Raw genomic sequence first — 72,089 nt, 5'->3', positions numbered from 1 at the left:
TGAATTTGGTAGCCATCCAGCCCGCAAAATAAAATCAAAATAGAGCAATTGAAAAAGAAAAGACTTCTAGCACTCCTCGAATAGTTGAGTAGAGGCATAGACATCTCTTATCAATAGAGAGTTACTTTCAAAGCTTCAGTTGTGATAGATATTTGGTGTGATTATGATCACCCCTTCCTTGTCATTGAAAAAGACAACAAAAAATAGCTAAGCAGACTTCGCCATCCATTGAGTGTGAACCCTTTTAAGTGAAGGTTGGATGAGGGTCTCCACCAAGAAAAGGGAACATAAATAGCTAAGGAGATTAATCTAAACATTAAACTAATGAAGCATGTAGGCCGTTATTGTTTGCCTGCAGAAACGTGGTCATTGGATTCTTGCATCCAGATTTTGACGCCGACTTCACCATACAAGCAAGTGAAGCTGCAACTAACTCCTCTGCCTGCAAAATAATTAGATCAACCATAGTCATAGGTTAAGAATAAAATTAGTATTAGAGGTAAAATCTGTAGCTTTGGAGCAAGTCTTTACCCCCTTGTAGCCTATTGCCAGCCTTTTTGCATAGTCATCAGCCACATGCTGCTTTTCTGTTCCAGTGAGTGCATCATGATGTTGAGTAATTGCCAAAGCATCAGCCAAACCATCAGTACTGGGCCCCATTTTACTCCTTCCTCTAAAATACTCCAATTGCCTTGCAGCCTATAGGTATTGGAAACATATGCATCAAAATTTGGAATTCTGTCAATGGTGAAAAAGACGAAACAAATTCATTATGACCAAAAAGTAAAAGACTTATGCACCTTACCAAATAGTAGCCACTCATTGTTCTCACATAGCCTTTTAAAGCAGGCCTACTTGTAAAATAACCTGTCCAGTAAGCATTTACACGGTCTGCATATCTGATAAAACACATATACCAATGTTCTAATCAAGTGGGTAATAATAGGGCCATGCATTTCCAATTTCAAATTGTAAAATTTACTCACGGGAGAAAGTCATTTGTCTTAAGAGGCCAAGCATCATTTTCTGCATATTTTGCATCAGTGTAGATTGAAGGGCTGGAGTACAGTGCATTGACACGCCCATCCTACAAGCATACAAAAATGAATGCCATGCTAAATTGGAAAGAATTCACATTTTATATAAGAAATTAAGAAAAAAAGGAACTAAATCATGTACAGATATGGTTTTGAGGAAAAGCATCCAAACTTACATAAGCAATATAGAAAGACGCAGGATGTTAGCCATAAAGCCCAATTTTGTTCACGTTTAGCTCTCCACTTATTACCACAATGCATGTGATCAATGTACAGAGAGCAAAAAATTTAACAATAGCATATGGCATGAGCCTGCTTTATCCATCTCTGCCTCAGTAACACTGAAATTTTTATGTTGGGCAAAGAATGGTAAAACAAACCCAAGGAAGACTAACAGCTGCCATTTGTTTGGAAAGATAACAAAATGCATGACAAAGGTCTTTGAAGAAACTAACTTGATTGACATAGTGAATTAGCTTGTCCATATTCCGGAACCATGTGTGAGCATATTGATACTTGAAATCTGTTCCCATGGTCCACATTATGTGATTGGTACGAGTAATGTTTGCCTGAAATAGAAAACATATAAAGGTTACCGCTAAGAAACAGAAAGTTAATACTTGATTCTTCAAAACAAATTTTCAAGGCAACCAAAGTACTAATAATGAAATAGGAAACTAACTTACATTTTCTACATGTTTTAGCACATCCTTAAAATTATCATTCATCAAGATCTTAATTTTTTGGGATGGTAAGGTTTTTGGCAGGTTTAGGGTAACACGTGAACTTGCCTAACTTTCATGCACAGTGATAAATGTCATTTATACACTTAGATAGGCCAATAAACTTAGCATTTATTCAATTAATAAGCATGATTTGTACTCAATTTGTGTCAATATTTGTCCGTGTAGGCACAGATCACTTGTTGAAGGCACTTGGAGCGAAAATGATGATGTTAGCGCATATTTGGAGCTAAACTCAGGATTGAAGGCATGGAACGTACAATCGAGGTTGATGTCAATGAAGCCATAAAGAGTCGAACGTAAAGTTGAAGAGTTGGAAAGTCAAAGAGAAGCGGCTCACGGTCTTATCACAACATGCATACTGTGGTAAGGCCGTGGTTGGAAAAATCCTCTGTGGCTCACGGTCTTTTATCGCTGCATGCATACCGTGGTAGGGCAGTGGTTGGAGGAGTATTCTATAGCTCACGGTCCTGTCACATAATGCATTATGTGGTAAGACTGTGGTGCGATTTACTTACTATGGCTCACAGTCTTACCGCGGGAAACATTTCATGGTAAGACCGCGGTAGGGCACAGAATTTTGCGAAAAGGCCATTTTGAGCCCGCTTCCTTTCAAAACGAATGAGAATTGACTCCTTCAAGGGGCACGGCTCTGAAAACCTAAAAAGGACTATTTATAGGCTAATTCTTGGAGGATTGGGGAAGTTTTTTGGCGAGAGATGAAGTGAAGCTTGAAGGAGGAAGAAGAAGACTTTTGGGGAACTCAAGTTTTGGTTTTATTTTTCTGTTCTTTCTTCTATCCTACATCATGACTTCTGTTTTTATGGTTCCTCCATTGATGGAAAGCATGTTGGGCTAAGTGTTTTATAGTTAGGGTGAAAGATGAAATCTCGTTCGTTGTTGGTTTAATTCAAAATTATTTGGTTTTTGTTGTATTGTTGTTTGGGTTGATTGTTTATTATACTCTTATTCCATTTTGATGCTTGGCCACCATTAAAGCGTGTTTGTGATTTATATTGCTTTCGAGAGATTTAATATGAATTAGCACATGGTAATAAACAACATAAGATCCGATAATAGGTAGAGATACCGTTATGCCTTGTAAAATCGTATGAGATGATCAATGAGGATGGATGCATGCTTATACATTCACAGGTTGATTAGAGATAATTAATCTCATATACCGACATAGAATCGAATGACCATCGAGAGAGGCTTTTGGTTGTCATAGGATCATTGATTTTCAACCTAACGCAAGAGTTAGAAAATCCGAGTAATGAAATATTAAATCATATAAAGAACGACGGTGGATTTATGAACCCTAGTGACTTCGATTTCTGAGTTCCAAAACCAAAAGAGTTGTTTTTGTGTTTTTCCAATTAGTGATTTACTTCTAGTTATTTAAATGCCAACTGTTAATAACATTATTAACTGTGTGTGTTTCGTTAAAGTTGAGAGTGGTTAAAGTAGAAATCATTAGCCAATCCTAGTGGGAACGATACTCTATTCATCACTGAATTACTTGTCACGATCCGTCCACTTGCTGGATAAAATAGGCGGACACACAGCTAGAAGAATAGCTGTCTAAATATGTTTACAATGAAATAAGATACTCTTACCAGAAGAGTTTTTCCATCAAGATACAAACGGCATCCTACGAAACTATCTTTTCTGTCTTCAGACTGCTTAAGAAACTACCTATACCAGCAGTAAGAGCGAGGCAAACAGGTTCTTTTATGTAGTGAGTTAAATAATGCACCCAGCTTACCTGTGATAAAGCAGCAGCTACGAAATCATTTACGCGGTCTTGGACATTGTAATCAAACAAGTCAATATCATCCTTTAAGGCATAAAAGAGACAAAAGTTAACATATGAACAGTGTCCAAATTCCTATTAAGATTCTTCTTCTTGGTCTTTTACCTGAACAATGGGGGAGTCACTGTCATCATTAACTTCGAAGTGGAAACCGTTTGGTGGATCATAATTCTCAGGGAATACACCGGTAAAAATCTACAGAAAATGTTATTTCATTTCCAAACAACAGCAAATTAAGAACCAAAAAATATAATTTCAAACTGAAATGAGAACAATGATTGCATCATCAATGGAAGTCTTTGCAAGATCTATTATAGTAGATCTGAAACAAGAGTAAAGAGGATGACACGATGGATGTGTAGTCATACAAGAAAAGACAAAATAAAAATGAAATTATATATAACAAGGTTGGAGTGGTGCCTATAGAAGATAAGATACAAGAACATGATTAATATGGTTTGGACATTTGAGAAGAAGACCAATAGACGTGCATGTGAGCCAATTGAACAAAATAAAGTTTGTTTGTAGCAAAAGAGGGAAAGAGATTAAAGATAACTTAATGAGAAGCCCTTAAGCATTGATATAATGGCTTTATACAGCTATGGCCATAGATAGGAATGGCTTGAGGTCTAGAATTTATGTAGCTGACTCCACCTAGTTGGATTAAGACTTGTGATTGTTGTTACTGTCTCTATTACAATAGTATGAACAAATATTTAATTCACCTTGAGCCCCTTACCTGTGCAGATGAACCAAGACTCTTAGAACCTCGCCATACAACCTCAAGGCTCTTTTCATCTTTCCTCTTAGCTCTGTCTTGGTAGTCAATTCGCGCAAAGAAAAGAGAGTCAAATCCAACCTAAATGAGAAGAAGGCTCAAGTTCAAAAAACAAAAGGTGTGTGTAGTACAAAGGGCCTGTATGGGGTCTTTCATCTTTTTGTTTCTTTTAGCTTGTTTCACTTTTCATTTTCTAGAAGATGATAATATTCTTCAACCTCATACATTGATGTGACAGAACCACAGAAGCCACAACAGATGCAAAAGTCCTAATAATACTGAATAGTTATACCTCTGCCCCCAGTAGGTAAGCCTGCACTGCAGAATGACCAAAGGGATCAATTTGCCAACCAATTCTTGGAGTCACATTGAACACCTCTTTGATAAACCGGTGGCCAAGTGTTGTCTGATCTATCATGTCAATATAATGTGCAGTTGCCTCATCATGCATGCACACACCTCCATTTCTGCAAAAAAGTATCAACTAGAAATAATCCACAACCTTTGTCAAACATTTTGAGCAATATGCTCCACAAAATCTGACAAAAACATATTTACTTCATTTTTCCATCTTCGAGAAATAAATTATAGAAGAGTTGAATTGCTAAAAGTAAAATCGGAGGCAATATGCTCCACATTATTATATTGAATGTTTTTGTGTTGATGGATAGGTACACTGCTAATATTTACATTAACTCCAGTTGACCCGAGCTAACAAGCTGCTTGACTATATTTTGGACCGCCTCACTCTGGTCCCTCCACCAACGCTGGAAAAATGCCTGCAATTGACCATAAGCTCCTTAAATCAAATCAACTTTCATTCTTTTTGGTGTATTTTATGTGTTATTGTTTGTCTATACACAGGGCACTGCTACTCTGCCATTCATTCTCACAAAAATATTCAATATAATAATGCGGCCGTGTTCTTTTCAAATGTAAGCTATATTGACAGATTATTATTTGAAAACTTTGTCACATCATTTTGTTCAAAAATTATATCCGACATATATTACATCAAAAGCTTAATCTGATTGAAAACATATTGAACAATTGTATATCAAGTTATCAAACACTTTACCCATTAACTCCATCTAAATCTTGAACATGGATTAGAGATAGAAAAACAGTAAACAATAAAATGAACCATTAAACAAAAATAACTAGCAAACAAACACAAATATCAGAACTTAAATTCGGAATTCTCGTATCCATGAGTTGACTGTCATAAAAGGTTAAGCAAAGGAGGCCAACAATATCTATCAAATTACCTAACAATATAAACAGAGAGGAAATAAACAGTCAGTCAGTCACCTGTTCGACATAAATGAACTTCCGATTTTTATCAGCCAAAAGTGCCGGAATCAGCGAATCCAATACATTTTGAACACACGCCCCCTGTTCCAATAGAAAACACATCGGCAAAAGCTGGAACACCAAGCAAAACTAAAAGCAGTACCTGAAGAGAGAGGAAATGACCTGAAGAGTGTTGTTGGAACCGACATAGTACTGATCAATCGTCTTCAACCACCCAACGTCGTCATGCGTGTGAGGAACCAGGTGAACGGTCAGCTTCCCCGGAACAATCCCTTGCGAAGTATTGTACACCATGTACTTCGACTCCACGCACAGAGAGCCGACGAAAACGATCAACAAACAAGCCGCGATCGCCATTGATAATGTCGAGATTGAGAAGCTCTAGCGCATCAAATACTTCTTTATACAAGCATTCAGATAGGAATGTGATCCCGTAGGTCTTCGATTCCTTCTTTGGCTTAGGCTGCGCGAAATTTTATCGTCGAACAGAGGCTGAGAAGTCGGAAGTCGCTGTGGAGCAAGCGGATAGGAAGAAAATGATTCTCCGTGGAAGTTAATGATTCTTCGAATTATAGCAGAGAGAAAGAGAGAGAGAGAGAGAGAGAGAGAGGAGACGACAAACGACAGCGACGTCGATTGTCCGAATGGAGACAGCTTGATCCGACTTCGCTAGCGGTTTCAAAAGTTCGTTTGACGGACGCGCCCCGCGTGCTTAGATATTTCCCATTAACTGCACAAAATCAAATAACATGGAAAAGAAAGTTTAAAATGTTATTTTCTCATTCAAATTTAAATATTATAATTAATAATTGATATAACATATGATATAAGATATTAATATAAAGTGTCACTATAAATGTTAAAATTCAAATAATATTTTCGTAACAAATTATGAATTATTTTTCATTTTTCAACTTTTTCATTTCTAATTTTTTGTTAATTTTTACAAATATTATAATATAATAATATATTTGTTTTAATATCAACCACATGTAACTAATAAAATTAATTTAAGTGTGAAAATAATGTATAATGATTGCGATTACTCCACCCACCAATAAAAGATTTTATACATTATTATCTTAATTTATGTGTATTAAAGAGACGGGCATGACATCAACAATAATTTTTATTAAAATATAATAATAACATCGATATCACATTTACATTTTAAATTTAAATAGTAATAGTTAGAAATTGGGCAAGAACAATTAACCAACAATAATATTCCTAAATTGATTCAAACACATACTCTTTATTTGAGAATTTATCGCTCAAATCCATTGACCTAATACTTCGAGATTAAAAGAGAGTAAAAGTTCAGTTTATCAAAACTATCTGAACTGAATTGACCAAATTTGTTGGTTCAGATTAATTTTTTTCTTACATTGATTCAATTTAGTTAATTTTTCTCAAAAATTTGGTTTTTGATTTTTTACTTAGAAGAACCAAACTAATTGAACAAATTAAACTTTAAAATGATATTTTGATGTTTATAAAATAATATCATTTTTTTATTTTATGTGTTTTCTATCAATTTTTTCAAATTTTTTGTGTTTATTTAGTTTAATCGATTTATTTCGATTTATATAATTTGAGTTTAATTTTTTTATTATTGATTAATTTAATTTTTCGAGTTAATCAGTCGATTTAATTTGACTCATTAGTTTAATTTAATTAATTAATGAATTTAAGTCACTTCAGTGGCACATCTTATTGAACCAACCGTTTATATACTCTCATCAGGGTTTTAAAATTTTATCTCTATATTTTTATTATTTATATTATTTATATCATAAATTTAAAGATAAAATAGAACTTTTCTGTTGCTCCATCCAACCTTAGGCACTCGCTTCTATATATATATTTTTTAAAGTTAGGAATTAATATTATTCTTAAAATATATATTTTCTTAATAAAAATAAAAAATGCACTATCAATTGGTGGGTGGGGGCCGGGGGGGAACAGAAAAATGAATGAGACATGTGGCCTATCGTTGTCTCGTATTGAATATCCATCTACCAACTGGAGAGAGAAAATTGGCGTACATCTCGCCATTATCCTCCCTTTATAATATTTAGTGTAAATTTCATAAATTATTATTGAAGTTTGTTTGAAAGTAATATTTATTTTTTATTTTTAAAGTAATATTATTTTTTGTTGAGCTTAAAGGATCAAATTAAATAATTATTTTATCTTTATATTTAAGATATTTTTTACTATTTCTTTGTCATTTCTTATATTTTCTTTTATCGTCTTTTTTTTTTATGATCGTTTTTACACGGCTTCCAATGTTCGTGCCATCAATTATATCAAGGGAGATAAATCGCATGTATAAGATTTCACCTCATTGCATAAGATAAGGATTGAATTCACGATCTATCGGACTGACATCGGCATATTATTACCCCGAACGATTGACTTATGCCCTAGGGACATATTTTTCTTTCTTACTTTGTTGTTAAATTATCAACACTCAAATAAAAGTTGCTTGTTACTTCTTGTCGACGATCAATCTTTCCCATTACTAGTCGTCGATTAAGGAAGAAACTCATTACTTATCACATATATCTATCTTTTTATACACACACACCATCGTCAATTGGCCTTTTATCTTTTTTTGTGTCGTGGACAATATCTCTTTGAGATAATGTTTGTTAACTAATATATAAATTGAAAAAGATAATATATAGAAAATATTTTAAATTTTTGTCATTTTCAATGTGTTTATTAAACTTATTTGGTGACATTTGAAAAATAAGTTATCTAACATTTTTAATGTGACTTTTTATCTAACATTTTCTAAATATATTTATCTCTCCTCCTTCCATATAAGCATATCTTAGATCTTACAGAAAAAAAAATAACGCGTATATTCTTTAATGCATTTTAAAAAATTTAACAAATAATTTGATAAAAATCTAAAAATATTTTTCAACTTTATCTTAACTATTTTATATTTTAATCTAAGAAAATATTTTACTATTATCTCAATATAATTTTATCTTAATCATTTCATAAACGCTATCTAAACTTAAGATAAGGGCGCGTTTGATAAGCCAAATTTTCAACTTTTGCCTTGTTTGATAGCATTTTTTTTCTGGGGAACTCATTTTCCCATTAAAGGTCACGTGAGGCTATTTTTCTTAAAACCATGGAAATCAAATTCTTAGGGGAGGAGGAGATGGGATTTTCCTAGCAATTGGCAATTGAGAAAGGCAGTGGATAGGGCAGCAATGGGGATGAGGGAGAAGGGCAGGTGGGTGAATAGGGTTTGTAAATTATTTTATATTTTAATAATTAATGAATATAAATATATAAAAAGGAAATATGTCAAAAATTACATATAAATTATTTTTTTGAAAAACAAAAAAAAATAATTTTGTAGTTTTATTTGTTTGAGAAAATAATTTAATTAATTTAAAATACGTTATTATTTTAATTTTTCTATACAATATTTAATATTTTTAATACATTTTTACCATTGAATTCCATGAAAAATGTGTTATTTTTCATGAAAAATAATGCCTATCAAACACGAAATATGTAATATCCCAAAATTTAAAAATAAATAATAATTATTCAAATCGGTGTTTGAGGACATTATTGAATATTTGGGAATTTAAGAAGAAGTATTTATTTATGTGGTTTTGAGGAAATTAAGGAATTAAAGGTAATTAATTAAATTATTTAGAACTAGTTAATAATTATTAATTATTGTATTTGTGGTGATTATTGAATATTTGTGGGTTAAAAAGAAATATTAATTTATTTGGATATTAGAAGATTTAAAGAGAAATAATAATTTATGATATTTTGAAGAAATAAATAATTAAATATCTTTTTTTTTAAATATTTGAGATTTTAAAAAATATTAAATATATTATATCTTCGTTGAGAATGTGTAAAGGAAATGAAAGATGCTCATGGGGTATAGTACGTAATTAATGAAATGTGTTACTTATTATATTATATATATATATATGTTAGATAAGTTGCTGAAATTTTCCAGCAACTAAGAGGTACCAAGCAGTGTCGTTTTAGGTGGAGTGGGCAACACTCTTGGCTGCCACATGGCAACCTCCCAGCCATCCACTCTTTGCTCATTTAAGCCACAACTCCATCCCTTAATTGAGAAGCAAATCGGGCGTTCCTGAAGCAACATAAATTGAAGAAGAAGCGACGCCCAAAAAAGAAGAAAGCGTGCGAAGAGGGTAATTTTTAGAGAAATTTAAAGATTAATTAAGGTTTAAATGCGATTTAATTAGTCAGGTAAGTAGAGAAGCTAGTATTAAACATTCTGTATGGTTGAAATTTTATTTTGGGTCAAATTTTATTAATTTTGAGAGTTTATGCAAATTTGCAGCGTGTATTATTTTGGTAGTGTTTAAGCGTGGAAATGCTGTAATCAACTTAAACGAGGCAACCTCCTTCTACCATTCGCAATCTCTTTCAATTTTACGAACCCTTCGTATTCCCTTAACTCGTTTCGGTGTCGCGTAGTAATTATATATATAAATTGAGGATGATATTGTTATGATTTAATTTAAAATAAATATGAGATTTATTGGGGTTTTATGTGCGGTGTGCCTACGTAGGATTTTAGGCGGTTAAATTATTTATATTACATGGTTATATTTAATTAGTGTGAGTCACGGTTTTATTAATCGCTATTAAACGTTTTACTTCGCAGCGGGAGTGCAAGATAGGCAAGGAATAGCCGTGTAAAGGCAAGCTCCTAACATTCTCTTCCTGTTCTTCAATTCCTGTGAGAGACCTCGTGATTTCTCGTATTTTATCATCTTCCTTACTCTAATTCGGGGCATAGCCTTATTTGTTGAATTATTATCCATTTGTTTTAATTTAAATTAAATCTGAGACTTCTAGAATTTTATTCATTGTGAGCCTATGGGGGTTTGTACCGCCCTCACTCCTTTTGGGAATGATACTAAACTAGCTTGAGGACTAGGTTCCTAAATGTATGTGTTTATTTACTGTTTTCTTGGATTTATTTATGGTTCGGTTAGAGCTATTGAGTAGTGGGGCAGGGGTTGACTATTTGGTGACGTTGAGGTAGACTATTGTACGGCCCTTATGTGGACCGTCGGGTGGATACTCCTAGTCATTGGCCGTTGATCGGTGCCGGGCACTGCTGACTAGCTCTGCTAGTATGTGATTTACTGCATGACTAGTTACATTGTATTACTATTTATGATTTGAAATGCACATGGGTACGAGTTGTATGTTAGGATATTCATTTATTGAGTATGCTTTGACACGGACATTCTAGCTTGGTTAGGTTGCATCCAACACAGGCATATGCATCGTGTGTGGTTTACTATGTGGGCGGAGCATGGCCTGATGCCTGGATGTATGGGCGCTAGTGTATCACGTTGATGTTCACTACGCCATTGCATTTTTATGTGCATTGCATGGTTACTAGTAGTTACTTGTTCTCGAACGGGAGTACCGTTCCGAGGGAGCCTATAGCTCGAGTGTCGGGAGTACTGACATGGATGGGTGACTGGAGTACTGACCCGGAACAGGGCGCGCAGGTTTGTTTGAGATACATGTTGCCTTTCAGGGCAGCGGCATGTTGGTATGGGACTTGGGTGCCGTGTGTCTTGTGTGGGCCCTAAGGACCGGTATGTGTTTTTATTATGTTATGCTATTGTGTTGCAGCGTCTCATAGCTTGTGTATACCTTGGGGTTTATTCTGGGGAGAGTTTATTGGATCTATACAACCTTCAGCCTTTATTTCCTTATGCTTGCTGAGTCTCTCGACTTACTTTACTTTCCATTATTTCAGATAGTGGCAGCGTGAGCCACGAGCAAGGGAGCCAGCGTTTAGTGGCAAAGTCAGTATGGTGTACAGGCAGTCCCGTCAATCCCTGTCAACTCTGATATCTGAGTATGATTTACTCTATTATTTTATACTGTGCCAGGTCTTTCCTCGAGTCTCGTGTATGTCGGCATAGGAGTCTGTATTTATTTTTTTATCATGTGATTGCTGTGATAGCGGAGTACCCGTAGTGTATCCATGTGTTTAGCTTCGTTTCCGTTGTTTTTATTTTTGTGTATGCATGTTAGGGTGGTTTTTTTTCTCTTCCGTAAACGCTCCCGTTTAAGTAGTCCCGGTGGTTAGGGATATCTGGACTAGGGTGCTTACAAAATGCTAGAAAAATGATCAAATTCTATAGAAAATATTATCAATTAAATACCAAAAGATGGAAAATAACATCATTTTCTAGGTAAAATATTATATCAATCAAACAGTTTAAATTTTCAATTTTCAGGAATTTATTTTCCCTGCAATTCAATTCTCTGGAATTCATTTTCTTTCTACTCAAGTTCTTTTATAAAATCTAGAATGAGGTAGATTCCATGGAACCTAGACAGATCCATGGGTTCCAAATTTTTTGAGTTTTTTTATTATTATTTAATTTTTGAATAAATAAAATATAACAAAAATAATAAAGGGTATTTTGAGAATTTTAAAAACATTACTGTTATTTGATAGCCAAGAGCTATACTTTATGCAATAATTAGAGGTCTTATTATCATTTTAAAAACATAAGGATAGTGCAATTTAAACAAATTAAAGGGATGATTTATGAAATTTATCCTTATATTTAATAATAAAATTATAATGTTATTTTGCGCTTTTCTAGGCATAATTATGAAGGTCTCTATCACTATAAAATATTTTATTTAAGTCATATTTATTGTTAAATAAGCAAAACCACACTCTAGAGTCAACAATCTCACACCTTATATTATTATCTATATCTACTTCTTATAAGTCAATTTCATATCTAAGATTCAATTTTTTAATTTTAAAAAGTAGGAATATTCAAAAAAATTGATGCATTGTGAAAATTAACCAGATCAAATCGATCAATTTTTTTTTTTTTGCGATCGAAAACGGTTTGGATCCTGTCCAAACCGCACGATTTGGGGTTTGGACAGTTGGTGGTTCGGTTTTAAACTGAATCGCCTAAGAAAATAATAAAAAAAATTATTATTATAAAAATCTAATAATCGGCAGCCCCCTCATATTTATTTTTTACATTATTTTATCTTTATTTTTTGTTTCTATTTATTTACCTTTGATTTTTTTTATTTACCAATATTTGTGTCTTTATTTATCATTTTTAAATATTATTTTTAATGATTTTAAGTGACATTTCAAACCGCGATAAATTACACCAAACCAGACCGCAAATGCGGTGTGGTTTGGTGCAGTTTTGCTGCGCCCAAACCAGACCGATCTGGTTTGGTTGAAAAATCGCACTAACGATTTGACGTGCTGAAAATGATTTAGACCGAACCAGATTGCGGTCTGGTTTAGTTAGAAAACCGCACTAACAGTTTGACGTGTTGAAAATAATTCAAACCGGTCAAATTACACCGCGCACACCCCTATAAAAAAGCAAATAAAAGCTCCCTACCAACTAGATTATATGAGAATTAATCTAGTTAAACTAAATGTATATTTTTAAATTTTTGAAAAGCTACCCAAACTATACTATAATGACGTTATATAGTAGCAACGTTTAACTATATGATTATTTTAAATTTATTTACTTTGGTTCAGTTTTAATATTTGGAGCCAAATAAGCCTAAGTATATGATTATTTTACAAAATAACATGAAGTTTTAGGTTATTTCTTAAATTGTCATTATATACTGTAAACCTACATTTATGTCTATCACAATGATATTGCACAATGTGCAAGTTTAAAAATATGAATTACTTTTAAATATAAAATTATATCATTTTCGTAATTTTAAAATATAATTTAACTATGTTATTATCAAAATATTATTTTTTTAAATTATAGTTAAAATTTTAAAATAATACCAAGTATTGAGTGTAATATTTGATGGTAGTTCACCCTTAGGGTAGCTCAAGTAGTTTATCACATGGGATTTGGGTACTAAATTTGTGTTCGAATATTGAGCAATGCGATAGGTATCACTTTACTATACGAGGATTCACGGGCACGAGTCTTTCACCCGGTCTTATCTAACCTGACCTAATTACCTGATTTGGGTCAATGCTCACAAGTTACAAGAAAAAAAGTGACGGTCTCTGTCGAAAAACTTACGTATTGGATTTTTCTCTAATTTTTACGTTAGAAATATATATATATATATTATTGCTAGTCACTTAAAAGGAAAAAACACTTATGAATACTCATAAAATAAATAGCTGTAATTATTTATTTAAATAAATAATTTATTGATGATAAAGAAAAAAAATGATGATAAATTATTCATTTTTCCTGAAGCAAAATGAGCAAATAGAAAAAAAAAATATTTTAATGATTTTAATAATATTTGTTATAGCTAATAATATGAATTAATGTAATTTGGAACTCATTTGAACAAAATTAAAATCAATAAAGGCAATGTATTAACATTTGAAAGATTTACATATTTTTCATCATTTAGAACTCTCGGGCATTGGCATGACACGAAATTTCTTTTCATATTTGTATATATTCTCTTTATGCTATGAGAAATAAATATATATATTAATTGATTAGAGTTATTTTTTAAATTTTTTTTATAAGGCTCATGATATACCTTAATATAAATTTATAGATATTTTAAGTTTTTATTCTATGAATACGATTTGAATTAAAATACTTAATGATATAAATGTGTTAGGTTGAACCATAAATGGAGATATGGAGAGTAATAAATATCTATGTATGTATGCCTTTTGGTGAAGCATCCGTTTGGATAGAAAGATTTTGAAAGTGACATGCAATCATTAAAATACGAAAAGAAATTAAGTATTTATAGGTTTTAATATAGATAAAAAGTAAAAAAAAAATATAGAATTAAAATTATTATAACAAAAGTCATTTTCATATAAATATTTTTTAAGATGAAAAATCTAGTGCTAAATAATCTAAGTTTCAAAGAAAAATTTGAGGGTTCATTTAATACTTAAATTATTAATAATTGTATATTTCATGCATGTTACTAGTGAATTTAACTATTAATAATCTTTTGGGATTTAGACGGTCTGTTACACGTGTTCAGGAGTTTTAAATACTGCGAATTTATGAGTTTGATTATATCTTCGTGCGTTATTATGCAATCGCTTATATCTATCAAAAAAATCAAAAAAACAACATACATTGTTGTTAATAAAGATAAACAATATAGTTATTTTTTTTTTAATTTTCATTAAAGAATGCTAACGAAATTGAAACGTAAAGGATAATAGGGATATTTTCAAAACACAAAAGTGTGATCACGAATTTCACCTAATTTTAGGGAAAAATTGTAATTTACCCTTAATATTTTATAGCTCACAATATAACTAACATTCACTTTTAGAAAATTTAAAATTTTTTTTTTTTGGATATTTTTCATTTTTTAGTATAAAGTTAAAAAAATCAATTTTTTTAATGAGAAATTCAACTATTTAATAAAAAATTATATATATATATATTTTTGTAATTGGACATCCCTTATAAGGTTTAAAGTTGGTGCAGTGATAAAACTTCTAGAATTTTACATATAATATTAAGGTTCAAATTAGTATAGAGACTTGTTGAAAGGTTTAAATCATATATGGATTGCTCAATTTTGAGTGTGTATAGATTGTATATACATCTAAATTTATTCAGAGAGTGCATTAGAGGGGAATGTTACTCGACGTTGGGGATTGATCGGATAAAGTTCTGACAATAAAAAAAAATTGGGATATATATGTGTTTTTGAGCTTAGTATGGGCGAAACGTAATTTTTGTTTATTTTGGCCAGCAAGAGCCGAGCATTAAACTTGACGGGCTCATACTTGGGAACTGATGGGGGGGGGGGGGGGGGGGGGGACTACCACATGGAATAGATAGCTACTGTTGATTTGTTTAAACCCCAAAATTTCACTTAAAAGGTCGCTCCTCCTCCGTTTGGGCCTCGTGTGCCCGGTTTTCTCCAGAAGTTCCTCAATCGCTTTCTGACGGTTTCTGGTAACACTTCCCTCATATTACAACATAATTAGGGTTTTCTATATCCTTAAATTTATCTTTACATGCTTGTGATTTTCTGTTCTATTTGGATGCGCCAATGTGTTTTTGTTAGTGATGAATTTGCGGTTTCTTTTGAGACCTCGAATTTGATGTTTACTCTCTGTATTCGTTTGCTTAACATGTGAAGCAGGTGCGAATAAAAGTTATTGGGTGGTACTAAGGGTTTATCTTGTTTGTGATCAATTGCTTATTTTTTCGATCGATTCACTATGGAATGAAGCTTTAGAAATTCAAAACTGATGTATGTCTGCGATTTTGTTGCAAAACGCTCAAGGTGACGATATTCATAAGATTTGTTTTTAATACCGTGTCTCGTGTTATCGAAGAGTCTCTTTTTACTTTATGATGTAGATTTGGTTTAGGGTACGGACTATAGGTCTATAAATACAGGCGTTATACTAATAAAACCTATCAAAGGAGCATTTCCCTGATAAAGCTTGACTAGCATAAAATTAAACTCGAGTTTCAAACATAACCCCATTATATGGCAGGACCCTTTGAGCAAAAGGAGTTATTTGTTTTCTATCTTTTCAATTCTGATCCTTAGTACCCTTTTAAGTCTTGGTCTCTTGCAAAACCCAAGTGAGCATGGCTAATGTCATGTTTGCTTTCTCCAATGAATGGTATTAACTATTAATGGCATGCCTTCTTTATTCCCCGTACCTTAATGCACAACAAAAGTGAGTGCCATCTGCAAGAATTACCATTGATACCTTCTCTCATACTTTTATAGGCATAGGGGGGATCGCGCTTGGTAGGGTGTTATAAGAAACCTGCTGAACTATTAGAAGGTTGATGAACATTCTTTTGAAGTATATGAAATTGCCTATTGGGATTTGAATGCTATTATGACCGGCAAAGACATGTGGTACCCCTCCTATAGAACTTCCCACCTTTGGGAGGACACTCTTCACCACCCTCAAGAACTAGGATATCTTAATTAATAGAGTGAAAGTGAGAGGTTCGGGTTTCTTTCTTTATTCATTATTGGCTATAGGGTGGTGGGGATTCTGAAGTGCAACAGTAGAGGTCATGGTTCTAGCTGGTGAGGCATAGGTGTGCAAGCAGCCATGTGTCACAACTTAGATTGTATTATTTTGCAGAAGAGTTAGTTATTGTCTTTATTCTCAGATTATTGTTAGTTATGGAGTAATTTGGGAGTAGTTACCTATAGTGGAGGAGTGGTAACTACTGTGGATAGGTTATATACAAAGCCATAGCCACATGGCCGAGGGTCATTATGATTTTCATGAATTAAAGCTCTCCCTTTTCTCTGCAATTCTCCCTTACTATTCTCTTGGATTCTCCTTGTTCTCCCTACTTTATGTCTATTTCCCCTTTATCTCTCTCGGATTCTCCTGATTTCTCCTTCATTTCTCTCTCCATTTCTTCCTCATTTTGTCTATTTCTCCCTCATTTCTATCTCTCTTTCTCCTACTCTTTTGATTATATCTTAGAAGCGAACCTAGTTAGGACCAAGGTCCTGATAAATTGGTATCAGAGCAGACCAGTTCTTGGTTGTGATCTAGGTGTTTCTGACCAGATTTTGAAGGCAAGATGATCAGTGACAGTTGCTGATTTCTGGAAGTAGTTTAGATGCAGTTACCAAGTTTCTGGAAGCAGTTACAATTGTTGTTACAGAGGTGACTTTTCAAAGTATTGGATTGTTGAATTTTCAAAGTATTGGATTGTTGAAATGGCAGAAGGGACCTGCATGAAGCAGATGGAGGCTAGGGTGGATGCCCTAGAGATGGGTTTGTAGTAGACTCGGGAAGAATTGAGTTGTTGCCATGAGTAGAACACTGCCATCGACTTTGCCACCAGAGAAGCTGTGCAGTTACTGGAGAAAGAAGTTACTAACATCAACCAAAGTTGGATGTTAAATTTAGGAGCTCTTAGATAACTCAATCAATGGTTCTTGTTGCCAATTCACTCACACTCCTCACTCGAAATCAATCTCAAACAACAAAAAATATGCAATTGTAATGAAAGATAGAATTAAAGGAATGAAAACAGAAATGAAACAATCAAACCACAATCACAAGAGGCGCAAGAATTATCCTGGTTTAGCCCATGGAAATGGCCCTACATCCAGCCACTAAGAACGAGAGCAATTCCACTAGAAATTGACTGTAGAACAGTTACAAGATGTCCTCTCTTCTTCCTCTCTGACTCACGAATTCACTGCACTCAAGAGATTACAAACACTCTTCTTTACACAAAGTATTTCCTCTCTTCTCTACAACAGTCTCATTCGTATTCAAAGACTTTTGGAATGATCAATATCTCACTCTTCCATCTCTATTCCACCAGAGTATAATCTTCTTGGAGATTACAAAGACTTTCTTGGACACAAGCCTTTCCTCTTACACTGATGCAGCAAGAAGAAAAGATTTCAAGCGAAATCTCTAAGAAATCAAAGGGAACTAGATTCCACCAGAAAGTTTAAAGAAATTTTCAGAATTCTATTAGAACAACTGCCACTAAAAGAAAAGAAAAAGACTTTAAATACTACTCTAGCAACAAGCAATCATAATAGCAAACCCTAACATGAAAAAAGACTAAAATAGACATAATCTAAAATAGAATTATGCTGTAATTACTGTTCCGTCCCTATGCACTGTTCATAGTTACTGTTCACCGGCGCACTGTTCATCACTACCGTTCACCGTACTATTCACAGCTACTGTTCCTGACACTGTTCTACATTAGTCCCTTCCACCTCCGAGGAACTTGACCCCGAGTTATATTTTGGATAAAGGGGTTCGGAATCTTCATGGTACTCATACAAGTCTGCCACATTGAAGGTACTAGAAATTCCCATGGAGGCTGGCAAATCAAGAATATAGGCATTGTCGTTAATTCGCTTAAGCATCTTGAAAGGACTATATTTTCGAGGCTTCAGCTTGTTGTAGGTACCAGCGGGAAACCTCTCTTTCCTCAAGAACACCATCACTGAATCGCCCTCCTGAAATTGCTTATTTCGACGGTGAGAATTGGCCGCTATCTTAATACTTTGCATTAGTCTTTTCCAGCTTTGGCCTTACCTCATCACGAATAGCAACCACTTCTTCAGCCAACTGTTCAGCAGCTTTATTCGTACTCTTACCCTTAGGTAGCTTTGCCAAATCAACAGCATGATGGGGAACTTCGGTATACACGATAGCAAATGGAGATCTACCTGTAGCTGTGTGAATTGTATTGTTATACGCGAACTCAATTTGAGCTAATGCATAATCCCACTGTTTTGGTTTGTCTCCACACACACTTCGAATCATATTCCCAAGTGTACGATTTGTGACCTCTGTCTGTCCATTTGTTTGAGGATGGACAGTGCTGCTTCTATTTAATTTCGTCCCACACAATTTCCATAATGTAATCCAAAAGTGCCCCAAAAACTTCGTATGTCTGTCAGAAGTAATGGATTTGGGAATCCCATGCAAGCAAACAACCTCCCTGAAAAACAGTTTGGCTACATTCGAGGCATCAGAAGTTTTCCGACAAGCGATGAAGTGAGCCATCTTGGAAAATTTATCGACTACCACAAATACTGAGTCAACTCCTCTTTGAGTCCGTGGTAATCCCAACACGAAATCCATTGCGAGATCTTGCCATATGCCTTCGGGAACGGGAAGTGGCATGTACAATCCTGTGTTTTGGGCCTGACCCTTTGCCGTTTGGCACGTATAACATTTTTGGACTATGTTGCCAACATCCCTCTTCAACTGAGGCCAGTAATATCGTTCCTCCAAAGTAGCTATGGTTTTGTCACGCCCCAAATGTCCTCTCAAACCTCCACCATGTAGGTCCCGAATCAACTTCTCACGCAAGGAAGATGTAGGAATACAAAGCTGATTGCCCTTAAACAAATACCCATCGTTGATATGGAAATCTGCCATAGGCTCGTGATTCACACACTTGCTCCAAATCTGCCCAAAATCATCATCACCTCTATACAACTCCTTCAAGCATTCAAATCCCACAATTTCTTGGGAAAGTGTGATTAATAGAGAGGCTCTTCGGCTGAGGGCATCAGCAACTTGATTCGAACTCCCAGATTTGTGTTTGAGCATAAAAGGAAATTTCTGTAGAAAAGCTACCCACCTAGCATGCATCTTATTGACATGCTTCTGGCTGTTAATAAATTTTAAGACTTGGTGATCAGTGAATTAACACAAATTCCTTCTGCACAAGGTAGTGTTCCCATTGCTTCAAGGCTCTCACAACTGCATAGAATTCTTGATCATAAGTGCTCCATTTCTGTTTGGCCTCACTCAATTTTTCAGAAAAGAAAGCCATAGGTCTCTTTTCTTGAGAGAGTACTGCTCCAACACCTACGCCACTGGCATCACATTCAACCTCGAATACCTTGTCAAAACTTGACAAGGCTAGTATTGGGGCAGTGCACAACTTTTCCTTGATGAGGGCGAAGCTCTTATCTTGGTCCTCTCCCCAACTGAATCTTCCTTTCTTCAGACATTCAGTGAGTGGTGCCATTATGGTGCTGAAATGTCGTACAAATCGCCTATAGAAAGTGGCTAAGCCATGGAAGCTTCTCACATTGGACATTGATTTTGGAGTCGGCCAATCTCGGATTGCTTTTGTCTTCTCCTCATCCATGTGTATACCATCATCACCAACCACATAGCCCAAGAATAGGAGTTTATTGGTGCAAAACGTGCACTTCTTCAGGTTGATGTAAAGCTGATTTTCTTTTAACACGTCCAGGACTTGTCTCAAATGGGTGAGATGCTCTCCTTTGTTCTTGCTGTAAATGAGAATATCGTTGAAATACACAACAACAAAAGAGCCAATGAAAGGTCTAAGTACCTGGTTCATTAATCTCATGAAGGTGCTAGGAGCGTTGGTCAACCCAAAGGGCATTACCAACCATTCGTAGAGCCCCTCCTTACTTTTGAATGCAATCTTCGACTCGTCCCCGGGCTTGATTTGAATTTGGTGGTAACCGCTACGAAGGTCTATTTTTGTAAACATACTAGACCCCGAAAGTACATCCAGCATGTCTTCAAGTCGTGGAATAGGAAACCTGTACTTCACAGTTATTTTATTGATGGCGCGACTATCAACACACATGCGCCAAGTCCCTCATTTCTTAGGCACCAACAGAACGGGGACTGCACACGGACTCATGTTCTCTTTGATAAACCCCTTCTTCAATAAGTTTTCAATCTGCTTTCTCAAAATTTCATTCTCTTTCGGACTCATTCTGTAGTGAGGCAAATTTGGAATGCTTGCTCTTGGCATGAGTTCAATTTGGTGTTGGATATCTCGTATAGGAGGCAATTCATTTGGGAGCTCATCTGAAATCAAAACCTGAAAATCATTTAATATTTGATGTACTTCAACTGGAACCATGTCTCCTTCATTCCTAACCACCATAAGCCCTTTTACCACTACTAGGCAGATGCAGTCAGAGTGCCTTGTAAAATTCACAATTTTTTGCTCGCTACTTGTGACAGTAAGAAAACTTTATGACCTTTGTTTGTTCGCACTTCCCGTCTGTTTGATAGGAGCCATAGCGATCTTATAGCTGTCCCACATAAATAACACTACATTGTCACGTTCCCGGAAAGTAGAGTCAATATCAAACTGCCAAAGGCGACCCAAAAGAATATGGCATGCATCCATGTCAATGACATCACATATCACCTCATCCTTATAACGTTTTCTAATGGAGAGCGGTACTTTACACGTCTCAGTAACCTGAACAGAAGGTCCCCTTTTCACCCAACCAAGGGAATATGGATTGGGATGGTTCTCAGTTGGTAGCTGTAACATACTTACTAATTTCTTTGATACAAAGTTTTCACAGCTTCCATTATCCACAATCACTTCGCACAGTTTGTTCTTAATGGAACAAAGCGAACGGAATATGTTATGTCTCTATCCCTCTTCTTTTGGTGACAAGAGGACTCGCTACAGCACCAAGTTTAGTCTCTCCAATCCTTCCTCAACAACAAACTCTACTCCATCATAATCACCTTCATCCGCCACCCCTTCTTCTACCTTTGAAAACGCCTCATGCTCCACCAAGTTAGCTTGTCTTCGTTCTGGACAGTTATTGGAGCGATGTCCAGATTTTTGACACCTGTACCAAATATCAACTAAAGGCCTGGCATACGGATTCTCCCTTTGAGGTGGAACTCGCCTTGCTCCTCTATTAGCAAATTTGGTGCTGCCTCCTTCTATATTAGCCTTGTTCTGAGAGCTAGATGAGCTAGCAGTCGCTTTTCCTTTGTCAATAGCACTGTTTAGTGGTTGTTCAATAGGTGTGGCAGCCCTACGATAGTTGGTCGCCGCTCTCTCAACTCCAATCATCTTAGCCTTTAATGCCATGTTAATGGCTTCCTGTAAAGTCCAAAGATTCTGCAACCCAATTTTATCTTGTAAAGCAATTTTCAGTCCATTAATATACCAGGCTACTTTCTGATTTTCAGATTCGGTCAAATTGTTACGCTCGGCTAGTTTCATGAACTCGTGGGTGTAGTTCGACACTGATCGGTTGTCCTGTGTGCATCCCAAATACATGCGATATAAAATCTGCTCATAGTCAGCGGGTAAAAACTGATCCATCATAAGCTATTTCATCTTCCTCCAGGTTCGAACCCTATTCTTTTCTTGTCTCTGGCGAGTTTTCTACAACTGATCCCACCAAACAGCAGCTGTAGATTTCAAACGAAAAGCTACCATCTTAACTATTTTCTCCTCAGGGACCTCCATAATCTCCACAAATCGCTCAACTTCCACCATCCAGTCAAGGAACTCTTCAATCCTCAAGTTTCCCGAGAAAGGAGGGATATCCGCCTTAATCCTATAGTCGTCACAGGTGCCTCGGTGTTGGTGTTGACGATTGTGGTATTGAGGCGGATCCTCAAAATCCTCTTCGGAATCTGATTCACTGTCTTCAATTGCAGGCTGCCTATTGTTTCCTTGTTGTCTCTCACCATGGGCATTTATATCGCGGTGATTCCTTTGGTTAGGACACTGCGGATTGCCAATGTTGGCTGGTGGAGGGTTTCCAACGTCGTTTCCTCCGCTATTTCCAACAACCTGCAACAGCAATTGGCAAATCTCTCCAAGTTGTGTGGACAAATTGTCAATCTGTTGGTTTTGGGCATTAATTTTAGCCTTCATGGTAGCAATCTCATCACCCATGGTTGATTTGATGGAGAAAGATAGCAATCAACGATATGGAGACGGAGAAACCGTGCTCTGATACCACTTGATGCAGCAAGAAGAAAAGATTTCAAGCGAAATCTCTAAGAAATCAAAGGGAATTGGATTCCACCAGAAAGTTTAAAGAAATTTCCAAAATTCTATTAGAAAAACTGCCACTAAAAGAAAAGAAAAATACTTTAAATACTATCCTAGCAACAAGTAATCATAATAGCAAACCCTAGCATGAAAAAAGACTAAAATAGACATAATCTAAAATAGAATTATGCTGTAATTACTGTTCCGTTCTTGTGCACTGTTCATCGCTATTGTTCACTGTATTGTTCACCGTTACTGTTCCCGACATTATTCTACATCACACACACACTGCACTCGATCATAGAGAATGAATGATCATTTGTGACTGCCTTGCCCCATGTCTCCTATTTATAGACATTATGGGCGGTAATTACAAGGTTTTTATTTAATCTACACAAAGACCAAAACCCCCCTTATAATAAAACACCTAAGCTAGACTCTTCTAACTTAGAATAAAACCAACCGCTTCAAACACTTGAGACATCTCCTGTTCTTCTTAACCTCCTGGACTGTTTTCTCAATGCATAACATCAACACTAGATGAGATTTTGATTCACTTTTCAAAGAAGTTTTAGGTTAGTATTCTAGCCAAATTATTTTCTAAGGAATATTTTGATTCCTTAAAAAGAGAAGTTCTAGAAAGAGATGCTCAAGATAACTATCTCAGAAGTTTTAATCATGAGATGATTGATTCAAACAGTCAATCATCATGATTGAAAGATGTCAACAGAGAAGTTCTTGAGATTGAGAAAGAGACTAATGATGTTGGAAAGAATTCTGTTGCAGTTAAAGCAATCCGAAGAACAACTAATAAATCTGATGAGATTCAACACAATAGGTAGGACTTTCCAGAGAATTAGGTGAGTTTTCTGCTATATTGCAATTCTCAATTACAAGGAAAACAATGGAAATAAGCAACAAAACTGGGCATTCGAGAGGCCCAGGACTCTCCTACCAGAAACTCCAAATTCTTCACACCTCCTCTTCCTTCTAACCTCCTTTTTATAGGTTGTTATCCCTCCAGCCCATGCACATGCTGGTTTGTTACACAAACTAGCCAAGTGCCTATTCTACCCCTGATGCACATGCTGGCCGTTACTCCTCCTCGCGGTGTCACCCATATTCCCTTGATCCTTGTTACGCCTTTGGTATGTTTGCCGTATTGGTGGCCTAACATTACTCCCTTCCCCAACTTTCACCTTGTCCTCAAGGTGGAAAGAGGGAAATTGTTGTTGAATGAGGCTATAAGGCTCCCAAGTGGCTTCCAAAGGAGGTAACCCCTTCTATTGGAGTAGGACATCCATTTCCCGTACATTACTTTCTGTTCCAGGCTTGACCCCCAGCACTGCCTCTGGTTCAACCAACATTTCCAATTCTGCACTTAACTGATTAGGAATTTCCCTAGTGGCTTGCAACGCACCTTTGGCTTCTCGTAGCTGGGACACATGGAAGACAGGGTGGATGCTGCAGTGTGAAGGCAGCTTTAACTGATAAGCTACAGGCCCAATTTCCTTTTCCACTTCAAAGGGACCATAGAATCGAGGAGCCAACTTCTCATTGGAACGACCAGCCAATGTTTTTCGCCGATAGGGTCTTAATTTCAAGTAAACTAAGTCCCCAACCTTAAACTTCACTGCTCTTCTTTTCATATCAACCCCCTTCTTCATTACTGCTTGAGCCCTTAATAGTTGTGCCTTAAGTTCCTCCAAAATGTGATCTCTTTCAACCAGTTGTTGCTCCACTACTGAAACAGGAGTGGAACCCACTTCAACCCTCAATATTGCTGGCGGTTCGCGCCCATAAACGGCCTAGAATGGTGTAATTCTCGAGGCTGTGTGGTATGAAGTGTTGTACCAAAGTTCAGCCCAAGACAGCCACACAAACCAAGCTTTAGGTTTAGAGGAAGCAAAACAGCGTAGGTATGTCTCCAATGTCCTATTTAGCACCTTCGTTTGTCCATCCGTTTGTGGATGATAAGCTGTGCTGCGGTGGCGCCTGGTACCTTGGAGGCGGAACAACTCTTCCCAAAATTTGCTCATGAAGATCTTGTCTCGATCGGATACAATGGACCGTGGTAAACCATGAAGCCGCACCACTTCCTTGATGAAGATTCCTGCCACCTCTCCAGCTGTAAAAGGGTGTTTAAGCTCGATGAAATGCCCATACTTACTGAGTCTATCTACTACCACCAAAATCGAGTCCATTTTGCTCGACCTTGGTAAGCCTTCGATAAAGTCCATAGCAATGTCGTCCCAAATTTGGTTTGGGATAGGAAGGGGCTGCAGGAGCCCTCCCGGCTTCAGGGCTAGTACCTTGTTCTGTTGGCATACAGCACAAAGACTCACATACTTGTGGATGTCCCTCTTCATACCTGGCCAGTATACACTGGTTGCAATCTGCTTGTAGGATTTCAATAATCCCGAGTGCCCTCCTATTTTCCCATCATGTCCCTCATGTAAAAGCAATGGAATGAGAGAAGAGCCCTTTGGTAGGTTCAACCTACCCTTGTAGAGGAGGTGGCTGTCCACCAATTGGAAATGGGGCTTGGAAGTAGGATCAAGTTGGAGATCCTTGACCACCCCTTGCAGCCACTCATTTGCTTCTACTTCTCGAGCCAGCTGATCAAGTTGGAGAACTTGAGGAATGGTTAATGTTAAGAGGGCAGCAGAGTGGCTAATGCGGGACAATCCATCTGCTGCCTTGTTTTCCATTCCCGGCCTATATTGAATTTCGAATTGAAATCCCATTAACTTGAGCATCCACTTCTGATATTCTGGGCTAACCAACCTTTGCTCCATCAGGAATTTGAGGCTCTTTTGGTCGGTCCTGACCACAAACTTCTGCCCCAACAAATAATGCCGCCACTTTTGCACCGCAAATACAATGACCATCAATTCTCTCTCATAAATTGATTTCCTCTTCCCCAACTGATTAAAGGCATGACTGAAATAGGCAATAGGTCTATGATCTTGCATTAAAATTGCCCCCATACCATGTCTAGACGCATCCGTCTCAACCACAAATGGTTTGTCAAAGTTCGGCAAAGCCAAAACGGGTAGTGATACCATGGCAGCCTTGAGCCGTTGGAAAGCTTGCTCAGCTGCCTTATCCTAGAAAAAATTGTTCTTTCGAAGTCGCTCCTTGAGAGGCCATGCTAACCTGCCATAGTCCTTAACAAAACGTCGATAGTATCCCGTGAGACCAAGGAACCCACGCAACTCCTTCAATGTGGTGGGAGTGGGCCAATCTAACATAGCTTTTACCTTGCTACAATCAGCTGAAACCCCTTGTTGTGATATAATGTGGCCTAAGTACTCAATTTCCAGTTGTCCAAACAAACACTTCTTCCTATTTGCAAATAGTTGGTTAGCTGCCAGCACTTCTAGAACACAACATAAGTGTTGTGCATGCTGTTCAAAATCCTTGCTGAAAACCAATATGTCATAAAAAAAAACTAACACAAAACGCCTCATTTGCTCCCTGAAGATGTCATTCATCAGCGACTGGAACGTGGTTGGCGCGTTAGTCAGTCCGAAAGGCAGTCTTTGGGATGTCCTCAGCTTTAACACGAATTTGATGATATCCAGATTTAAGGTCGAGTTTGGAAAAAACCTTGGCCTCATGAAGCTCATCCAACAACTCCTCAATCACTGGAATTGGAAACTTGTTGGGCACGGTCGCCTTATTCAAAGCCTTATAATCCACACAAAAGCGCTACCCGCCATCCTTCTTCTTGACAAGTAGGACCGGACTAGAGAAAGGGCTGGAACTTGGTTGTATAATCCCCGCCGCTAGCATCTCTCCTACCATCTTCTCAATCTCGTTTTTCTGTAGATAAGGATAACGATAGGGCCGCACACTAACCGGTATCGTGCCTGGTAGTAGGTTGATTGCATGATCTTTTTTTCTGGAAGGAGGCAGCCCTTCAGGTGTTGTGAACACCTCCTCAAACTCGGCTAACACCTCCTTTAGGAACAATGGAACCTCTTTCTGACTGTCATGGTATTCGGCTGCCAGCGTCCCAAGTTCAAGCAACATTCCTTCTCCATTCTCCTTGAAGGCCTTCATCATAGCCTTCAAGGATACCAAGCTTTTGCTCAAGCTAGGATCCCCTTGCAAGGTCACAGCCAATCCCCCAATCTGAAACTTCATAGTCAAAGCCTTCCAATCCACTCTCATCTTCCCCACTGCTGCCAGCCACTTCATCCCAAGGATTACATCAGAACTACCCAATTCCAAGGGCAGAAAATCCTCCACGATTTGTAAGTTTTGCAGGTGCAATTTCACCCCCTTGCAAATGCCGGCCCCTTGCATCGCCATTCCTGTCCCCATGATCACCCCATATCCGGTAGTTTCTGTTCTTGGCAACCCCAACCGCTGCACCAGTTCTGCAGCTATAAAGTTGTGCGTTGCCCCTCCATCAATAAGTACTACCACTGGTTGCCCTCCTATATCCCCTTGTAGCTTCATGGTTTGCGGTGTTGTCAACCCCACCACTGAATTCATGGAGAGTTCAACGACCTCACTGCCATGCCTAACTTCCTCTTCTTCTTCTCTCCCATCTCCTGTTTCCACCTCGGCTCTTTCCTCTTACCTTTCTTCATCGTAAATCATCATAACGTGCAGCTCCTTGTTCTTACACCCATGGCCAACTGAATATTTCTCATCACAACGAAAGTATAATCCCTTTTCCCTTTTGGCTTTCCACTCGGCCTCACTGAGACGTTTAAAAGAGCCATTGCTGCCACTACTAGCCGTTGGCAGCTTGTTGCTCACCTGACCAAAGACTCTCGAATGAGGAGTCGGGCTTCTTGATTGTATGGGAAGGGTTCGAACAACATTGGTTGTAGAGTGGGTAGGAAAAATGCTCCTCGCTGGTCCGAACGCCCTACTGCAGCTGAGTATGGCTGCATTTTTATCCTCGATACACTGCGCCATCATCATGATCCGATCCAACCCCCGAGGTTGCAGCACCCTGATCTCTGCCTTGATTTCTGGCTTAAGGCCGTTGATGAAATGGCCTTCCAAGAACGCCTCAGAGATGTCTGACACTAGAGCGGCCAAAGTCTCGAACATCAGCCGGTAATCCTTGACATCACCATCTTGTCGTAGAGCCAAGAACCTCTCCTCTAGCGACCCCTCTTGAGTTGAACGGAATCAATTGAGAATTCCTTGCTTGAGCCCTTCCCAATTGTGGATCCCCCTGCGCCTAGACTCCCACTGGAACCAAGCGAGGGCCCCTGCCTTGAAGCACAACGCTGCGGACTCGATCTTCTCATCATCGGATAGCTGGTTGATCGAGAAGTACCTCTCCGCCCTGAAAATCCAGTCGTTCGGGTTGTCTCCCACGAAGGTTGGCATTTCCAGTCGCCGACCTCTCCCTTCCTGACGCCATGTAGCACTCATGCCCCCCTCCATTCCTTGGTTCATACCGCCCCCCGGGGTCACTTCGGAATTTAGGGTAAATTTTGTTGGCCATCCACCCCCATGGGCCTTAGCCTTCCTCTCTCGTTCCTGTTCGTCCCACCTTGTTCGCAGGATGGCGAACTATTCGAGCATTTCTGCTACGTTGCGGTTTATTGTTTGAATCTCGCCCCTTATCGTGTCTACCTTCTCCTCCAGGTCCCCACCCTCTCGGTTAAGTTCACCATGGTGATCGACGAATGCTCTGATACCAAATTGATGAGATTCAACACAATAGGTAGGACTTTCCAGAGAATTAGGTGAGTTTTCTGCTATATTGCAACTCTCAATTACAAGGAAAACAATGGAAATAAGCAACAAAACTGGGCATTCAAGAGGCCCAGGACTCTCCTACCAGAAACTCCAAATTCTTCACACCTCCTCTTCCTTCTAACCTCCTTTTTATAGGTTGTTATCCCTCCAGCCCATGCACATGCTGGTTTGTTACACAAACCAGCCAAGTGCCTATTCTACCCCTGACGCACATGCTGGCCGTTACTCCCCCTCGCGGTGTCACCCATATTCCCTTGATCCTTGTTACGCCTTTGGTATGTTTGCCGTATTGGTGGCCTAACAAAATCATGATATGACTATTGAGAGGTTGCAAGAGAACAATGAGAAAGTATTCAATAGATTGATAGGGGAAGCAATGTAGGATTGACTAATGTCCAGGAATGGAATCTTGGGAGAAAAGGTGTAGACTAATGTGAGATTCTTGTTGTCATTTCATATGGTGTAGACCAATTTCTGGTGTTGGTTTTAGTAGAGAAGGTTGCTACCGGAATACTTACTACTAAAACTAACTGGCGTGATTACAACATGAAGGTAAAGGATTCTACACCCTACAGTCTAAGAAGGATGAATTAGATAATAAAAGCAGAGATTGGATGAAGAAGTGTGTCTAGATGCTGAGATTTCTTGGGGACAAGAAATCTTTTAAGGGGGAGGGAGAGTCACGACTTAGATTGTATTATTTTGCAGAAGTGTTAGTTATTGCTTTTATTCTCAGATTATTGTCAGTTATGGAGTAATTTAGGAGTAGTTACCTATAGTGGAGTGGTAACTTCTATGGATAGCTTATATATTATCATATTATTTGTGGAAATATAGGAGCTGCCGATTTGCTGAAGATAAGTAAGGCAAAATTCTAGGAAGGATAAAGAGATAAAAGGAGAAGAAGATAAGTCAATTTGAATGTGATTAAGTTTAAAATTGTATTCCTAAAAATTAGAGATAGTTATTTTGTATTTTAAATAGTTTAAATATCTTGTAAATAGAGTAGACTTCTATAGAGAGTAGGTATCTTGTATTCATGTATTTATACACCCTTTTGTCGAGTGAATGAAGTTAAGTTCTTTTTTTCTCTCAAATATTTTCTACATTATCATAATGGGGTCATTATGATTGTTATGAATTAAATATCTCATTTTTCTCTGCAATTCTCCCTTACTATTCTCTCGGATTCTCCCAACTTTTTGTCTATTTTCCCTTTATCTCTCTCAGATTCTTCATGTTTCTCCTTCATTTCTCTCTGTTTCTTCCTCATTTTGTCTGCATCGCCCTCATTTATATCTCTATTTTTCCTACTCTTTCGATTATATCTTAGAAGTAAACCTAGTTAGGATCAGGGTCTTAACACCATGGTTGGCTATGGCTGGCTGTTTGGGGGTATGAAGTAATAGGTGGTTGTTTGGAGTTGGCGACGACAATTTTGGCTTGGTGTGAATTTGACTATGCTGGCTACAGTGGCAGTAATGGTGGGGATGGGTTTACAGATGGATGGGGGATAGAAGTGAGTTTGCTCTATGGATTGGTGGAGGTTGCAAGATGGGGGTTAAGGAGGGGTCTGAAGTTGGCTGGAGTCATTGGAGCAATGGTGGATGAGTGGTGGTGATGGTGAAATAGAAAATATGGCGTTAGGCTTGTTAATTCTAAGGTCACTGGATCAGTTTTCTTAGACAAGAATTCAGCCACTCTTCAACCGCACACACTCACGGATTTAAACTTAAGAACATAATTAATACAATTACAATCAACAAAAATAATAAACAGAATAGAAAACGGAATTAAAAGAATAAGAATGTGCAAACCAAACATTCACAAGAACACCAAGATTATCCTGGTTCAGATTGCAATAAACAATCCTACATCCAGACTTAAGAACCCTCCAATAGCAGTCTTCTTTAATTCAGAAAGAATGAACACAGTACACAAGTTGCACCCCCGATTACAAGCCTTCTCTCAAGATTACAAAAGCTATTCTATGAACATAGCCTTTCCTCTCTCAAAGCTTTCTCAAAAAAACAACTGTATTATGCGTTCTTAATGCCTAGCCCCCCCTTTCCTATTTATAGAATATTAGGGTGATAATTCCTAGGCTATTACAAGACTAGTATGAATATTACCGATTTACTCCCAACTTAACAGCTATTTACAAGTGAGGCCACCGCCTATCTCTACCCTCTAAATTCGCATAATAACCTATACAAAACCATTGCTATCGCTACCATCAATACTCTAGACGAAACTCTAACAAGGTTGTTCATAAGTGTAGCCAACATTTTTTGCAGTTGTAAAATTCTTTTAAGTTTAATAGAGAAGTTTTATTGGGAAACATAAAATCATCTTTGTTACATAACTGTGAATGTTAGGCAGTTAAGTACCAATATGCGTAAACTGTGACCATAACTAAGATGATAAAGTTATGATAGATGCACAACTATACAAGGAAAGATACTACAATATGATTATTCATAAATGGGTTTAAGATGGTTTAGACATGTGAGAAGAAGACCAATAGACACACCTATGACGTCAGTGAATGAAATGGAAGGAATTTGTAGCAAAAGTGATAGAAGAAGGCTAAATAAAATTTAGTGCAAAACCATTGGACGTGATGTAGGATATAATAGTCTTGCAAATTATATGACTATGGATACTTATAATTAGAGATCTAGAATTCATGTAGTTGACATGCTTATTTGCACTCATGATGTTGCTTTAGTAGTGGATAGAAAGTGAGTGGGTGGTGAAGAAGATTGTTGCATGACCCACAATATTTCTTGATTAGATGATGGTAATTAAGGTGACAATGTAGAGTTGGATTTGTGAAAAGATCATAGTTGTTCGAAAGCATAGTATGATTACAAAATAATTCTATTAAGGTATAAGTTTTCATTACGGCTTAAGTTGTTGCATAATGGGCTTGACAAATTATACCTAGCTTTATGACACTATCAGTCATATACAACAGGGTGTTGCAATACATGAACTTAACTATGGTGTAAGACAAGAATGCATGACAAGTATGAATAATGGGGGGGGGGGGGGGGGGGGGGGGAGAAATACTCGTACCAGCATTTCCATCTAACACCTTTTGAAGCCCACTTTACACAAACTGAAAGAACACTAAGGGCTTCCTTGATTTTACTGACATTTTCAGTTTTTGTTTGTGTTTTTTTATCTTTCTTGCTCTCTTTTCTTTTTTCCCTTTTTTGTGAAAAGAGGGTGTTTGGTGCATTATTTCATTTTTAAATAATGAACAGAATTTCTATTTTTTTGGTAAAAAAGCAAAAACGTAATGGTTTTTATGAGTTTATATTTTTGTCTTCATTCGACTGACCAATCATCTTTCTCATCGACCCAACCTCTGAAGACTGACCAGCTGCACCTCTCTCATCAACCCAATCTCTGATGATCGACCAGTCACTCCCCCTTCAACAATCCAGTCTCTGACAACCAACTGACTTTCTACCACGCTCCCTTCATCAACCTAACCTCTGGCAAATGACCAGCCACACTGCTTTCATTGACTGAAAATTCAAAATAAAAATATTTATTAAACAATTTTAATCACCTGATAAAATACGCAATGTTTTTGTTAAACACCATTTTCAATTTTTATTTTCAAAATTTTGAAAAGCAACAACATTATCAAATGCATTGTTGAAGACATTCCGGAAGAATTTGGTGTTCAACATTCACAAATGGAGATAATGTGTATGCTAAGATAGCAGTCAACATATTAGTCCCAATCCCAACATTATCCTCAATCTCCTGTTCCATGAGAGGATCAAATACATTAAGTTTGATTGGCACTTCAGGAAAAAAGTGTTATGAAATGTGTCCATGATAACTTTTTGAACTTTGGCATTCAACTTGCAGATTGTTTACCAAAAATTTTGGGGAAGCTAGGGTGATATTTACTTGTAATGAGTTTGGAACATATATGCTTTAGGTTGAGGGATGGTCTTAAGAGGTTATTTATCTATTGAAATAATCTATTTCAGCAATAACTTAAAATGTTTTAGTTTTTAGTATAAAATTAAATTGTACTTAGTTGTTAATAGAATAAAATAAAATAAAATAAAATAAAATTGCTATTATCTAATGCATAACAATCCTAGAAGTTTATGAAGAAAATGAAAGAGTGAATATTCTCAAAGTCCAACTTTTGAGTAGGCCCAACCTAAATTAACTCATCACATTGGTGACATGCAGTGTGTTCAATATGTATTTTAATGCGTACCGTCATTGTATTCACCATTGGCAACACAAATTTTGATGTGCTTGATTCAAAGTTGCCAAGAAGCTGTATAGAACAGGGGAACACAATAAACTGTAACTGTATCCTTACAAATTGAAGTTTTTGGGAAATGTACCAGATACCTTGAGATTTTTTCCCCCAGATACTATTTAAATACTGAAAGGAAATTTTAGGGGAACCAAGGGAAACTTTTTAGCAAGTTGTATAAATTATTTAAAAGTCAATAGTATTCATTTTACATATTATTTTGCCTTCAATACTGTTTACGCAGCTTTTATTATTTATCGAAGTAGTTATTGAAGTACTCAATGTAGGTTTCCTGTAAGGTTACAGAAGGACCTCTTTGCCCCCCTTTTTTAGAAGTTCTTCAATGAGATTCCTAATATTAGGTTTCCCATATTTGTTATCAAATTTTAGATGTGTCTCTTGCCTTCATTTGCCATTTTGTCTGCTTTCCTATTCTGGCAGTAATGATTAGATGAGTACAGTGATATTGTACCATACCTAATAAGCTTTGTGGGAATCATGTCATGCTTGGAAGCATAGTTCTGAAAGGCGCGAGACGCAAAGGGTCCTGAAGCCTGAGGCGCGAGACGCACGAGGCGAGGCCCGCCTTTGCGAAGCGAGGCACACCTTTTAGAAAAAAAACTCAAAATCTTGTAAAATCATAAAAAACTATCAAATTATCAATAATAATACATGCATATCATTAATGATTCATTATCTTCAAATTCTAAACTAACATCATCAAAGTTGATTCATTCATCATGCAAATTCTAAACTAGAAACATCATTAAAGTTCAACTTAAAGTCTCAAACTCAAACAAGTACCAATCATCATGCAAAGTTCTAAACAAATATATAAACACTACAAGTCCACAATCAATGAAGAAGTTTTAATCAATCATCATCAAGGAGATCATCAACATTAAGGTCAATATCTTCATCATCCCTTTCAATCAAGAAAATGTTTTCATTTTGAAAAATGTTATTTTTCCAAGTCTAGAAGATTAACGCATTATAATGAGACATATAAGAAAATGTTTTCATTTTGAAAAACTATTTCCCGGTATTTTGATACCTAATATTCATTGTTGTTAAAATGATTTTTAATGAATTTTTCAAGAAATAGTAGGTACGTATTTTGGGGGTGGTAAAATCGCTAAATCTTGAGTTTGTACTAAAATCAAAATTCTATTTTCTTATTCTTATGGATTTTAATTTTTTAGATATTTTTATTGAATCGAAATGGGGGGTACTTTCTTATTTACATTTATATATTAAATTAAATGAAAGGTAAAATATAAATAAAAGAAAATGTGGACATTTATTTAAACTAAAGAAATATAAATATGTTGTAATGTATACATGTTGAAACTGAGAAGAGGGGAGGAATTGGGCTACCTAGATTTTAATTAAAACCTAGGTTTCATGAGGCGCGCCTCTCGCCTTGGCGCCTCACCGTGCAAGGCGCGCGCCTCACTGAAATCGCCTCACTTCGGCCTAGGCGAGGCGCTGAACTAGCGCCTTGCGCCTAGGCGCGCCTTTAACAATTATGCTTGGAAGAATTTTAGAATCGCAGCACTAGATGGTAAAACCTTGAGGACCAATGTGATGGGTCAATTGCTTCTGAGCAAGATTTGCCTTCTAGGGGTTTTAATTGTGTGGCGTGGTGGCGGTGATAGTAGGGGAGCAGGGAACATATGGGTTTGTTAGAATCCATTGTAGAAGATAGAGACATAGACATGTGACTGAAGATATTTCTCTTCGGGGCTGATATGTGGATCAGGTTTTGTGTTCCAGTCTGGTAATAACTTGAAACTGGGATAATGACAGATCAAAGCTGTTATTATGAAGGATAGGTACCCTAAAAAGAAGATAATGGATTTTTTATTTTCCAGTTCAAGCACCCATCAGATTTTTCCAAGGCAACATCTTTGGCTTATGCTCCTTATGGTGCAAATAAATATTTATGCATATGTTTTCCATTTTGTGCATCAAGAGAGCCAGGCTGCCTTGTAAGATATTCTCTTTGTTTTTGCGACTGACATCTAATATGCTCTCCAGTCTTTTCCTCCTTTTTTGGATGACATTCTGCGTTCACTTCAATTAAGTGGTGCACTGGTTTTTGTACACTTAGTTACTTATGGCAAAAGGTGGGGACAAGAAGTTGAAAGACAAGGGATGGACTATAAACCGTCCAAATGGAAACAAAACGACGAAGAGAAAGAAGAAAGCTTCAAAGGTTAAGGCAGCGAATGCTGTCCCTCCTGATCCTGTCCCTTCCTCTGACCCTTCTCAGATCCTTTCTTCTGCTCCTGCTACTGGCAGTAGAACTGCGTTGCAGGAAAAGGAGAACACCAGAGACAAATTGGAACAACTTTCTGGTTTTATATTCATGTGTAATCTGAAGACAAAACCAGAGTGTTTCCAATACCGAGTCTTTGGGCTTCCTGCAGCAAAGAACAATGTTGTAGAGAAGATAAAAGCAGGCACGAAACTATTTCTGTTTGATTTTGACCTGAAGCTTCTCTATGGTGTATACAAGGCAACCTGCCATGGACAACTGAACTTGGAACCTTCTGCTTTTGGAGGAAAGTTTCCTGCACAGGTAACGCCACTTATTTTTTTTCTAACAGTTTTAGCGGTCCTCTTTAAGATCCAAGACAGTGGAATAAACATTATAAGCCAGATGGAGGATCTCCCTTATTAATGCCGAGGCTCCTTGCTTAGTTACAGTGTTGAATATTGCTGGTGCATTTTTGTTACTTGTACCATTTAATTTCCCTTGAGCTTGGTACAATATGTTATACCTAAAAGGACAAACTTCCGTGCCAAATCCTTTCTGATCCTTTTACATTGGTCCTTGCCTAGTTGCCTTTATGCTTATTATTACTTCTCTAAAAACTCTTGTTATGGTTATTCGTGTCCATTTTGAATAGGTCCCAAGGTCCAGAAGCTTCCATTGTTTAGTTGGCTAAATGATTGCATTGAACTTTTGTTAGGCCATCATAAGGATAAATCCTTAAAATTTGAAAGATTATCCTTCTCATAAGAGAGAACTATATTTCTAATTTTGCTTGAGTTTTGAAATGTGATAAATCTTTATGTATTATGTTGTGCTATCATGTCACGTCAACCTTGCCTCGCTGCTGGCCCTCATCCTCTATGGTAGGAAACTTGTTAATCTTTATCTGTACATAGTGCATATGGTTTCTTTAAAGTCATGTCAACAGTATAAAGTTATGTCGGCTACCATGCCCAATACCCATTGTGGAAAGATGAGGAAGATATGACTTCTTTATCTTCCTAGGAGAAGGTATCACCTTTATGTTGGGCATACTTGTCAAGTGGGACATGCACCTGTTAGGCATGCCAGTTATCGTATAAATGATTGGACATAGCTTCCATACTTGCACCTCCACTTTGTTTGGCCTCTTTTTCTTTGTTATACCCAACTTTTGTTCTAACTTATGTGTTGTAATGATAGGTTTGAAATGCTACGGTACACACCCAAGAGGGGGGGGGGGGGGGGTGAATTGAGTAATTTAAAAAATATGATAGACCTTAAAATCTTTTTGATGAAAAATGAGATTTTAGTGTAAGTGAGGATTATTGAAATGCTTGGAATAATAAATGAAATAAAGTGCACGAGCAAAGAAGGGACACAACGATATAGAGTGGTTCAGTTTAAACTAAGCCTAATCCACTACCTTAGCTCCTCACTAAGGATTTTTCAACCAATCTACTAAGAACCTCCTACTTGATCTCAAGTAGGCCCTCCAGTCCAAGACTAGTAAATTACAAATCTCGTACTTATATACAAGTAAGCCCTCTAGCTTACAAGATAGGAAATACAAGAAATGTACAATAAGAGAGAATTTAAGAGATGAATCTCTTAGTTACAAGATCTCAAAATGATACAAGGCTTGAAACAAATAAATACAAATGAAGATCAAAGCCTTTGAGAGAAAATTATGAAAGTACAAATACAATTGTGAAGTATGAAAATAATTTGTAAGCTCACTTCACTTTCCCATCTATTAGCCTCTTCTAGATCATCCTTGATATGTATTTATAGGTTTCCCACAAGCTTTAAGAGAAATCTAGCTGTATATAGCTGTTGGATTTTGAAAACTAGCCATTGGAGGCTTTCAACGACAAATTTTGTCGACAGATGAAGAAAATCGGTTGATAGATTCAATGCAAACATTCTGTTAGTCGATAGATTGTATGGCTTAGTCGATAGATCAAAATGAGTTAGTTGACAAATTCAAAGCATTAGTCAACAGCTTGAAAGAAATATAAGTTTGTGCACATAAATGAACAAAGGGGCTTCCAGCTAGAGTGATTCCTTGCTTGCATTTAAGGCTTAAGCTTGGTTGGTGGGTGTGGGTTCGAATCCTAGGGGCAACAATGCTGATTTTATTTTTAAACTCTTTGAAAAATAATTTTTTGGAGCATTTTTAATCAAATACACATTATAATATTTCAAATACAAATTTATCACATGATGAAATTAATTTTCATTTAATAATAATTTTTTTAATCAAATAAAAACATAATATTCTAAATGCCACTAAGAAATTTATCACAAGATATTTTGACATTGGATTTAATTTTTATTTTTTTTTTATTTTGGTGCTTAATAAATCATATAAAAGAAATTTAGAGCACCAAGTAAATAAAAATTAATAAAATAATTCTATCATTAAAATCATGTTAAAGACAAAAACATCAATCTATAAAGAACATGCATGGTCTTTTGCCTTTGAAAATGTTTTGCTTCATTTATCCAATGGTTCAAAAATCAATTTGTAAAAATCATTTAGGAGATTATTTCAAATCTTAATACTTGTTTTTGCAAATCTCTATACATGAATTCATTTGGTTTTCATTTTCACAAAGGTACTTGAAATTGATTTTTGTTTGAAGACCTAAAAACCATATATTTGACTTAAGATATAAATAATTTGTTTTTCATTATCAAAACTAACACAAGAGTAAAATATCATTGTACATGGGCTTGCAGTTTTTCTTGTCCAAGTCATGCTTTTCTAAGATCTCTTGCCCGCTTGCCTTTTCATTGTGGCTAAGTTAGCCTTTTCCCTTCCGTTGGTCGTAGAGATGGATGGAAGCTATAGGACACTCAAAGAGCTTAAGGGCCTGTTTACTTGTGGAGAATGTTTTCTATTTTTCATCTCCAGTTTTCATCTTTGTTTTCATGTTTCCATTTCTTCAGAAAATGAGAGAAAAATGGAAAACGCGTTTATTTCTATTAAATACGAAACCAGTTTTAGACTTCAAAAAATGAGAGAATGTGTTTAAAGTCATGCAGAAGAACAGATGTAGAGATTGACGGCAAGGGGAGAGGTGAATGGTCAGGGCGGCCTAATGAAGAGAGGAGCTGTTGCTCTCATAGTGGCAGAGGGAGGTGCTGTGGTGCTGGTCAAGGGATGAGGATGTCAAGAGGAGAGGAAGCGAACATAGGGGAAGAGGCGCCGGTGGTGCTTGCCGTTGTAGTGGTAGGGATGAGGACGACAAGAGAAGAGGCCGGTTGAACTTGCCATTGTTGTGGTAGAGGGCGTTGAGGAAGAGGAGAGGAAGGTGTGGTGAGTGGGTAGGTGGGTGCGAATGGAACACTAGGAAAAAGAGAGAGAAAAGAGAAGCATAAGGGAAAAACTTAAGATGTTTTCTAAAGTCGTGTACAATTTTAGAAAACAAAAAATTTGTTTTCTATTCTCCAATTTAGAAAAAAAATCATTTTGAACATAGCTTCCAATTTTCTATCTTTTGATCTGGCAATGTTGTACTTCATTTCACTAACTATTTTCAATCTAGCTTTTTAATTTTTTAATTAACATTATTTAAAAAACGCTTGTTCCTGCAGATGGTTGGCTTGAATTATCTTTCTCCAGTTAATAAAATTTAGTACTTATCAAAATAAATAAATTAGAAAGTTCAATATGATATATTTCACATTCATGTGTATTGAGAGGGATGAGTGCATGGATAATGTGGCGCTAGAGGTCTCTAAATTTTTGCTCTTTCCCTTGAAATGTGTACATCACACTCTAAATGTTTTACTTCATTTTGCTAATATTTTATAATAGAATAGTTTATGTGAATAGAGTTCCAATTTAATGCCTAAAGAGCTATATGTGAACTTGTGGACATTATCTTTGTTTTGATTAAGTGCATCCTGTATTTAGGAAATAACAAATTGGACCATTTCTTAATATCCTTGGGAATGAGCAGAATTTTGACACTTAATACACTCACCCTTTCCTAATGGCTGTGTAGCATAGGAAGTGGCAATGGTATTAAGGGAGGTGGTGGTGGTGTGGAATTAAATGCTGGTCCTTGCCAGATACTAGTTTCCCATGAAGGAGCTAACAGCAGGGCAGGTTTATGCCTATTTGAAAGAATAGTGGGGTTGATATTTTACAAAAACCTTGAGGGGTCCATTTTTCTTCTTGTATTGGAAACTTTGTTCTAGATAAAGATAAAAGAATGCTAATTTTGAAGGGGCTTTGGAAGCTTACTTTGCAAGGGAAAAAGGACACAAATGGCATGTTGTTTTAAATGTGCTCGCTATGCACCGTATTGAATTGCATTGATAGCTAACAAAATGCAACTTCTTGTGTTTCCTTTCACTGATTCATTGGAATATGAATAATTGGATATCTAATCCGTTAATGAAAATTTTCTAAATACGTGCTTGCAATGTAGTGTCATGGTAGCCATGATTTTTGCTGCCTCCTATTTCTTGCGATTGCTATACAGAACAAATGGCTATTTCATGGTTGTTTTACTTACTTGCATATATGACGGTTATTCAGTTCACCATTATTGTTTTCACGGAACTGTTCAGGTTAGTATAGCCAATATATACAATGTTTGAGGTTGCTGCTATGTTTATTCAGGTGAAGTTTGAAATTTACAAGGAATGTCTTCCCTTGCCTGAAAGTGCTTTCAGACCTGCTATAAAGGATAGCTACAAGGGCAGCAAATTCAATCCAGAACTCAGTCGCCGACAAGTAAGCTGAGTTCGATTTATTTAATGGCTGCTTCCCTAACTTAACCATTTGTTTTTTCATTTTTCTTACTTAAAATACCACTGAAATGCAGGTGAGGGATCTGATATCACTGTTTCGTCCATGCAAAGCTTTAATAGCACCACCTCTGGCTCAAATGCCAGAGGTCTTACCACTATGGGCAAGACTGCCTTCTGCTTTAGAGGATCACATGCAGCCCTCAGTGAGAGTACCTATGCTGGAGGATACATATTTAGCTGGACCACAATATGGTCGTGCAGCAATGGTGGTTGATCCCCATCCTGTACGCTTCAGGGTACTGCCTGCACATCAAGAATTGTATGGGAACGAGGCAACAATGGACAGGGTCTATCCAATTAGGGAGCACCAAAATATACAGGCTCAAGATGACCCGTATTACTTTGCAGATAATCGACAGGTGTACATTGCTGGAGGTTCTGCCCAGATTGTGCAGGATCGATATCCCAGGTAATTTTGATTGTGAATCCTAACCTGATAAATTGGCTTGGGAATTTAGGTGGAGGCATGTGAACTTCAAACACATTTTTTTTCAAATGATTTACGTTGAGCTGTGAAGACACTTAGTGTTTTTTGGTTAACCTATTACCTAAAACTCAGTTCTGGTATTTGGATGGCAATTTCTTCTGGCCGGGGGGTAATGAATAAAATAATATGAAAGACAAAGTTACCTTTTAGTGAGTAATTTAACATAGATAGGTCACCAGTAAAAAAAAAAAAAAAAAAAAAAAAAAACATAGATAGGAATTACGTGTTCTATAGTCGTATTACATATATGTTCAAATGAAATAAAGGAAGTATTGAAGAGAATGAATAGTAAGTAGTTGGCCCATATAATATATCGATAGAAGCATGGGAATGCTAGGGAGAAGAGGACATTTTTTGGTCAATAAAATTATTAAATGTGATCCATACCCAGTGTTTAAAAAAGTGCACTTTTCAAAGCGCGGCATGCTTGGGGCTTCTTTTATGTGGAGCTCAGCGACTTTAGCTGAGCACGATTAAAGCATGCTTAAATGTCACATTTCAAGGGTAGTATTTGTAATTTTGGTTTTTTGTGTGTGTTTTTTGAATTTCTAATTTTGTTAGGGTTATTTGTCTTATAACTAGAGGCTGTTTGGATTTTTTTCCATTTTGTCTTTTTCCCTTAGCTAAGGAGGTTGCACTTGTGAGCTTATATATTGAAGCCACAGCCTCCGTTGGATGGTATGAATGGAATTAATGAATAGTCTGTAATTCCCTCTTATCTTCTTCTTCTTCTCTCCGTGATCTCCTTTCTCTCAAATACTCTCATCTTCTTGCTGCTGTTCTCTCTTTATATTTCTGTCTCTCTTTCTTGGTTATCTTCTCTTCCTTATCTCATCTGCTGTTTCTCTTCCTCTCATCTGATCTCTTCCCCAAATTCTTCTCTTAATCTTCCAAATCCCCTTTCACATCCTAGCTCAACCTTTGGGGTGTGACATTAAATTGTGGTTTTACCTTAGATCCAAAGTGCAATAAAATGCGCTTTAAAAATACACTTGTATTTTTTTTATCAAACAATATGAATGGTTGGATTAGTTTAAATTTTCGCAATGGTGTGGCTGCTAGTATGGAATCCTTACTCGAAAAGGCTATTATCAGATCTTAGAAAGATCTAAATAAAATCATATATACGTTTGTTTAAAAAAAAAGGAAGACTCAGCTGAATTTACATTTGTTTAAAATCATATATACATTGATAATTGATTTCTGATTGTTGTAAATTAGAATTGTTGATTGATTGCAAATTAAGGATTGATTGATTGGGGATTGCTATAAATTAGGGGTTGACTAATTGGGGATTTTTGTAAATTAGGAATGATTTTTTTTTCTTATTCTTCTATTCGATCCTCTATATAAATCATGTTAATAAATGGAATGGTTTGCCAAATTTTTACAAAAAAAACAAAAGGAGACTTAACAAAATAAAAAAAATAAAAAAGAAGCCTTAACATACTTAGATTCTTTCAATCGAGAGTTCAAACCAGTTTGTCTTTCAAGTTCGATTGGGACCAACAGTTGATCAGATTGTATCCTTTTATATGTTGTACCTTGTGTTTTTGCCATGGTTGCATGAACTTGTAAACTGGTATATAAATGAAAAATGGTATCTCTTCTTTTGTTAGATTTGCAACCCTCATTCTTATTTAGGCTTCTCTAATGATAGCTTTTTTAATAGTTTATAATTTTTATGCTCATAAAGTTTATACTCTTTATTTTATTTATATGCGCTTCACTTTGTTTAAGCGAGCGCTTTGCTAAGTGCTTAAGCTCCTTAGGCCTTTTGTGCTTGAGTGCACATGCTGCTTTTCAAAACACTGTCCATAAATAAAAAGGATGTTGGATGAATGGATGTATTAGAGAAAACAAAAGGTTTCTGTATTCAAATCTCACCATCACCACAAAATTTAAATATTTTCCTTGGTTGGATTAGATGTGAAGAAAAGTTTGGCCGCATTTGTAAGGGAGTATTTCAAGAAGTATAAATAGGAATATGAATGTAAAGTTGTTTCTAATGGTTCATGTTTTTGGATAAAATTCTGCTCATCAATAACTTTACAGGCTACTAGGCCAGAATCTGGTATATATTTATTTGATGTTATGGTTTGACATGAGGTATTTTTCTTGCTTTTTGATCTTGGAAGGTTTAGTAAAATCAATTAGATTACAACAGAAAAGTTGACCGGCTTTCTGTTGGGCTAACGTTTTAGAGTAATTGTCGTTAAGGTTTGATATATATTGACGTGTGATTCATCTCCAACCGATATAGGACTTGGTCAATCATGTCGTGCTTCCCTAGAAAACCAAATTACTGAGAAGAAAAACGAGGGGGAGGAAAAAGATAAAAATAATAAAACCCATATGTAGCTAAGTTTGCGAGACATTTCTTCCAAGTTTTGCTGATGCTTTATCCTCCATGAAATTTATATTTTCTTCTTGTACCGTCATAAAATGAAACTAAAACATTTCATGATCCCCTTGAATTGCTGCTATCACAGGTACAATACTGTGCAAGAGAGGGTCTCCCGTGAGCTGGTGTCTGGGAGGCCTGTGCCGGCTCCAAGGAATTCTGTCCGTTCTTCCCGTTATTCCTTTTGAGAGGTATCATGGTTGCACCATTGACCCCTGGGCCCTGGCAGGTAATAGGACTCTTAAAACAAACTTAATGAAAACGGTCACCATTGTATATATGGTGAATGTATTTTAACTGGACATATTTGGACCCTCGTATGCTTTCATCATGCTATGCTACTAAACTTGGTCGGTCGGTAGTTTGCTCTAGTGAAAACCTTTTTGCTTTGGCAGGATATTGAAGGTGGAATAGACTGGCCTTTTGTTTTTATGCATTATTTTTCCTCATCATCTTTCTGACTTGTCTACCTACTACCTTAGGACTAGGTAAGGTGTTTAAAATTTGGACTGGACCAGACTGAAATATCCGGTCTAGACCGTTCTTGAGGTCCAGACCTTTGAACGATGTTGGTCTCGATTTTGAACAGAAGACTGAAAGTTTGATTAATATTCGAAATCCATTAGCCCAACCCAACCCAACCCATTATGTAACTAGAAAATATTATGCTATGCTTGTGAATTAAAAGGGAAATTGGTTGGGTCCTCTTTTAATTGTGGTTCAATCCAGTCCAGTCTGGTTTAAGTTTTGTTGTTGTTGTTGAGTAGACTGCTTTGTGAAATCTTGAAGCAACGGTCCATTTATTTACTGTTTGGAGAATGTTAAAAACATTTATGGTGAGAAATGAATATGGGGCTAAATAATAATATGAAGCCTTTCTACTTTCTAGTGAGATCTCGCTCGTTATAATATGTTGATTTTATAATTTTATAACGTATGGGTTTTCTGTTAATCCATTTGATTTTTAGCATCTGAGGTCTTTTATTGGTTACTAAAATATTTTAAAGCATGATACATTTATTGTCAACTAATACAAATGTTTAGATGTTGAGATGAAGTGCTGCGTTAAATGCCATTTTTAAGGTATTGTTTAGCAAAACCCATAACATATTTGGTAATTAAATTAATTAATACTCATAATTATTGTTAATTAAATGGTTGTTATTGTGAGTATCTTCCTTGTGTTCTTGGGTCTAACCCCTCTTGCACGTCTCCATTGCCGATTGGTCCACCAACCAAAAACTAGTGGGGGACCCTCCTAGGCGTCACTTCACTTCACTTGTACTTTGACTCTCAGTGTCAGTCGCTTTGCTTCACTTCTGTTTAATGCGATTTAAGAAAGGATAATTCTAAAGAGTCAGACGAGACGACTCTACCGACAGCTTTATAGAAGGTATTTAAATTTTTTTTTATTTTAATTTTATTTGCACGGCTCAATGTCTTCTAGTTTACTGCCTAATGTTTTTTTTCTCTTTCTCTTTCAATCACTCACAGACTCTCTCTCTCTTCTCCACTCCACTCCACTGCGTCTACTCTACCTCCTTTCTCCCTCCCTCTCTCTATCTCTGTCTCTTTACTTCGTCTGTTACGCTCCTTCTAGTCCATTCGCTGTCGTTAGCCTCCGATGCAGTCACCTCCGTTGCGGTTCATTGCCGCCATCAACGCTTCTGGTCGTCATTCGATAAGGCTACAGCCTCCATCGTTGTTTCTCTCCCCCTACTCTCTTTCTCCTTCCCCCTTCTCTCTCTTCTCATTCTTGTCGTCGTTCACCGCCATTGCCATGAACACTTCTTCTCGAGATTTGCCTCTAGTGTTGCTTTCATCCCTGTTATAGCCATTTTTTTTGCTGCCATCAATGCTTCTGATTGCAGACACCCCCCTTTCTGTCTCTCTGTAAATCTTCTCTCTCTTATCGCCGTCTCACTGTTCTCCAATCTGGAAGTTGTATTTATTTTTCAATATATTTCACTTAATATTTTTAAAATTTTGATTAAAAAATACACATTCTTAATCTATCATAAATAATAAAAACATCTATCATAAATAATAAAAACATCAGTTAATAAAGTGTATGGATTGATCATTTTATTTTTAAGTTTTAAAAATTTAAAATTAACACATAATATATTTATTAAAAATATATTTGTTTAAACAAAAATATAATTTAAACAGTGACAAATAAATATATTTTAGGTTAAGGTATATTTTTATGATATTATCTATTTGTATTATTTATATAAACGTAAAATATGATATTATAATTTTGTATAATTTTACATATAATTGTTGATTTTTGTGAAATGTGATAATTTTATACAATTTTACATACAATTTTTAACTTTTTAATTCAAGCAATATAAATAAATAATAAAATAAGAATATATATAATTATTTATACATAACATAATTGCAATCATAAAATTTTATATTTTGTATGAATGATAAAGAAAAAAAATATAATTATATTGTGATGAATATAAATATATTTTTATTAAAAATAAATATTATAATATTATAATTTATAGTTTAATTTTTATTTTATAATTTAAAAAATAAAACAAAATTTGCAGCTGGCCCCTAATTGGGCTTTTTTGCCTTTTTGCTAATTTTATTTTATTTAATTTAATTTCCTTGGGTTTTCGGTTACTTTATTGGGTGTTTTAGGCCCACATTTGCTTTTTTGTTTCATATAAAATTTTTTAAAATTTGCGGGCATCTCATATGTAAATCTTTTATGTAATATATATAATTAATTTGTATATATTTATATATTTAGATTAGAATATACATTTTCAGCAAACGGTGGGCAATGGCGGCGAACGACGATAGGAGAGGAGAAGCCGTTGGCCAGAACGAGAAGACCCAGAGAGAGAGAGACGTCGGCAACCAAAAGCGATGATGGCAGTGAATGGCGGAGGAGGCGACTGTAACGGGGATGAAATCAGCACTAGAGGAGAACGCCGACAAGAAGCGTTGATGGCAATGGCTTCAACGGCGGTGAACGACGACGAGAATGAGAAAGAGATGGGGGGAAGGAGAAAGAGAGAGTAGGGGAAGAGAAATAACGATGGAGGCTACAGCTGTAGCCTTACCGAATAGCGACCAGAAGCGTTGATGGCGGCGACGAACCGCAACGAAGGTAGCTGCATTGGAGGCTAACGACGGAGAATGAACCAGAAGGAGCGTAGCATACGAAACACAGAGAGAGAGAGAGAGAGAGAGAGAGAGAGAGAGAGAGAGAGAAAGGATGAGATAGAGTAAACGCAGTGGAGTGGAGAAAAGAGAGAAAGATGGTCTGTGAGTGATAGAAAGAGAGAGAGAGAACATTGGGCGATAAACCAGAAGACATTGGGCCGCGCGAATAAAATTAAAATAAAAAAATTTTAAATGCCTTCTGTAAAGCTATCGTTAGAGCCGTCTAACTCTCTAGAATTATCCTTTAAGAAAATAAACTATTTGATGATGATATGACAAATTTTTTTTTTTTTTGGGTTACGCACCATCACGAGCGTCCCTGACTATTCAGCTTTATGATGTCAGTAAGAGATATAAGTTAAGGAACCTAACAACCAATTTTGATCCCCAACATATTCGCTGACGTGAGGGTGAAATACTTTTTTAAATCCCAGAGTCGCCCTTGATCTTTGGGCTATGTCCCGGGGGGGAGATGATATGGCAAATTTTGATGTTTGTGGACATTGTTCATCTGGCCTTATAGTGCCTTTTCATTGGAGGAGGAGACTAGAGACATAATGTATCTAGTATTTCTTTCAATAAAAATACGGCACATATAATCACTCTATCATTTCCCTTTTTTTTTTTTTTTTTCCACCAGTCATGGAATAACAGAGTACTCTCTCTATTGTTGGTGCTTCTGCTTTTTGTGCTTTCGCTTTCAAGTCATTGCCCACAAACTTCAAACTTCAAACTTCAAACTTCTTTGAATGGCTTGCAATTCAACCCTCCATCATCATCACTTCTGTTCTCACCAATATCCTCCTCTATTATTGGAGTCAGTGGCCCCAGACCGGAGTTGGGTTTGATTAGAATAATGTATTTGATAAATTAATGAAGTTAAAATGAATTTTAAAAGTTAATATTTGAGTTTATATGAGTTAATATAATAAAATAATTAAAAAGAACATTAATTTATAAATTTAAATATAAAATCAAAATTTGATTAAAATTATTATTTTTTATTTCCTTTCAATTAACTGTAAATGAAGGTTAATTAATTTTTTTTTTTTACTTCGGACTATCAATTGTACATAATTCAATATTTGTGATTAAAGAATATATAATTAAGAAATCTATTTTATAAAAGTACTTAAAAGTAATATGAAAAATATATTTTCTATATATAATTATATAATTATAAAGTAAGGAAGAGTATATATAAATATTTTTTTTAGTTATTATCGAAGGATAGAATTGAAATATACAAAAAAAATAAAGTCTATAGTTTCTCTTAGGCTCAGTTTTCTCAAACTCAACTTTACTGAAATTGTGAGGCTGAGTCTTGGGTCTTGAAATTCAACTCTGTCATGGGGGTTGAGTTGTAAGAGCGAGAGTTTATGATATATAATTTTGATGTTGAATCCCCATTCAACTCAATTTGAATGAAATTTAAGACAAAATACCCAAAATTAACACAATATCTATGTGAAAATCTATTCATTATTTGATATTAAGTGAGTCTTATCAGATTCTTTTCAATCAATTTGACTACTCATTTTCCCATTCGGTTCATAAATTTGGCTAGTCAAATGGGCTTTAATATCATTGTTAATATAAGATCACGCACAAAAAAGAATAATTTGTAAAAAAAATGTTAAATTTTTAGTTTAGTTATAATTTTAGAACGAATTTTTAACTTTTTTAATAACATATTCAACCAAAGTTCTAGTTTTAATTATAGAATACCATCATCTTCAATCAATTTATGTCTTTAAGAGGTTCACATGGTATTTTTTACTCAGGCCAATGAAAAGTAAGATAACTATGACTCACCAAGTTTTAGTTGTTGTCAAAAGATGATCTTGACGTTCCTGTGCAATAATGATCAGGAGACAAATGATACATTCACTCTGATACTCATTTTGTGCTCAAGCACTCAAAGACTAATTTAAGCATTGAAGGATTTGTGCGGGAATAACCTCATGCACCCTTAATTAGTTGTTTGTCTTAGTAAGCCTTTCAGTCATTCGGGATCTCTTAGTCATCAGAGGCCTCCCGTTCATCAGCAAGCAATTGCTTACCAGCAAACTATCCTTTCTTCAGGCCTCTTGATCATTTACCTCACAGCCTCTTAATCATCCGTGCATTGGAATGTCAAGATCAATTTTCTCAAGTTATAAATTTATTGTTGTATTTTGACAACAACATTAGTTAACTTAAATCACCTTGAAGGGTGGGGAAAGGCGATCCTAAGAGATTGACATCGACACATAAAAGAAATGCAAGTTTGCCAAAACCAAGAAACATGAGAAATTACAAAAAACCAAAAAAAGAACTAGCAAAGAAACTAAAGCAAAACCAACTAAGAAACATGAAGGAGAAACCAAAGATTGGGTGGCCAAGTATTTGCAGGGAGAAGCGATTGTAAAGCAAAGTTAGCGTAAAGGGGGGAGGGGGTGAATAAGATTTCACCCTTAAAAAAATTCAAATAAATTGAAGTAAAAGATAAAAAGAAATTGAAAGAATACAGCACACTAGGATTTTAGAGTGGTTCGGTTATCTGCCTAATCTACTAACTTAGCTCCTTATTAAGGATTTACTCAATCAAACTTACTTGAGTAACTTTTACAACAGGCTCAGCTACAAACCTTTTCACAAGGATCAGGTTTAATCTTTACAATCTCACAAGAAAATGTGAATAAAGTATACAAAAGAAGAGTTGAGATTATAGTGTAATAAAAACACTTTTCTTGAATTTACAAAGGGATAATGGATAAGAATGATAACCACACTCTCTCCTCTTTTAGTGGATGTGAAGCAATGAAACACACTTGAAAGCTTTTTTTTCTTGAGTTCTCTTTAGTGCATCAGTTCTCTATCAATTCAATTCTTCTTACTTCTTCAGACTCTAGCTTCTTATATAGTGTTCCTCTATTTAATGCATCTGCCAAGTATACTTGAATAAAGAATGTCTTTTGGGTAATTGTCATATTTTGTCTCTAAACAATCTCACAAAGCAATTAGAACAAAATTTTTAATGTACAAATTGTTTGAAAAACATTAATTAGCATTTAATGATCTAATCATACTTTGAAAAGTTGAAATTGTGTGTATTAAATACTTTGTAGCGACTATAAATTTAAAAATTGTCAGACATTACTTGATTACAAATAACAGTTTAATCAACTAAGTTTTACAAATACTCAAGTGCATACAGTTTGTACTCGAATAAAATTTTGTGACAAAAATTTGTAAAAGTTAATCGATTGAAATGTTGAATTTAGTAAATTATATTCTATCTTTTACTTGATTACAAAGTCGAATACTCAATTACATCAAAGTTGCAAAGACTTCATAGATTATTGGAGAACAAGTACTGGATTACACCTTAAATTTACTCGAGTATATTTAGATGCTTACTTGATTACAAAATTTTGGTGCTCAACTAAAATTGCTACATCAGAGACTTGCATTAAACACTCGATTACAAAAACATATTTAGTCGATTATGAACTCATACTCACTCCAATACATTTTAACCTATAATTGATTATATATTAAGCATAACTGACTTACTCGATTAATTTTTCTCTACTAGAAACTTGAAATAATTACTCGATTAAAAAAACATATTTAGTCGAGTATGGATTTCATTTCTCATTTGAATACATTTTAACCTTTAATCGATTATCTCTTAGGTAAAATGGACTTACTCGATTACAAAAGGATTTTTCTTGATTGCAAGATAGAGTACAGATGTGTACTCGATTACTATTGATATTATACTCGATTAAGAAAATGAGTTCATATACTTAATATCCTAGATTGACATATTACTCGAGTAATAGAGATTTTGTACTCAATTGATTACATGCCTTGCTCAATTATACTTGTAATATCCCAAAATTTTGGACATGGAAATAAATATCAATTTCTGTATTTTAAGGTATTAAGGTAATAATAATAATGATAATAGGGATAATAATATAACCATAATAATAATAAAAGAGTAAATGAAATTAATTTAATTTAAATGAAATTAATTAATGTGTAATATTTTTGTGTGGTTGTGCATGAGTGCTTAGTGGTTAAGCAAAGTGGCCATTTCTTTAAAATGGAAAACAGAGAAGAAATAGAGAGAGAGAGGGGAATCAGTGTGAGAGGGAGAGCTTGCGAGGGAGCTGGGGACCGAGGGATCAGGTGAGAGAGAGAGAGAGCTTAGTCGAGGGGGAGAGGGAGAGAGATAGAAGGAGGGAGAGGCTCGGCGGCCATGGAAGCTGGCCGAGCACCCAGCAGCGGCGGCGTGCGCGGCCATGGGAGGCGGAGCTGGAGGCGGGGCTGGCCGGTGGTGTCGCTGGCCAGAGGCGGCGGTGGTTGGTGGAAGGAGGCCATGGCGGTGTTGGTTCGGCCGCGGGAAGAAGAAGAAGAAAAAGAAGAAGAAGAAATGGAGAAGAAGAAGGAAAGAAGGGAGAAGAAGCAAAGCGCAGGAGCAGGAGCAGGGGCGGGAAGAAAGAAGAAGAAGGAAGGAAAAGAAAGAAAAGAAAAGAAAAGAAAGGAAAGAAAATAAAAATAAGGAAAAATAACAAAATTTTGGGATTTTTCGGCATGAGAAATGATCAGGTACGTGTGTAAAAATTAGTAGAAGAGTGATATGTTTAAATTATAAATTTTATGCGATTAGAATTAATTAATTTAAGTCCCTGTTGTGTTATTTGCTAGGAAATGATTTAATTCGCATCGGGAGTACAAGAGAGGTTGAAAGCAGCTAATTTCAGGCAAGCTCCTAACTCTCTCCTCATGATTTTTAATTCTCGTGAAAAACCCCATGATTTCTCGTATTTTATCATCTTCCTTACTCTAATTCGGCGCCTAACATTATTTATTGAGTTGTTATTCATTTGTTTTGATTTAAATTAAATCCGAGACTTCTAGAACTTTATTTGTTGAGCCTACGGGGGTTTTATCGCCCCCAATGCCTTCGGAATGATGCTGAACCCAGCTTAGGGACTAGGTTCGTAGATGTACGGGTTTATTTATGATTTTTCTCGGGTTATTTATGGTTCGGTTAGAGCTATCGAGCAGTGGGGCAGGGGTCGGCTGTTTGGTGACGTTGGGGTAGACTATTGTACGGCCCTGAAGTGGACTGTCGGGTGGACACTGCTAATCACTGACTATTGACCGGTGCCAGACACTGCTTGTTAGCTCTGCCAGTATGTGATTTATTGCATGATTTGATATGTTGTATTATCGTTCATGGTTTGATATGCACATGGGTGCGGGTCGCATGTGGGGATATTCATTTACTGAGTATGCTTGGACACAGACATTCTAGCATGGTTAGGTTACATCTGGTACAGGCATATGCATAGCGTGTGGTTTACTACGTGGGTGGAGCATGGCCTGATGCCTGGATGTATGGGCGCCAGTGTATCACGTTGATGCTCACTACGCCATTGCATTTTTATGTGCATTGCATGGTTATTGGTAGTTATTAGTTCTCGGACGGGAGGATCGTTCCGAGGGAGCCTATGGCTCGGGTGTCGAGAGTACCGACACGGACACACGGGTGACGGGAGTACTGACCCGGGATGGCGCGCGCAGGTTTGTGGAGATATTTGTTGCCTTTCAGGGCAGCGGCAGGTTGGTATGGGACTTGGGTGCCGTGTGTCTTGTGTGGGCCCCAAGGATCGGTATGTGTTTTATTATGCTATACTGTTGTGTTGTAGCGTCTCATGCCTTGTGTGTACCTGGGGGTTTATTTTGGGAAGAGTTTTCTGGTTATGTCCAGCCTTTAGCCTTTCTTTTCTTTATGCTTGCTGAGTCTCTCGACTCACTTTACTTTCCATCATTCCAGGTAGTAGCAACGTGGGCCATGGCAAGGGAGTCAGCTTTTAGCGACAGAGTCGGTATGGTGTACAGGCAGTCCCATCAGTCCCTGTCAACTCTGATTGTCGAATAGGATTTACTCCATTATTTTTACTATGCCAGGTCATTCCTCGAGTCTCGTGTATGTCGGCACAGGAGTCTGTAATCATTTATTGATCTTGTGACCGTTGTGTTAACGGTGTTCCCGTAGTGCATGCATGTGTATAGCTTCGCTTCCGTTGTTTTAATTCTTGTGTATGCATGCCAGGGTAGTTGTTGTCTCGTGTTTCATTCTTTTCTCCTTCCGTAAGCCCTCCTGTTCGGGTAGTCTTGGTGGTTGGGATATCCGGGTAGGGTGCTTACATTGTTGGTATCAGAGCATAGTTTGAGTCAGTTTTAGGGGATGAGTTCTTGTACACCAAAGTTATCGAGTAGAGTTAGGGAGGTTTAGGTGAATCGAATAAGGTTAGGCTGCGTTAAGCTAGTTTTGCTGATTTGTGTGAGAGATTGTGTCCCAATTTATATTCGTGCAAGTGTGATAAGTGCACGTTAGGATGGGACCGTAAGGTGACATGAATGAGATTTATTTAGGACTCGTGCCTGCCCTTAGGTTAGTTCAGCCGTAATATGTTTGCCTGATATTTGGTGCTGTATGTAGATTTTGAGTATTCCTAATGGAATCCGGAGGACTAGATCTCAGTGTATCCCTACCTAATCCGAATGACCTCCCAACATTGGATTGTTTATGGTGTCAGTGGGAATAAGAGTTTGCTACTGGATGAGGAGGTGGGCAAGACGAAGAGGAATACCTAGTGAGTTATATGTATTGATTTGATGAGTTGTTTTAAGAGATGATTCACGAGATCTTTTGGGGATTGCCGGAGAGATAAGTCATGTTTGCCGGTGAGCACATGAATGATGGGAGTCTTCGTTCTCATTACGATGCTTTTGCTGGAGCTGTGAGTAACAAGCTACCATTTGGGAGCCTTGCCAAGGGCCGGTGCAGGATGCGCCCAGGATTGGAGCACTATCTAGCGCCCAGTCAGTCCAAGAGACCGTGAGGGGACCGTTACAGCCACTAGAGGGACTTGTTGGACCCAGCTCCAGCGTAGCTAGCAATGAGGACTTAGCTTACCTGACAGATGAAGTTACCTCAATTGCCAGGGGTAACGAGGGGAGTTCTAGCTAGTATGTTTAATAGGGGGCTGTAATGTATAATGTCTGAAGGTATTATGTAATGAGATGTATTAGGTAAAATTGTGAGCCTTGGGATCCTTAGGAATCAAGTAGTCGTTGTTATTAGCAAAAAATATCATAGTGACCTGATGTGATGAATCGTATGCACCTAGAAAGTCACAGGTTTGACCTGCGATGGACATTTGGTTGCGGATCGTTTTTGCTAAAACCGAGTGGATCAGACACCTGGCTTGTGGTGGATTTGTCAGGTCCCTAACCATTGTTTATTAGTGATATGGATTAAGGATAACACGTGCCTCGTTTGAGGAAAGCGATTAAAGAAACTTTTAAAGCTGCATTTAGAGCGCACATTGTTCATGATAAGGGCGTGTATGGCTAGATTCTTTCCTCGATTGTGAATGAGCGAGGGATATTCTTAACCTTTTTAAAGATTCACTAAGGAAGTTGTCTTAGTGAGGGATTGACCCTGCAATTGAACCGGGCAACCTTGAGGCATAGATGTCCTTTCCCAAGCAGATGATTTATTGGGCTAACTCCGAGATGTTTTCTAACGATTGCTTGTTGTACTCATACGGCCGCTATGAGTTTGTGGCCATGCCATTTGGGCTGACCGACGCCTTCGCAATATTTATGGTTTGGTCGAGACCAGCGATAGAGATAGAGGTCTGGAGTTTCTTTGATCTTGCCAGACGTAGTCGACGCCCTACAAAAGGCATGCATCAATTCATGAGAGAAGAGATCGTGGTATAATATGAGCTGGAGGTCCATGATTGGATTTTACCAGGAGTGGTACAGAAAGGTCCCACCATGTGGGAATGTACTATAAGAGTCCGATGGTAAATAGTAGACACGTAGGTACAGAGATGTGTGCTTGGTGTAAATGTATTCATGATAAGTTTGGGGTCAAGCTTATCCCAAGAGAGATCTGTGATGGGAATTTACTGAAGGACTATTACGAAATTGTGGACTTGGTGTTTACAGCGGTTATGCTGTTTGTAGATTTGGTATTCCTACCTAGATAGGGTACAGGTAGTTAGTTCTCACAAGTGGAGCGGAGTTCAGGTGACGTCGCGATTGGCGTGTTGAAGGACTAAGGCTGTGAGATTCTATAATAAATAGAGTAAAGCAAATGTAGTAGTAGACATTTTGGGCCGTCGTGGACCATCTGTGATAAAGGGAATTAGAAATAAGAAAACCCCTCTAAGATTGTTGTAGATACCCAGGTGTAGGGCTAGGACTGAAATTAGTTGTATGTCTAAGTAATTGTTAGGTTCTGTTGTAAGGATAGTGGTTGTTATGAGTACACGCGGTATTGATCACGGACCACATGTTCTAAGGTCGATTATTGGCCGAGTGAGGAGATGAGACTCCTCTGGGTGCTGGTCAAGTGGTACATCGACGGAAGCATGAGATGGTTTGTTATGCCAACCAGAAGAACGCTTAACCCACATCTTTGAGTTCTTTTTCGCTTTTGGGGTGACCTATGAGATGCCTTGGGGATTATAACAGTTACTGATACGGTGAGGTGCTTTCAGCTGAGCAGGCTGCAGAGCAGATAACATTGGTTCTAAAGATCGTGTTCCAACTAACTTATAGAGCCTTTGAGGAGGTCATGGTTAGTATTTAGCGATCAAGAGGAGGTATGGCCAATTAGCTATTTGGAGTTAAGATCAGTAGTAAGACCAGGCTAAGGATTGGTGGTCATCGAATAAGTCACAATTGGATGTGCCGATTCCTTTAGGAGGGGAGACCTGGTGACATTTTAGATCCTGAGATGTATTGGGTGGAGAGTGTTTATTCCTTAATAGTCTTGATTAAATGATTACCCATATTTACTGACGGGATCCTGAGCATTTGCGGCAAATTGTGGGAGAAAGTACTGCCGAGAAAATGCTGTGTACCTGGTTAAGAATCAGTTGGAAAAAGTCAGACTAAAGGATATTGCTGTTGAATCCTTGATTGAGTATGTGGTATCGTCTCCATGTTCCTATGTTTCGCAGGTGCGTGGCAGGTATCAGTTACATTGTCGAGTATTAGCCTCTCGTCATGCAAGATAATGGTTCCACTCTTGTCACTATCGGTTGTATATTGAAGTTAGTTGCATTTGCTTTAGGCTTTGTGCTGTGAATCGATTTATTATTGAGATTGATACGTGGTCGAGATAGTATCAAACAAAAGTGTAATGAGAACCCGAGATAGCCTTGGGGTGACGATGGGATTACGATATTATAATAGGAGAACCTTATGGTTGGATGTAATATATGATTGATGATATTCCTTAAGCTAGTTAAGGTATTGGTGGTCATAACGTGGTTCACTTGAGGTGATGGATTGGGAAGATGTGTTAGTGTATTAAATCAAGTAGGATATGTAGTAGACTTAGATTTGTAGGAATACTGAAAAATGATGATATGGAATGTTCCAGAAGTGATGTTGAGTAATATCATGACAGTTGTGGGCGTATCTTAAGGAGATGGATTGAACACGAATTTCAGGGACGAAATTCTATTAAGGAGGGGAGAATTGTAATATCTCAAAATTTTGGACATGAAAATAAATATCAATTTCTGTATTTGAGGATTTAAGGTATTAAAGATAATAATAATAATGATAATAGGGATAATAATATAACCATAATAATAATAAAAGAGTAAATGAAATTAATTTAATTTAAATGAAATTAATTAATGTGTTATATTTTTGTGTGGTTGTGTGTGAGTGCTTAGTGGTTAAGCAAAGTGGCCATTTCTTTAAAATGGAAAATAGAGAAGAAATAGAGAGAGGGGAAGCAGTGTGAGAGGGAGAGCTCGCGAGGGAGCTGGGGATCGAGGGATCAGGTGAGAGAGAGAGAGCTTAGCCGAGGGGGAGAGGGAGAGAGATAGAAGGAGGGAGAGGCTTGGCGGCCATGGAAGTTGGTCAAGCTTTGCTCGGCCATGGCAACCGAGCACCCAGCAGTGGCGACACGCGCGACCATGGGAGGCGGAGCTGGAGGCGGGGCTGGCTGGTGGTGCCGCTGGCCAGAGGCAGCGGCGGTTGGTGGAAGGAGGCCATGGCGGTGTTGGTTTGGCCGCAGGAAGAAGAAGAAGAAGAAGAAGAAGAAGAAGAAGAAGAAAAAGAAGAAGAAAAGAAAGAAGAAAGGGAGAAGAAGAAGGAAAGAAGGGAGAAGAAGCAAAGCGCAGGAGCAGGGGTGGGAAGAAAGAAGAAGAAGAAAGAAGGAAAAGAAAGAAAAGAAAAGAAAAGAAAGGAAAGAAAATAAAAAGAAGGAAAAATAAGAGAAAAATAACAGAATTTTGAGATTTTTCGGCATGAGAAATGATCAGGTACGTGGGTAAAAATTAGTAGAAGAGTGATATGTTTAAATTATAAATTTTACGCGATTAGAATGAATTAATTTAAGTCCCAGTTGTGTTATTTGCTAGGAAATGATTTAATTCGCATCGGGAGTACAAGAGAGGCTGAAAGAAGTTAATTTCAGGCAAGCTCCTAACTCTCTCCTTATGATTTTTAATTCCCGTGAAAAATCTCGTGATTTCTCGTATTTTATCATCTCCCTTACTCTAATTCGGTGCCTAGCATTATTTATTGAGTTGTTATTCATTTGTTTTGATTTAAATTAAATCCGAGACTTCTAGAACTTTATTTGTTGTGAGCCTATGGGGGTCTGTACCGCCCCTAATGCCTTCGGAATGATGCTGAACCCAGCTTGAGGACTAGGTTCCTAGATGTGCGGGTTTATTTATGGTTTTTCTCGGGTTATTTATGGTTAGGTTAGAGCTATCGAGCAGTGGGGCAGGGGTCGGCTGTTTGGTGACGTTGGGGTAGACTATTGTATGGCACTAAAGTGGACCGTCGGGTGGACACTCTTAATCACTGACTGTTGACCGGTGCCAGACATTGCTGGTTAGCTCTGCCAGTATGTGATTTATTGCATGATTTGATATGTTGTATTATCGTTCATGGTTTGATATGCACATGGGTGCAGGTCGCATGTGGGGATATTCATTTACTGAGTATGCTTGGACACAGACATTCTAGCATGGTTAGGTTGCATCTGGCACGGGCATATGCATAGCGTGTGGTTTACTACGTGGGCGGAGCATGGCCTGATGCCTGGATGTATGGGCGCCAGTGTATCACGTTGATGCTCACTACGCCATTGCATTTTTATGTGCATTGCATGGTTAGTGGTAGTTATTAGTTCTCGGACGGGAGGACCGTTCTGAGGGAACCTATGGCTCAAGTGTCGGGAGTCCCGACACAGACACACGGGTGACGAGAGTACCGACCCGGGATGGCGCGCGCAAGTTTGTGGAGATATTTGTTGCCTTTCAGGGCAGCGGCAGGTTGGTATGGGACTTGGGTGCCGTGTGTCTTGTGTGGGCCCCAAGGACCGGTATGTGTTTTATTATGTTATACTGTTGTGTTGTAGCGTCTCATGCCTTGTGTGTACCTGGGGGTTTATTTTGGAAAGAGTTTTCTGGTTATGTCCAGCCTTTAGCCTTTCTTTTCTTTATGCTTGTTGAGTCTCTCGACTCACTTTGCTTTCCATCATTCCAGGTAGTAGCGGCGTGGGCTATGGCAAGGGAGTCAGCTTTTAGCAGTAAAGTCGGTATGGTGTACAGGCAGTCCCGTCAGTCCCTGTTAACTCTGATTGTCGAATAGGATTTACTCCATTATTTTTACTATGCCAGGTCATTCCTCGAGTCTCGTGTATGTCGGCACATGAATCTGTAATCATTTATTGATCTTGTGACCGTTGTGTTAACAGTGTTCCCGTAGTGCATGCATGTGTATAGCTTCGCTTCCGTTGTTTTAATTCTTGTGTATGCATGCCAGGGTAGTTGTTGTCTCGTGTTTCATTCTTTTCTCCTTCCGTAAGCGCTCCGGTTTGGATATCCGGGCGGGGTGCTTACAATACTTCTATCATCTTTTATCTCTAATACACTGTTTTATTCATCATCATAAAGATTAACTTCTCATTTTCTCATCACATCAAAACTTAACATATGACTAAACAATCTCCCCATTTTTGATTGATGAACTCTTTTTAATGATGACAAAACATAAGGAAAAATATCAAGGAAAATATTTTCATCTCATTTTTACTGAAATAACTTTCTTCTCTTCTCCCCCTTACTGTTTTTCCCTTATAGGAATAAAAATTTTAGATACTCTAAACTTTTTTTTCTTAATACTATTTTCTTATAGAATTTCTTCTCCTCCTTTATGTCATTACCAAAATGGGCTCCCCTTAAAAAAAATAAGGGATTACACTTTACCTTAGATAAAAAATTTTGTTATTACCAGTGACCTTAAGAGATTCTTTTAGGTTTGCTAGGTTGGCCTCCATTGTCTTTTGCCTTTCTTCTAATCTATCTAGTCTAGAGATCACCTCTTCTTGCCTATCTAGCAATCTTGAGATGGATTTGGTGAGGAATTTAGTGATGGGCCTCCAAATTGTGGTTTCCTATGAAGAAACTGTTGGAGCTTGAGTTTGAGTTGAAGTTTGGGTTTGAGGAGCTTTGGGAGCTTGATGAGATTGAAAAATGGCTGAGAAGGCCTAGCTTCATCAGTGAGAAGGAGGGTTAACCTCTTCTTGGTGTCTTGGTTGCTCTTCTTTCAAAGCCATTTTCCAGACACCATTCTCATACCTTATTCTCATTATTTTGAGGGTTTGGTTTGAGTAAGTGTCAACAGAAGAATGGAGAATAAGTCTTTTGTGAATAATTCTCCCATAGGTTTTGTTAAGGATGAGAGTGACAATCATCCCATAGGGAAGTTTGCTTGAAGTTTTGGAGATGACAGATTCATACATACGAGTAAAAAGAAAACAAGGAAGATTGAATTGAATATTGTGGATGACATACTATATGATCATGAGGTTAGTGTAAGTTACAATGTGAAATGAACCCCTTCAGACATTGATTGAGGTGGTAATGAAATGATGAAACACCCTATGTTCAAGATCTAGGAATTCATGGGATCCAGGGTGATTGGCTGCTAAAAAAGTTTATTTCTTTCCAGTAGGAGCAAGCCAAATTTAATCATAATCTAAGCCAAGATCATCTAAGATTTTTTCAAAGGAAGATAACTGAAGGTCTTCTACTAATTTTTTAGCTGTATATATGTACTCAGTGCCATGAAACCTAAATTTTAGGTCATCTATATTAAATTTTTTATTTTTATTTTCTACTAGCAATTTTGGTTGGCTAGAGTAAAATTCTACCATAGCATTTAGGTAATAAGGTAAGTCTGGGGTTGATAGATTGAACTATCCTATGTTTGTAATCCATTTCCTAAGATTTTCTCCAAATTTAATAGACTCAAAGTCTAACCAGTTGAGATTTCTACTAGGCAGAAAACCCCTAGATAGGACCTTAGAGTAAAGGTTCTTATGTCGGTCATTCCTAAAGGTCTCTGGTCTAGGTTGTTAGTGTTGTGTGCCCTTATACTAGATTTGGATGACATTTAACGGGCTTGTTTTTAATGCATAATTGTATCTTTGTATACATCAATAAAAGGTAATGTTTTCTTTATTCATATTTTTTTTTTCAATTATTTATATGAATGAATCCTTAGATCTTTTTTGTGAGAATTTTATTCTTAAAGGATTGAGACTATGTGACAGGATTCTCTAGTAGCAAAACTTTTTAAACTATTCATAGTCCTTAGATTCTTTGGATGGAGACTCCAATTAATCGAGTATGGACTAGCACACGGGTTACTACCTTGTTCAATATGGAGATACTGATGAGAGTGCGGTGTGTCATGCGCCATATGATATAAGATATCGCTAGTAAACCTGTGGGTGATTGTTGGGGAACGATTAGCCGAATGTGACGTCGATGATTAACCATATGGCATGGTGGATAATGATAAAGTCACCAGGTTGCAATGGTGTGTTGATGCTTATATTTGAATTGGCACGGTTGTTTTGTGTATTGGTGTGCGAGATTTGCTAATGAGTCAAATCATTCAATTGGGAGATAGAGAGGTTTATCTATGTGATTTTGTATTGTTGGTATTTGGAGACAGATGTTAGGAATAAGATCTGTCGCCCTTGTCGATATTTAATGGGGTGAACGTTTTATGTGATCTGCTATTAATGTGATGGGATAGTCCATAGTTAGGACATATTGAAAGTTAGGAAAGATATTTTCTGAGGTCTCATCTAGTCACATTAATGAGGTCTGGCACATAATTACTGAATTTTTGAGTTGCACATAATTACTGAGTTTGTGAGTTTGTCACTCCATGGCTCTCGTTTAGTCGAGACGCTAGGTGATGGAATGATTATAGTACACGATAATCATCAACTGTAATAGATTTATTTGAAGTGAGACTTTACTGTCACTTATATTGTTCTGAATCGCTGTTAGGCACTATTCAAAAAATCTTGGAACATCGTTAGAATTTGGAGAAGTTCTGATGATGGGTAAAGTGTTGATCGATATTGAAAAGGGTTTTGGTGTTATCTGATTGCTAGTGAATAGTGAATCTAGAAAGTCACACATCATATAGTGTTGCATTTAATATTGTCATCATGTACCCAAAATGTCTCAGGAATTGATTGGTCAAAAGTTGACCATTGGCCCCCCAGCTGCCAATAATTAAAATTTAATTATTAAGAATAATTAAATGCATAGAGCATAGTTAAAATGTATAGTGCATAGTTGAAATGCATAGTGTATAGTTGATTGCAAAGTAAAATCAATTATTGGTTGCATAGTAAAATTAATTATTGGTTGTATAGTGAAAGGGGGGGTGCGTTAACGTGAGAGAAAATTGAAATTGGTGAAGAAAAAGAAATAATTATGGGAGAGAGATTTAAATTGAAATTGCAACTCTCTCTTTTACTTTCTCATTACTTATTCTTCTTTCTCTCTATTTTCTCTGTCAATATTATGTTGCCATAGAAATTATACATGCGAAGGTTACACATATAATTTTGAGACATCGCATTGGTGATACGTGAAACCTCTGTTTCTAGTACAAGAAAATGTGACTAGAACGGTATCATTCGGCATACTAGGTGTGGACCGACTAAGACTACCATATATTGAGGTGAACTCTGTCTCAATACAGAAACCGGTTCTATATTTCATCCTTTCATCAGACAACATGTATGAATTTATTTATATTTAATTGTTGAATATATTTGTTGCTTAAATAACCAAGTTATGCATGTCGTGTATATTATATTTCACTACATGTATCTAATACATGATAAGAAATTTATTTTTGTCTGTACTGCCATACTAGTGATTCCTTTCATAGGTGTTGGTGTAGGTGAAACTGGATGAGGGTTTGAAGGTCTTTTGGTTCTAGCTTTCTTAGATGATGAAGGAATAGATGAATAGTATTGAGAGTAAATTGTTAGTTTGATAAAGTTTTGATTTGAAGAGAAAATAGGAAAATTTTTGTTAAGTGATGATGACTAAAATAGTGTGTTAGACTTAATGAATAATTATAAAATAATTGAGTAATGCTTAAAGTACAATTGAATAAAGTAAGTTTCTTAATAGAGTACAAATCTATGTTACTCGAGTAATGTAGTAATATCTTGTATTAGGTCAGACAGTTAGTTCTTTTAATTGAGTAAAAAAAAATCATGTAATTAAGTAATTATGTGATCTAACTCTTGTGATTGAGTAAAAATCTTTTATACTCAGGTAATATTCTTGTTAAGAAAAGTCTTAAGTCTAATTCAAAGTAAGTATGTTATTTTAGTCAAGTAAATCTTGTTTGTAATCGAGTAAACATAAACTATGTAATAGATAATCGATTACAAGTCTCAGTATAATTAAGTAAAAATATAGTTGTTACAGAATTTGAGTAAATAATATAATTTTTTGGCCATGAAAAATTAATCGAGTATTTAGTTTTTATAATCGAGTAATGATTCAAGTATATTCGAGTAAATGTTATTTGTAATCGAGTATATATTTTCTAGAAATTTGTTAAGTCTCTAGACCTTTTTTGTAATCGAGTACTTGACATGTTAATTGAGTAATGATTCATGTGCACTCGAGTGAATTATCGTTTTAATCGAGTATATATATTCCAGCAACATACCAAGTCTCTAGACCATTTATTTATTCGAGTACTTAAAATGTTAATTAAGTAAAGATTTTAGTATACTCGAGTAAATATAGCTTTCTAATAGAGTATGTTTTAAAATTTTGTCTAAAAAATTTAATCGAGTAAAAGGGAATTTGTAATCGAATAAATTAGAAAAATAGTCGCTTACACAACATTTATACTCGAGTAATGATAGACCTTAGTTGATTAAATACCTCTTTGTATTTGAGTAATGTTTGACGGAATTTGAAAAATATAGTCGTTATAGAGCATTAAATGCGATGTGTCTTTAATTTTTAGAACATTAAATGTTTCTCAAACAAATTGTACATAGATTTTGATGTTTCTAACTAGATTTTGAGATGTTGTAGAGACAAAAAGTGGCACTTAAGACACAAAACATTCTCTCACTTTGATAGACAAGTCAACAAATGCATTAAATGATAGAACGCTATACAAGGAGTTGAAGTCTGAAGAGAAGTAGGATGTTGAGCACTTGAAAACTATTAGGGGTGTGCACGGTTCGATTTGACTAGTTTTTGACATTTTTAGTATGCCAAACCGCTTGTGTGGTTTTTCTGTCAAACTAGATTGTGCAGTCTAGTTTGGTGTGTGGAAAACGCACTATAAAATACGGTGTGGTTTCCGCAGTTTGCCCAAAACATCCAAAATATTATTTCACCCATTTTTGTAGTGCGGTTTTCATGGTTTCATAAATTGTTTCATCAACCATTTAACCCATGAATCAAAATAAATAAAAGATTGTATATAAATAATCTTTTATTTATACAATTTGTTTATATATATAAACAGATTGTATATTGGTTTTGATTTGAGATCTATTTTGGTTCAGGTATATAAACATCATGAATCAAAATAAATTGTTTCATAATTTTTTTATTACTACATTATACTCGGGCAGTTCAGTTTTGAATCGAACCGAGAAATTCTCAAATTGCGCGGTTTGAGGATTTTTCAAATCGTGCTGGACCACCTCTCTCAAAAAATTGCGTGGTGCGGTTTGGTCTATTTTCACGGTTTGCCAGTTTTTTTGAACACCCCTAAAAACCATACTCTCTCAAGTTCAAAAAGCTTTCAAAAAGAGTCTTACTGCTTACATCCATCACAAAGAGAAGAGAGAACTACTTACATCCATCACAAAGAGAAGAGAGATTAAGCTTACATATTCCAATCATTCTATCTTTTTGTAAATTCATGAGAAGTGTTTGTAAACCCTAAACCTTATATCTTCTCTTGTATTTCTTATTTACATCTTTATTGTAATTTTATTTATATCTTATTTTATATTACTTAATGCTTATATCGATGCAATTAATGAGTAAGAATATTTTATAGTTAAAAATAAAGTGAAATAAAAATAAATTATTTTAAAATAAAGTACATTTATTATATCTTAGGACAATGATTAGCCTTAATCATAATAATATATCCCACTTTTAAATAAAGTAAATATTGACCATTTTGTTTTTAGCACTGAACATTTTTATTAGTTAATGATAAATGTATTTTATTTTAAAATATTTTATCAATTAGTAAGAATATTTAAATTTTGAAAAATAAAGTACATTAAATACACCTTAAGAAGTGTACTAGAACACAAGTTGGCAAGACCCTATATTTAATATCTAATCACACTTTTATCAAATGATGTATCTAAAACCAAAGTTTATTCATCACCAACCTTCTTCAAGCTTTTCCTCTTGATTTGTCTTGAACTTGGATCCATTTTCTTGGAAACATCAATATTCTTTTGAGTAGTTTTGGTAACGCCCAGAACAAGTGCCCCTACCCTGGTGGCCCCATATCATGGGAGGGGGTAAATCAGGACCCGAGCTCCTTCGATTTCAAATCTGGGAGCATCCGCACTTGCGGTACCTCCACGAGAGTGCCAGAGCCACTCGGGCTGAGCCTTGGGGGCAATATTCTTTTGAGTAGTAGAAGCTAGAGACAGATGAGATAGGTCGGGTTGTGAGAATGTTGTGGGTCATCCATTTTTCAATTCAATTTTTATCATTTTTTGGCTTTTACAACGTTACCTATTATGTGGTTAAATATTGTAAGAAATTTATTATTTTTTAATTACTTTTATTTAGAGACAAAACTAAAAGGATAATTTAATGATGTATAACATGTCAAGGCCTATAAGAGTAAAGTCCCGAAAAAGATAAAAATTAAAACTCATGAAAAGGAAAACACTTTAAAACTTGAGAAATTGCTCAAACAATCCGTAATTTCTCAGAAGTTGTCTATAGTTCCTGAAGATTTTGGAGAACTTGTCTCGGAAACTATTTGCAGTCTCCTAAGACTATTAATAGTTTTGGCATATTAGATTCTCCTAGAAAATTTATGACAATTTCAAGAATAAGGCTAACCAAGGTTCTATGAGCCTAGAAGGTCTCCCAAAGACCTATCCCCTCAAGGGGAAGTCTCAGTTAATACATGAACATAATGTAAAAAGTCTATTAAAAAAATTTGTAATGGATAAGTTTTCTCCATAAAGAAGTTCAGATTCTAGTCGATTTAAGAATACCATGGATATTTATCTTGAAATTTCAAATTTTTCTATATATAAAAAATATTTTATTAAAAAAAATATATTACTAATACTGATTAAAGAATTCTATAACTTCTTTAAACATTTTCAAGAATTTAACTTAAATATTAGAGTGATTGTACATGAATTGACTTTTTTTTGTACGATTTGATGATATTCTTTTGTAAAAAAAAAATCTATTGACTTAAAAATATTTTTTTGATATATATAAATTTTATTATTATATCTAAATAACAACTAGGGTTGGCAATGGTTCGGTTCAGTTTCGATTTTTGTCAAAATCATAACCAAACCAAACTTAAATTCCTAAAACCAAAACCAAACCAAAACCCATTTGGTTTTAAAAATTTAAAACCATAACCAAACCATTCGGTTTCGGTTTAACCATGGTTTTTTTAGTTTAATCCATACCAACAAATAAAGACAAATAACATTCATAAAATTTTTTGATAATTTCACAACAAATAAAGATAAATACTAATAAAGTTACCTTATTCTTGTATAAAGTTACAAAACTTCTTGGATATAAAATCACATCTCCAAACCTACAATTGTTAAGATCAATAAATTAATATTTGCATAATTAAATTGTAATTTAAGCTAAAAAAATTTAGCTACGAAAGTTAATACCTTCATCAACAACATCAATATCTTCTTCATAAATTGATGCATATCCATCTGAAATGAATGAGCCAACTCCATCTAACAAAATTATAAATATAGAAAATAAATTAATATGAAAATGTTAAAGTCTTAACAATAAAAAATAACTAGTAAATGAAATAAATTCACCTTTTTTCATTTCATTTGACAACCAACTTTGGGCACACATCAATGCTTCTATTGTCTTTGGATGAAGTCGATTACGATGAGGACTCACCAGTCTCCCACTAGAACTGAATGCCGACTCCGAAGCAACAGTAGATACAGGAATGGCTAATATATCTCTTGCAATAGTTTGCAAGGTAGGATACTTCACCCCATTCACTTTCCACCAAAGTAAAATATCAAACTGACCATTATCTACTATAACATCTTCATCCAAGTAAAGGTCCAATTCAGTTCTGAAACTAGTAACTTTAGTAGTTTTCCTCTTTTTAAGAAAAGATTGATATTCATCATCAAAAGAAATGAAATTCTCTCTTGGAGTGACGCTCCCATCCAATGTACATTCTTGGTTATTCACATCATTCACTTTGTTCTTTTTAATGTGATATTCCTCCATCAAATCATAACAAAGGTACTTGATGCTGCTAATTTGTTCATCATAGTCATAAGGATAGACCTTAGGAAAGTAAAAATCAAGAAAAGTCATCTTATACCTAGGATCTAACACTGCAGCAACACCCATCAACTTATGAATCACATTCCAATATGCATTAAACTTATCTGACATGCTTTTTGCCATTGTACTAATCACTTCATTGGGAGACTTAACCCACTCAATCAATGTCAACTTGACCTTACAAATTATTGGAAAGTACATATTAGCAGTTGGATATTTTGTCCCAGAAAACAACTCAGTTACATTATAAAACAACTCTAATCTGTCACAAACATCTTTTGCAGTTTCCCAATCCCCGTCACTTGGCACATTCTTATACTGTGATTCAAATAATTTAAGTCGAGGAAACACAGACTTATAAACCAAAGCAGTTTTAAGCATCAAATAAGTAGAGTTCCATCTAGTAGGACAATCCAAACCCAACCTTTTAGTATAAGGCACTTTCATTTGTCGACAAACGTCCTCAAACTTTTCTATTCTTTTTGGAGATGCTGTCAAAAAAACTACACTTTCCCTCACATTATCAATGACATGCTTAATCACATCTAAACCAATCTTAACAATAAGATTCAAGATATGGGCAGAACAACGCATATGCAATAAAGATCCACCATTCAAAAGACATCCAACATTCAATTTTGCTTTAATCTTACCAATCATACTATCATTGGTAAAGCAATTATCCACTATAATTGTGGATAATCTTGAGTCCACATTCCACCCAAGCATAGCATCAATTAACACATTGGTCAACACATCACTTGTATGAGGGCAAGGGACATAGATAAACCTAAATGACATACAATTATAAATTATTAGTAAATTTAAAGTTTAGAACTACAATTATCAAATTTAACAACAATAAAACAATATACTAAGTTAAAAAGTACTTGTCATACCTCAAAATTTTGCTATGCAATTTCCAAGACTTATCAATGAAATGTCCTGTAACAGCCATAAAACCCCTTTTTTGGTTACTAGAAGTCCACATATTCGTTGTAATAGCCACCCTACTGTCAATGTTTTCAATCAAACTCATCACTTTATCCCTTTCTTCAGTGTAAATCCTCATGATATCATTTTTCAAAGTATTATGAGAAGGACACTTGAAAAGAGGTTGAATGGTACTTGTGAAATCTTTGAATCCACTATGCTCCACCATCGAAAGAGGATAATCATGCATAATGATCATCTTTCCTAATTTCTCTCTTCCTTTTCTTTCATCATATGGACCGGAAGAGATCTCTCCTTTCAAATCAGATTTTATAAACATTTGCCTTATATCTCCTACCAATCTTCTCTTAGGACACCTATTGAGATGTTGCTTCATAGTTGATGTACCATTTGTTGATTTACCCGTAAGTAATTTCTTACAATAGTTGCATTGAGACTTAATTTCTTTATTAATGACCACTCTTTGAAAATGTTTCCATACATCACTTCTAGTCCTACCACCAATTTCCTTATCAGAAACATTTACGTCTTGAGAACTCTCCACCGGTATTGATTGATGAGTTTGTTCACCGGACGAAGATCCGCTCGCAAAACATTGTTGTGTGCTACCACTTTGCGAGCATGCCATATTCTGTAAAAATTTACACAAAAAATACAACAACCTCAACAACAAATGAGCATGCCATATTCTGTAAAAATTTGCACAAAAAATACAACAACCTCAACAACAAATAAGCATGCCAAATTTGCACAAAAAATACAACAACCTCAACAACAAATGAGCATGCCATATTCTGTAAAAATTTGCACAAAAAATACAACAACCTCAACAACAAATCAAGCATAAATAAGTAAACAAAATATGACCGAAAAAAAAAACCATACCAATAACCAGTTATATGAGAGCCGAGAGGCCGACAGAAGGCGAGCAAGAGGCGGGCGAGGCTGAATGGCAGAAGGCGAGCAAAGGCGGGCGAGGCTGACTGGCCGAGCCCTCGAGCAAGCGTGGGGGAGAGGGTGAGAGCCGAGAGCTGAGAGGCAGAGGGCGAGTGAGGGCGAGAACCGAGAGGCAACAAGGGCGAGCGAGGGCGAGAGGAGTCGAGTGAGAGGTCGGAAGGCAAGCGAGAGCAAGAATGGCAGAGAGCTAGGGCGAGCGAGGGCAAGAGGGGCCGAGAGCAAGAGAGGGCCAACGATGGCGAGCGAGAGAAATAGAGAGACAGAGAGTGAAGACGAGCTCCCGCCGACGAGCAAGAGAAAGGAGACGCGAGGGTGAGAGAGATCGAGGGCAACTGAGAGCAAAAGGGGCCGAGCTGAGCCCTAGCAAGAGAGATCGAGCAAGGGTGAGCGAGAGCCGAGAGCAAGAAAGGCCGAGTCGAGACCTAGCAAGAGAGATCGAGCGAGCGCGAGCGAGAGCAAAAGAGATGCGGAGAGCTAGGGCGTGCGGACGAGATAGAGCGAGAGCCAGATCCAGAGAGGAAGGAGAAGAGAAAGGGAGAAGAGAAGGGGGAGAAAGAAGGCCAGATCGGGTGGGTGGGGTGGGTTGCGTGCGGGTGGGTTGGGGTGGGCGCGGGTGGGTTGGGCTTGGGTGGGTTGGGTTGAATTTTTATATAATATATATATTATATATATATTATACCTATTTTATTGTATATATAATATATTCGGTTCGATTTGGTTCGGTTACCCACTATTCGGTTCGGGTTTTGATTTGGTTTTAGTGAAAACCATAACCAAACTATACCCATTGAAACAGTGTTCAGTTTTTCCCCAAATCAAATCATTATCCAGTTAAACGATTTTTAATCGCGTTGACCGATTCGATTTTGGTTCGATTCCCCATGATTTCAATTACAATTGCCATCCCTAATAACAACGCTTAAAATACTAAAATACTAACAGAAGTTGAAATTGAAGGAACAGCTAAATGGGTATTTTCTTCCTCGAATAGACTTAGATTTGTCGGCTTTGATTGAAGTCTATTCAGCTCTCAATAGAAATCTTGCTTTAAAAGAAAAACGACAAGATAACGCGTAATTACTCGACGAGGTCAAAAGGGCGGGCAGAGGTGTGGACGGCGCCAGACGCGGTCGGTCGATAATGCCGGCGCCAGAAGAAAAACAAAAAAAAAAAGCCGGCTCCCAGACAATTCCATTCATACTTGTGGTTGCCCTTAGACTTGTGGTTGTTTGGTGATGCTCGGCTTACGTAACTCACAAATTTAATAAGATGGGGGCATGTGATATTATTATTAAGGAGGTCTCTGGAAGGCGACCCTAACTGAAGATTTATACTTCCTTTCTTTGGTGGATTATTCTTATTCAATGGTCCACCATAGAAATTACAGTAAAAATTTAACACTGCATTCACTTTGTTTTTAAATTTTAAATTTTAAATTTTAAATTCGTTTTTAATTTTTTACTGAAGATTTATACTTTCTTTCTTTGGTGGATTATTCTTATTCAATGGTCCACCATAGAAATTACAGTAAAAATCTAAGTTTACATTCTCTTTATTTTTTAATTTTTAATTTTTAATTTATTTTTAATTTTTTTATTTTAATAGTCTATTTTTAAAAAATTCAAAATATGTTTTTCTTTGTCATTTAAAAAAATTATTTCTTAAAATAAAAAATTAAAAAACACATTCTCTTATAAATTTTAAAAATAATTTTTTAATAATATTTTATTTAATAAATTTGATTATTTCATAAATTAGAAATATTTAATGTTAATATATTATTAAAAAATTTATACATTTTAAAATTAATGAATTTTATAATATTTTTTCTCATTACAATAATAAAATATAAATAAATAAATAAATAAATAAATAAATGTGTTTTGAGTTTAAAGTTTGTTTTGGATGAAAACACTCAAAACAACTTTTTGTTGTTTTGATTTTTCTTTACAATTTTTTTTTATTTTCAAAAATACATTTTTAAAAATAACAAAGAGAACACGTTTTTATTATTTTAGAAAATTAAAAACTAAAAATGACTTGAAAACAACAAAGAGAACGCAACCTAATACTTTGTTATGATTTTGTATCGAAAATAAACAATGAACAAATTATCAATTACATAAATAAACACAAATTTTAACATAAAAAATTTAAATTAAAAAAATTGTGTAAAAAGAATAAAAATATTACTAAAATAATATTAGTACAATAATAATGATATAACTGTAATAATTCTAAAGTATTGGGTATCTATTTATAGATTTACTATTTATCTATAAATGTTTATAATTTTTTTTAAATAAATTCATATTTTGATCAAAAGATGAGTTATGAAGAAAATAAATATTAATGAGTCTCGATGTAAGCACCCCCGCCTGGATATCCCAATCCACTCAGTCTATCCGAACGGAAGCGCTTACATAAAGGAAAGAGAGATAGACATAAGACAAAAATACCCTAGTATGCATACATACGAAAAATACAACAGCGGAAGAAAAACAATATACATGCACGCCCACAAGTACCATGCTGGAACAACAGTCAAGGAGTATATAAAAATATACAGACACCTGTGCCAACAATAAAAGATATAAGGAACAACCGGGCACAGTAAAAAATGAGAGTCAGAACTCCTAACAAAACATTAGAGAAAACGGGGGCAGCTAACTGTACACCCTACTGACACGGTTGGTTGCTAGGTGGCGCGGTCCTCGTCCTCGACTTTTGCTTTACCCTTACCTGGAACGATGGAAAGTAAGGTGAGTCACAAGACTCAGCAAGTTTATATGAAAATGAAGGTTGTAAATGAAACAGAAGAGGAGATCACCCCAAATATAAAACCACATGTACACACAAGCTATGTAACGTAAAAACGCAACAGTGCACTATAATAAAATACATACCAGTCTTCGGGGCCCACATAAAACACCTGGCACCCAAGTCCCAAACCAACCTGCCGCTGCCCTTAAAGGCAACATAGATCTCTAACAAACATGTGCGCACTGTCCCGGGGCGGTACTCCTGTCACCCGTATCCTTGCCGGTACTCCCGACAGCTGAGCCATAGGCTCCATCGGAACAGTACTCCCATCTGAGAACTAAATACCACCAGTAACTATGTAATGCATATAAAATGCAATGGCATAATGAGTATCAACGTGATACAAGGCGCCCATACATCTAGGCATCAGGCCACGCTCCGCCCATATAGTAAATCACATGCGATGCATATGCCCGTGTTGGATGCAACCTGACCAATCTAGAATGTCCGTGATTAAGCATAACCAAATAATGATAATCCCAACATGCAGCCCGTACCCATGTGCATACCAAACTATGCTACAAGAATAAAATGATACCAGATCATGCTATAATCACGAAATGGTAGAGCCTATCAACAGTGCTTGGCACCGGTCAGCGGTCAGTGACCAGGAGATACCATCTGACGGCCTAAGATAGACCGTACGACAGTCACACCTTCACCGTACAGCCGATCCTTGCCCCCACTACACAACTGCTCTAGCCAATAAATAACCAAAAAGCCAATAATACTACTCGAACAGCTAAGAACCTAGTCTCGGGTGAGTACAACATCATTCCCACAGGCTTGGGGGTGGCATGAACCCCCGTGGCAACCAACGAATAAAACCCTCGGGACCAATTTAATAAATTAAATTTTAAAACAAACCGTTTTAAATTCCATAATTTATTAACAGCCGAAATCAACGAAGGGAGGTCCAATAAATTGATATCGAAAGAATTGACATTGAGGGTATAAAGAACTTGCCTTTCCGAAGATAGCCTTAGGCTTGATTTGACCAAACGCGGTCAAAGTTATACAAATTGCAATATTTCAATTATTGCCAAAATTAATAAAATTAGACCCTAAACAAAATTTCGACCGCACAAAATATTAATTACTAGCTTAGATACATACATGGAATATTAATTCTGGAATTAAACG

The 72,089-nt window shown here is 36.4% G+C and overlaps 2 protein-coding genes across 5 annotated transcripts in view; one reads left to right on the top strand and one right to left on the bottom strand.

Moving 5' to 3' along the window:
- Window positions 1-6,285, bottom strand: part of LOC127790065 (probable alpha-mannosidase At5g13980) — a 16,883-nt gene extending 10,598 nt beyond the window's left edge. Inside the window, exons 1-12 of one of the 3 annotated variants that reach the window (XM_052319339.1) lie at window positions 5,851-6,284; window positions 5,686-5,769; window positions 5,065-5,153; window positions 4,667-4,841; window positions 4,336-4,455; window positions 3,702-3,791; window positions 3,549-3,620; window positions 1,493-1,606; window positions 987-1,087; window positions 806-899; window positions 532-699; window positions 353-442 (exon numbers count right to left, since the gene is read on the bottom strand). In XM_052319339.1, coding sequence (XP_052175299.1) covers window positions 353-442; window positions 532-699; window positions 806-899; window positions 987-1,087; window positions 1,493-1,606; window positions 3,549-3,620; window positions 3,702-3,791; window positions 4,336-4,455; window positions 4,667-4,841; window positions 5,065-5,153; window positions 5,686-5,769; window positions 5,851-6,045 — 1,392 coding nt within the window. In that variant the 5' untranslated portion in view covers window positions 6,046-6,284. Of the gene's footprint in view, window positions 1-352; window positions 443-531; window positions 700-805; window positions 900-986; window positions 1,088-1,492; window positions 1,607-3,548; window positions 3,621-3,701; window positions 3,792-4,335; window positions 4,456-4,666; window positions 4,842-5,064; window positions 5,154-5,685; window positions 5,770-5,850 lie in introns of those variants that run through there. The other 2 variants (XM_052319340.1, XM_052319341.1) reach the window with 2 other exon arrangements.
- A 9,246-nt stretch (window positions 6,286-15,531) lies between these two features.
- On the top strand, window positions 15,532-43,464 carry LOC127790144 (uncharacterized). Of its 2 annotated transcripts, none has more exons than XM_052319437.1 (5): window positions 15,532-15,680; window positions 35,165-35,635; window positions 39,951-40,064; window positions 40,156-40,550; window positions 43,121-43,464. In XM_052319437.1, exons 2-5 carry the CDS (start codon window positions 35,171-35,173, stop codon window positions 43,218-43,220), a joined length of 1,074 nt encoding a protein of 357 aa, XP_052175397.1. In that variant the 5' UTR covers window positions 15,532-15,680; window positions 35,165-35,170; the 3' UTR covers window positions 43,221-43,464. The 2 variants fall into 2 exon arrangements, with proteins under 2 accessions (XP_052175397.1, XP_052175396.1); XM_052319436.1 differs by lacking the exon at window positions 15,532-15,680 and adding an exon at window positions 15,713-15,870.
- The last annotated feature ends 28,625 nt before the right edge of the window (window positions 43,465-72,089 follow it).

The sequence above is a fragment of the Diospyros lotus genome, chromosome 14 (genome assembly GCF_014633365.1).
Source record: "Diospyros lotus cultivar Yz01 chromosome 14, ASM1463336v1, whole genome shotgun sequence".
Classification (NCBI taxonomy): domain Eukaryota; kingdom Viridiplantae; phylum Streptophyta; class Magnoliopsida; order Ericales; family Ebenaceae; genus Diospyros; species Diospyros lotus.
This window is presented reverse-complemented; position numbering and strand designations above follow the sequence as displayed.

Excerpts from the sequence above, each read along its gene's own strand:
- LOC127790144 (XM_052319437.1), top strand. The coding sequence starts at position 35,171 with ATGGCAAAAGGTGGGGACAAGAAGTTGAAAGACAAGGGATGGACTATA. Across the intron at positions 35,636-39,950 it reads GAGGAAAGTTTCCTGCACAG|GTGAAGTTTGAAATTTACAA; the intron begins GTAACGCCACTT and ends ATGTTTATTCAG. Across the intron at positions 40,065-40,155 it reads CAGAACTCAGTCGCCGACAA|GTGAGGGATCTGATATCACT; the intron begins GTAAGCTGAGTT and ends ACTGAAATGCAG.